This window comes from Neltuma alba, unplaced genomic scaffold (genome assembly GCF_004799145.2).
Source record: "Neltuma alba isolate B1F8T4 unplaced genomic scaffold, ASM479914v2 tig00011781_pilon, whole genome shotgun sequence".
Classification (NCBI taxonomy): domain Eukaryota; kingdom Viridiplantae; phylum Streptophyta; class Magnoliopsida; order Fabales; family Fabaceae; genus Neltuma; species Neltuma alba.
In genome coordinates this window covers 1-55,269 of record NW_021636404.1, presented here as the reverse complement: position 1 = coordinate 55,269, position 55,269 = coordinate 1, and the positions used below count along the sequence as shown (strand labels likewise).

Sequence of the window (55,269 nt, the reverse complement as noted above, 5' to 3'; positions counted from 1 at the left end):
ATTATTCAAACACATTTTTTTCATTCTCAAAATTTTTTTAAAAAATAATTTTATATAATTGTTTTAGGAACAAGAAAATAAAAGAACGAAACAAAGAGCCCTAAGATTTTGGAGACGAGCTAGGCTGTTCCAATAAAGCCAAATATGTTGTCTTAAATCTTTTCGATTTGATTTGAGCCACACCTGATATTTATGATTAGATAAAGTGAGAAACTCAATTAGATATATAAATTGAGGTTTTAATTGTGGAACTAGATTGAGTTCAAACTTTAAGCGTTTATTTTCTAATAGATATATGAAGTGCTCTATCTCTTAACAAAAAAATATTGTAACAGTGAGTTGTAAATTCTAAATATGAGAGCTCGTTAGATATTAGATTTTATCCTAAATATAAAATTCCAATCCAATTTATTTATCAAATTTATAATGTTTTCTCCAAAATATAGGGTTCTACATCAAGGAATAGTTCATATATATATATGATTGTATAAGGTAATTAAAGGAAGTCAACACACATTCATTATCAATAAATAATTTAGCTAATTTCCTTACCCTATGTTTGTTACACTTGAGTTAATGCAATTATTCCCTCATTTCTTGTTGAATTTAATATCTCCTCTGCTAACCATTAGGTCCAAGTAGGTGGGAACTACATGATTTAATGATTTCATTTATATATTAATCTCCCTCACACAACACACACACAAAAGCATCTAATTTAATTTCTAATCTTGAACCACTGCCATTCCCTTTGCATTTTTAGCGCAGCACCAGGGACGTGGTTAAGTTGGGAAGGAGGAGCCAACTTAGCTGCCGTGTGCAGCAAGTTATCATGATTCTTAGTGAACATTGCTGCTACCACATTCCTAAAGTGAAACCCACGGAGAAGGTTGAAAACCTCAGCTTGATGATATTCAACAACATTGAAGAAAGCATGCGCCTTTTGTTGAGAGAAAGTGACCATTGAGATTAATTATGGGTTTTCTATTGATACCTTGAACAAAAACTCAACATTCACTAATTTAGCCTCCGTCAACAGTGCTTTTGCAATCATAGGCCTTTTATCTTCACTTAGAAATGTTAGATTCTTACAAACCAGGTTTAGTATTTCAGTTGCTCGTGAATGTTGCAACTTCCGCTTATGTATTTCCTTCATTCCTGGACAATTGGCAACTCAAATATAACTTAATATTAGTCAAGCTTAATCATGAGGACAAAAATCTTAAGAGCAACTCATTTAATTTTTTGGGAATTTTTGAGCTACATACCGGACAAATTATAAAGGAGGGAGGTGACTGTAGTAGATTTAGTCCTATTGAGATGGAATTTTATCAACCCTTCATTCAAAAGGATTACAGACATATTATATGCATGTGAAGGTCTATCTTTTTCTTGCGTTGCACAACAGTTAGGTTCAACTTAAATGTGAGCAGTTAGCATCTTATGCATAAGATATGATTTTTATTTTCAAATTTCATATTTTGACATACCTGATTTTCATGTATGATTAACAAAATAAATTTTTTTACATTTTGATATAAATGTTCTGTTAGATTTGCAATATCATTTGATTTTGCCTTCCAATCAACTGACAAAGAGTATTATATTGTTGTATCTTCGGCTCTATTACTCATCTTGTCTTCTTGTTGCATGTCTACATAGAAATGATTAGTGGCCGAGGTTGATGGTATTTTGATATCTTCCACCCATGAAGTGATCAAAGAAATGGAGAAACATTAGCTTCTTCAAATAGTGAAAGTGATAAAATTAATAACTAGAAGGACAAGTAACTTGTGTGAGGCTATTCGAATTTTGGAAAGCTATCATGCACAAACAAATAAGTTTTAAATAGATAGATTTCATGATAAAATTAATATGGTTATTTTGAAACTAGCATGCTCAAGCAAATATTGATGTAATGAGACTTCGTCTAGATACTGTAGGCAAACATAATCTACTGATTTTTTTTGTTTTTGGATTTGCCAGACATTCGGTCTGTCATGGCGCTTTCTTCTGCAGTAGTTGAAAAGATATGTTCGTAGGCATGGCTGCTCTGTTTTTCAGGATTTCATGACAGATCAAGGAATCTCTGTTTCTCCACATGCTTATGTTCAAGAGCTTTTAAAATATTTTAAAATGCAAAGCTGCAGGCCTAAGGATACTCCTTTGGTAGTCAATAAAACATTATGTGAATGTGATGAAGAAGATATCAAGGCTGACGCAACGAGGTGTAAGTATAACAGTGCTGTTGGGAGCTTACATTGCCTGACCTCAACAAGGCCTGATGTGATGTTTGCAGCATATTTATCATCAATATTTTTGCAAAAACCAAGTGAGGTGCATTATGTAGCTGGCAAACGGGTGCTGAGGTATTTAAAAGGCACATCAGAGTTAGACTGTTACAGATTCCAAGTTAATTGGATATGTCGATAGTGATTGGGCTGGAAGCGTAGATGATGGAAAGAGTACATCAGGTTATACGTTTTCTCCTGGTTCTAGTTTGTTTTGCTGGAACTCCAAAAGGCAAGAGGTTGTGGCTCAATCATCTGCAGAAGTATGCAAACCAAGCTATTCGGTTAGAAAGATGTTGACAGATTTGGGTCTGGAGCGAGCTGAAGCTACTCAAATATTTTGTGATATTGCAAGAAACCCTGTGCAGCATGGGAATGCCAAACACATAAAGGTCAAATTTTATTTTCTCAGAAATGCTGAAAGGGAACAGGAAATATGTCTTGTGCATTGCAGTTCCGAAAAGCAAGTTGCACTGTTGCAGGCATAATCACCAAAGCTTTGCCTAAAGACAGATTTCAGGAGCTTAGAAGGAAGCTTAGAGTCCCTCGACAAAGTCTCAAGGAGGAGTGTTGATGCAATAAGACTACCTTAGGCAAAGGTATTCTGCTGTTTTTTGTTTTGGCTTTGCAAAACCTTTGGTTTCTTTTGTAGTAGTTGAACAGATTCTACAAGATTGTTTATTCCTATTGTCATGTCATATCAGTCTAACACATGTTTTTAGACCTGGATAGTATTTTGAAAAAGCTGATATATTAGCCAGCTATTACTAATGAATCTCTCACTTTTTTTAGTTCAGTTCCAAGCTCTTTTCTTTACAGAATATAGCATGATGAAAACGAGATTATAGTTAAAATAACTTGAGCTTCAATACCATTACTCTCATCACCATAATTCAGTACTTTGGCTTGTATATAACTGAAAAGGACATCTAGAAAATTGCAGGGATAAAAGGAAAAAAACAGACATTTAAAAGAGTGACATGCACTAACAGTAATAAACCCATTGCTTCCGGAAATGAAGTTGACTTTTGTTGAGAGAATTAGAAATATAGAATGCAATGTTCTTAATGGTTGAGTATCCAAAATCGGCAGCAAAAATCAGCTCTTCACATCGTCGAAGCAAATCCAAGGCAATGTCTATCCATATATCATAATCACTTAGTATATGAGATGAAATATCAAAAGAACATGAACCCGCATAGAGAAAAGAATGAAAACAAGACATATATATAGTGAATTGTTGACATATTGCTAGTTGTATTACCAAGATCTCCAGTGACGAAACAGCCTCTGAGAAACGAAAGACCCAGAGGGCCATTTTCTGCTTGAAGACCTGCAAAGGAGTGACAGAATAGAGATAACGTCCCATTTCACAGAGGCCAACACGAAAAGCCAATGTAGCAGGAATCAATTTAAGCTGTCCATTTGGAATAGAAAGTGCATTGCTATTTTTATCAACCAAGCATGTCGCTATTGGAATGATTCCCCTATGTGATGCTGCAATTCCAAGTGGAGTATAGCCATGAGCATCAAGTTTTTGAAGGTATTCTGGAGGAACTAATCTCAGCAATTCCTCTATAATGCTCAAATGGCCAAACTTTACAGCCACATGGAGAGGTGTTTCGCCTGTCGAAGCAACAAGTTCTTGGTTCAAGGCCATGGGATGGTGATCAATGAACTCTTTCGCAGCAGGCCAGTTGTTCTTAGATATAGCCTTGTACAAATTAGCCATATCAAAACCTTTGACCTCTGTCATCACTGTAATACACAAAAACACACACAGACTGTATGCAAAACTAAGACGAAGAATATATATATACCCATATAGAGAGAGAGAGAGAGAGAGATTTGCTAAGTTAGCCACTTTCTATTAGCTAATTACTCTATTAACACATTCAAAACAATCTTTGCAGTTGGATTCCGTTTTTGTCGTTCTGAACCTATCTCGCTAAAATTGGGGTGCTCTGCCTTGAGTAACGCAACCTAAAGGTCTTGTATGTAGAAGATGGTGATACTCCTCTACGTAGGGCCTGTGGGTTTGAAATTTGAAGCTAGCAATTTTGTTGAAAGGAATAGAGATTAGACACACTTACCAATAGAATTCCCTTCCTATGACTGAACTGAAACTCTGAAACCGTGTGTAAAAGGCTTATTCATTTGGGTTGACTTTGTTTATTCCGTGTTGGCGGCCGTAGGTTGAGTTATTTCGTTCTCTCCACTTGCCGCTGGTTTCTCTCTCCGGGTCCCGATCTCCCCCCAAAAAAAAAAGTGATAAATATTCCTCCAATTTTAAATATTAGAACTGGTTGAGGTTAATTTTAGTGTTTTCTTCTTCTTGTTTTTTTTTTTTCCGGGCAAATCCTCCGAGTGTGAGATAGTCCTTAGTTATCTATTTTTGTTCAGAATCGAAGTGTTTTTTCTTTTCAGGCTTTTTTTTTTGTCCAATCATGGATTATTTGTGGTATTAAGTTGCCTGTTAAAATGATTGATCCCACTGAACAGCGGATTTGACTTGCCCATCTGAAATTAAAAGCTTCAAAATTTAAATTTCTAAAGAATTTAAGGATGACAAAAAAAAAACGTTAAATATTTGCGGAACTTTAAAAAAAAAAAAGAATTCTTCCGGATTGCATAAGGGTGCAAAATTATATTAACCGCTCACTTCTGGAAAATAAAAATAATACATTTTTTTCTCTGATGCAATATATATATATATGCGCATATCATAAAGTAATTATCCTAAAAATCCCAACTCAAATATAATCCTTTAGCCATTTTTTCCCTTAAATTTTTGGAAAATGGGTCCCTGTTTGCTCCAAAAATTAGCTTCAAAATTATTTAAGCCATTTTGGTGAAAATTTTTGGAAAATGGTTCCCTGTTTGCTCCAAAAATTAGCTTCAAAATTATTTAAGCCATTTTGGTGAAATTACCTCTTTCATAATATTCTAAACTCTGAAAACTAATATTTCATAATTTTCCCCCAATTTTCTTAGGCATTAAATAATTTTTAATAATTATTTCTTCATAATTCTTCCTGATTCCTTTAACACCTTGAAATTCAGGATATTACATTTATCATACATGAAAATGAGGTATGTCAAAATATAAAATTTGAGAATAAAAATCAATTTGGGCATAGTGACATGCTGATATTTTTTTTTTTTTGGACTGAGATGCTGATCTTGATTTACGCATAAGATGCCAAATGTTGACATATAAGTTGAACCTAACTTTGATGCAATGCAAGAAAAGGATAGACCCGTATGCACGTATGTATGTGTGTGTGATCTTTTTGAATGGTTGCACTGACAAAATTCCATCTCAATATGTAGGACTAAATCTACTACAGTGGCTCATCTCCGTCTTTTATAATTTGCTTGGCATGTATGCTCAAAATTTTGCCAGAACTTAAATTAGTTACTTTTAAGATTTTTTGTTCTCATGATTAAACTCGACCAATATTAAGTTATATCTGAGTTACCAATTGTCGAGGGATGAAGGAAATACATAAGCTGAAGTTGCAACACACACAGGCAACCGAAATTCTAGAGCTGGCTTCTAACAATCTGACATTTCTGAATGAAGATAAAAAGGCGTATGATTGGAAAAGCACTGTTGGCGTGCTGAGTTTTTTAAGAAGATATCAACAGCAAACCCAAAATTAATCTCAATGGTCACTTTTTCTCAATAAAATTAAAGGAGAACGCTTTCTTCAGTGCTGTTAAATATCGTCAAGCTGAGAATTTTAACTCTGTGGGTTTCGCTTTAGGAATATGGTAGCAGCAATGTTCCTTGAGAATTCTAATAACTTGCTACACACAGCAGCGAAGTTGGCTTCCTCCTTCCCAACTTTAGCGTATCCCTAGTGCCGCTTAGGGAATGGCAGTGGTTTAAGGTTAGAAGTTAAATCTGCAAGAATTGGTGATTACAGTGATGAGGGGAGAGAGATACAAGATTTAGATATGGGTATTGTGTTTGATACCACCTCCAATCTTTAATATAAGAGCTTGTTTGACTTTGTTTTAGTCCTAAATATAATGCGGCATGAGAGATGCGGTCAAGTGTATTGACTAGAATTATCATTATTACATGGACTATCTAAACAAAAAAGGATAAATATGAGAAACAAAATGAATTTGGTCTTATATTTAAAATCAAAATAAAAATCAAACGAGCTTTTATATTAAAAACCAGATGTAGTATTAAAATTTCATGACCCTCCTTCTTTGAAAAGTTTAAATGCATTTGAAATTCAATTCACGTGTAGATAAATCTCTTGGATGATTAGGTACCGCGACAAGGACTTGATCATCATCTGCAATCAAGCTTAGCTTTTTGTTCATAATAAAAAAAATCATAATTGACTAGTCATTTTTATGTTAATGAGGTATTTAATTTGTTACATCATAAGGCGATCATGGAAGAGGAGTTTCCGATGTTGTGCCACGACTTCAATTGCGATATAGTCAAAATTCATGTTCATGATGAATTATCTTTCAGCAATAAAGAAACTTAGCAGTGCTATTTACTTTCTCTATATACAAAACTAATGAAAATAGTCTAAAATCTATTTAAAAAAATCTGTTGGTATCATCAATAATATTCCTCCACTCCTAAAAATCTCAACCATAACTTTTTTGCTTAAACTTTTTATTAACCTATTTTTTTGGTAAGAAATTTGTATTAATTTAAATTTAAATTGTTCAACTTTATCTCGATTCAAACTATAACAGGCCCGCTATAGTCGCAACATTATCAATGTTTATGCTCTAGATATGCAAAGCGTGATGATATGCAAACGCATTAATTAGGCTAAAAATAAAACCAGGTGTTTTATTTGCATGATAAGATTCAAGGGGATCTGAAATTTCTTATTCAATAGAAAATACGTAACGTAATAAGATGTGGAGTACGTACTTGCATAAATATTAGTGAATCAGAACCCAGATATTAAAAACAAGCTAGGGCCTAGAACAGTCAACAAGACCGTGGGTTGACTAGTTAAATTTTTGAAAGGACTTCTATCATTCTTTAAGATTATTCTTAATCCTAATTATTATAAAGTACCATGGGCCAATCACATGTATTAGGCCCATGTGATGACTTTGGTTTGGGCCACCCGTAATTGAATCACCAAGCATACAACCCATTTTATATTTGTTCCCATTAAAAATAAATAATTCATCTGCAAAGTGAAAGGGGCTAATTTCTTATAACATGATGAACCAAAGCTCAAATCTCAACTAAAAAAGCTACTCATAATTAGTACCTGATAGTATTTCAAACAGAATTACATTTAATAGGAGAATACCTGTGCCTACCAAAAAAAAATTCATCCACAATCAGCTAATTAATCTAATTAATTTGGCATAACCACATCAATATATATTTATGTTCTAAACATGCAAAGGTTGATACACACCTCCAACATAGGTTAAATATATAAGCAATTGGGTTATTACACGATTAAGATTCAAGAGGAGGAAAATCTTTATTCAATAGGAAATCATACATATATGGTAAGATTTGAATTAATTACATGCACAGTTCATGACCACTCTTCCACCTTCTTCTTGAAGATGCTTGGACCATAAGTAGAAGAAAACACTTTAACAAGAAGAGGGAATTGTAATAATACAAAGAGGGTTACTGGAACACCAGCCAGCATAGTAATAGGAAGAGTAACCCATAAACGTAGTGAATTATATTGCAACATGATCATTATTGTTGCTGAAAAGGAAATCATCATAGTTGCAATAGACAAAAACAATGTAGAAAGACCTATTATCAATTTTGTAGGTAGCGAGCAAAGGAAGTCTTCTTCTGCATAGCGTGAGGTGAGGATTCCTAAAAATACGAGCACAGAAGTAGTGGATGAAAACAAAGAAAGTGCATCTGAAATCAAGAAAACTTTAAATAACTTCTCCTTGATAAACATTGGGTACCCTGAATCCTGATTGTTCCCCCCGGGAACTGTTAAAGCTGCGGTAAACATGATCGTAACAATTAGAGTCCCAACAACTGAACAAGAAGATGCTGTGTCCTTCATCCATTTTTCTCCTTCAGCCCTTAGCCCTTTGTGGTTTTTTTTGAAATATTCTATAGGAATCAGCCCCTCCTTGTTTTGATGTAGCCTGTATCCGGCATCCACTACACTCTCGACAGCCTATGTATATAGAAAATAAATAAATAAATGAGCAATAAATAAAAGACTCAAAGTAACAAAATAGCTAGAATTGATTAATTGTATATTAAAACAATTATTTTGTTCTATATAAGCTAACCCATTATTATTCTTAAATTATACAAGGAATTATCTAATGATATAAAATCACTTCACTTTTCTAGCTAGTTCACAATCAGCAAGTCTCATCAGATGTGTCTATGAATTAAAAAAAAATTAATCCTTAAAGAGAACATCTCCTTCTTTGGTCAATTTCATTCATTAAATTGCACCATATAATAATGAATCTTAATTATTGGCAAGGAAAAAAACCGGACATGTGTGCATGTGTTAATATGATTCATTTTCTTCTGCCTCTGGCATGCACAGAAAAGGATTAAATTTCAGTTCTAACCTTGAACCATTGCAGTTCTCTTTGCATCTGCAGTGCGGCACCGGAGATGCTGTTAAGGTAGGAATCAGGAGCTAACGAGGCTGCCAAATGTAGCAAGTTATTTCCTGTCTCTCTTGCTGCTCTCATTTTTGCCGGTGTTGCTGCTGCCATAATCTCGAAGTGACGACAAAGGAAGAGGCTGAAAACCGCAGCTTTACGATATTCAACAGCGGTAATGACGAAAACGGGATAGTTTAGACAAACAGAAGTAACAAGTGCGATTAACTCCGGGTTTGCCTTCGTTACTCGCAAAACAAACTCAGCATTGTCCTGCTGAGCTGCACAATTCAGTGCTATTCTAATCATATTCCTCTTTTCTACATTCAGAAGCATCAGAATATTCGGACAAAGTAGGTTTAGAATTTCAGTTGCTTGTGCATGCTGGAGCTTCATCTTATACATTTCCTTCATTCCTGCACCATTGTCAGTCGATCGAAATAGAACTAGAATGTTAAAGGCATTCGATTTAAGTTCTGGGCAACTTTTTGGCGCGCGCACAAATATATACATACCTGACAAATTATATACGCTGGAGAGTAGCCAATGGCGTAGACCTGTCCCTGTTGACGTGCATTTTTCTAGTCAAAGCTAAGTGCAACTTAATTAAATGCTAACATTGAGTAACCGGTGCATAAATTAAGGCTGAGACATATATTCAAAAATCGAGCTTATAATAAAAATTAATTTTTAATTTCAAATTTCATATTTTGGCATACCTGATTTTATGGGTGCTAAATTAAATGGAAAACATTACAAATTGTAATCTACTATGTTGTGTAATAATAGTTATATAATATTATTTGATTTCATCTCCTGAAGTGATAATAGAGGATATTGTACCTTGACCAGCTCTGCTGCCCTCGCCTTCTTGCTGAATATCTACGCAGAAATGCCCAGTGGTTGTGGTTGGTGGTATTTTAATATCTTCCATCCAAAAGTGATCAAAGAAATGGGAAAACATAAGCTTCTTCAAATAATAATGCAGAAAAAAACCAGAAGCACAAGTAAATTACATAAATAGTATTAATTAATTACCGCCGCCTCTTGTTTTCTATGAAACTTGAAGTCAAAGATGATATCTTCCAATTAATTGAGGGTTAATTACATAAATAGTATTTTTGGAATTTTTTTTCCAACCTTATTTAATCTAAACGGAAGGAAACTTGAAAAAAATTATTAATTTAAGAGAAATTTAATACTTTAACTGTCATTAATTAGTATGTAAGAATTAGTTGAAAATGTCTTATAATAAGAATCAAAGGGAGTACTACCTCACCAGAACAAGAAAAATGGTTCACTTGTCAAATTTAAAAATGAAATGTTTTTGCAACTCTGCACATATTTAAGAGCACAGAGAAACACTATACGATACTTCAACTCCTCTTCTAATAAATTGTAATAGGGAGGGGTAATACCTATTTGGAAAAAAATTCATTAATCATCCATCAAGTGACTTATATTGTGGGTTGAGAATGTCTTTTAAAAGGCTATATTTATTTAATTAGGAAGGTAGGAGTAAGAGGGGAAGGGTGATCGAAACGGATTGGGAATAAGTGTGTGTAAACTAAATTATACCAGAGGTTGTTTCATCTTCACCATCTTTACCGTCATCATCATAATTCGCCATTATGGCTAGCCAGTACTTTAAAAGAGCAAACGACATGTATAGAAAATTGCAGGGAGAACGGAGAGTGGAAAGTAATAATATGTACTAACAGTGATAGGCCCATCGCTTCAAGAACGGAAGTTGACTTTTGTGAAGAGAATGAGGAAGAGAGAGTGCAATATTCGCAATTGTTGAGTTCTCATCTGCGTCTTGAGCAAAAAGCAGCTCCGTGCATTGTTGGAGCAATTGCAAGGCAATACCTATTCATGTAACAAAATCATTTAGTATAAAGAGATGAGAGGGAAAAAATGAAAATGAAACATAAATTGCGCTTTATTGCGAATGAAATTATATATCTAAAAATGACGTTACCATATTCTCCATTTCTCAAACAGGTTCGGAAAAACTCGGGGCCCACAAAAGAGCCGTTTTCTGGTTTGAAGACTTCCAAAGGAGTGACAGAATAGAGATAACGTCCCAATTTGTTGTGGCCAGACAGAAAAGCCAAGGTAACAGGAATCAGCCAAGGCCATGGAGCTGGAATTGCAAGTGCATTGCTATTTTTCTTTATCATGCATTTTGCAATTGGGATGGATTCCGTATGTGTGGCAGTTGTTGCAAGTGGAGTATAGCCATAATAATCCCATATTTCAAGATATTCTGGTTCAACTAATTTCATCAACTCTTCTACTATGGCCACATGCCCGAACTTTGCAGCTGTATGAAGAGGCGTTTCGCCTCTTGAAGCTCCAAAATCTACGTCCAATAACTTAGGATGGCGATCAATGAATGCTTTTGCTTCGAACCAGTTGTCCTCATATATGGCCTTGTTCAAATTAGCCATCTCTAATTCGTCTGCCTCCATCACTGGAATCAACAACCAGCACATACGCATTAAAAATTTAAAATATGTATTCGAATGCATAATTAAGAGGAAGGACATAGGTAAATCAAATGAGAAGGAGTGAATGCAATGAGTTAGCACCCAGTGTTGCTATCGAAGTTCAGATAGGAATTGGCTCAGGTGTTGCCTAATAATAATACTTTAATTTTCTTCTGTACATAAAGAAGAAACGACGGAGGTTTTTAGTAATATAGCGGCGTACTTCATATCTAAATCTTGTACTTCTCTCCCCTCGTTACTGTATGTAATCATCAGTTCTTTCAGGTGAAATTAAAATACACATTTCAACGAAATAAACAAAGATTAATTGCGCTTACTTCTTTCTTCCTCCACGTGAATTTGCGATGGCAGTGGCTTGTTACTTCTTTTTCAGCTCGCTCTCACACTTCACTGACTCTTCACACATTCTATATATTTATAGCCTTTTCGTTTATTCCTTCCGTTTTCGTATGGTTTAAGGTGTTCAATAAATGATAGGGGATCAAGAAAAAAGATCGTGATATGTTACCAACAAGAAAAAAAAAAGAAAAAGAAAAAGAAAACAAACTTGACTTTTTCTTTAAAAAAGCACGTACACATTAAAAACGATAGTGCTGTAGGGGAACAACTTAATTGCCTTAAGTACCATGTAGTATCTTCTTTTGCAGATGCCTCACAGTTCACTTGCTCCTGATGCATTGTATATCTGTAGCCATTGTCGTATTATTTCTCATGGTTTAAACGCGGACCTGGCACAATCTGGAACGTTGGTGAAGCAAACGACTTGGATTTGAATTGAAGATTATCAATTCACTAAAAAGCGGCAGATCTTCTAGAGAAAACTCACACAAGGAACATAAAAATTACTAAATCTCAAATCAAAATTGTTTCCTATAAATTAATAGTTTTTGGGTTAAAATGCATTCGGTACCTTGAAGTATTTTCTCAGGTGTATCCAACACCTGGAGTATTTGTAGTGCATCCAGCTTCCTGAAGTAATTTTTATGTGTATCTAGCACCTTGGAGTAATTTTTTTTCCTTAGTGCTAGATGTACCAAAAAATATTTTTGGGTGTTGGACACATCTAAAAAAAACTTTGAGATGTTGGATGCATACAAAAAACTTCACAGTGCTGAACGCATCTAAAAAAATACTTCATGGTGTCTTTTAGGGTATTGGATGCATCCGAAAAAATACTTTGGAATGCTGGATGCATCTTAACCCATAGGTTTTTCACTACTAAATAATAACACATTTTTTAAAAGAATTTTTTATTTGAGATTCGGTAATTTGGAAGTTGCTTTTGTAGAAATTTCCCCATCTTGTTACGCAAATCTTGTTTTTAGTAATTTTTGCACCAAAGTCCTAAACTTATGCATCACGTTTGACTGTTTGTGCCTGTTTGGATTTGTGCAAATTAAACTGAATATATGTCCTTGTTCAGCACAATTATTTTTAATTAGGCATAACTTAAAATAGCATAAACCTTTTATTATTTCAACGATTAATTAATAGGTTTTAACGTAATTTTTTTAGCCGAAAGGGTATCAATGTATGTAATTACGTTAAAAAAAAATCTTGTTATTCCTCAAACTATATTAAACATTCTGCATAATCACTTTTGTTTTTGAATAATACTACAAAAAATTAAAAATTGAGGATAGTAATAATCTCTATATTTTAAGAAATTTTTGTTATGTGTTTTCCATATAATCAAAAAAATTATTGGTAATTTCACTTTATTTTCAGTTTTTATTCAATAAAAAGTTAATGTATCAGATATTCATATTATACTGATATTATATTTGATACAAATTAATTTTTTTAATTTTATTTCATTTTATCTGTGTTCATTCAATCATGCTTCTGATATTTAAAAACAACTACACATAATTGTTGTTTCACCTCATATATAAAACAAATCTTTCACTGTTTTAAGAAAGTTCAAAATTTATTTTTCCCCCTCTAATAACCTGAAATAGTTAGGTAAAATTAAAGCCAAACAGTTTTTGCCGGTTTTAATTTTGTCATTGCTACAAAGTTTTTTCATAAATAATGCTTCTTCATTAACATAAGTACGTCAATGAAAGATTGTGCTGCCTTTTCACCTTATTTGAATTTTTATTTAATTTGTTTATTTTTTCAAATGGTGATAGAAAATTGTGTAAAAGGTAATAGGAAACACAGTGGATATTTTTCTAATTATTTCAATTTCTTATTTTTAATAATCTTTTTGTTTTATTTTAAATAATCAAAATATATGCACATAAATATGTTAAGGCTAGACTCGAGCCTTATACCTCGTTCAAGTGTAGGGGCTGGCAGCCCACCAGATGACAAGTTACGGCGGGTTAGGGGTGGGAATCAAATTGAAGTCTAATCTGTTGAGGACTCAGCACATGAACCTCATTATTTTTATTGGAATTTGCTGAAATAATTCGTTATTAAATAATTAAGAAAACATACTATGCGTAAAAACACATGAAGCTTGAAAAGGGCCTACTGGAGATTCAATAATGAGCTCCTAACGTTGTTCACCTCATCTCTAGACTAGGAGTAAGTTTGTGTAAGATAAGTCTCCTGTTGACTCTGTAATCACCACTTACGAACAAAGGACCATATTGTGAGTAAATTTGTTACTGCCTCTGTTTCTTATTATAAAAGCGTGTTTGATTTTTAATTTGGTTCCAAATATAAGACCCCAAACTATTTTGTTTTTCTTGTTTACTCATTTTTTTCAAAGTAGTCCTTATAGTAGTTGCACATGTTAAATGTTTCATCAAATGGTAATTCTAGCTAATATATATAATTAGCAAGGGCATTTTAGAAAAGAGAACATCTATCTATTTATAACAAATAACTAACTTAACTAATTCCCTTAATCTCCTAAAATTAGTCAACTAGGTCTTATATTAAGGATCGAAGGTTGTAACATTATACTCTTCCGATCCCCAATATAAGACCCCTTTCTTAGTGTAAATTACACTGTAAAAAGGAACTTATATTTAGGACCGGAGGAATATATTTATAGCCATTGTCGTGTTATTTCTTACATGCTTGTTCATATCGTTTAATTTAAAATATTTAATACTATTTCATTAAGTTTTTAATGTAAAAGCTACTTAACTACTACTTGAAGGAACGAAGGCGCCATATGCTTTTTAAGATGCTCTAAATTGAATGGAATAGATCTGACGCAGACAAGAAGCAAGGAATGGAAATAAAAGACAAACGTGTTTATGAAATGGGGAATGCTTGACGCGACACAATCTTATGTTTTAGTAATTTTTGCACCAAAGTTCAAAAGACCATATTTTGAGTAAACCTGTGCAGGTAAGTCTCTTGTTAAATAGTCTCCTTTTTCGTTAATGAAGCATGTGACACGAAGTATAAAGTTAGTTCTAGGAATAATTAGAGAATGTTTCCACATACACCCCTGATGAATTATTAAAATTTCATGACCCTCTTTCTTTGAAAAATTTAAAGGAACAGATCAGAGATCCATCATATACACAACTTACCAAGTGAATTTGGTTCTATATATGCACCTTCCCTCCTTCGACGGAAACTTCGCAGCTATATGTCAATGGCTCAGCTTTCTTTTGCAATTCATTCTTTCCTTTCTGTCTTCTGGGTTTGTGAGCCTTCTAATAGACACGAAACAACAACAACAACAAATAAAAATGACTTCTGTCGAATGCTCCGAATAAATATAAGCTGGTTCCCATGATATGATGACGGTGTAATAATCCACAATGTAAAGTAAGCATTAATCATGCCTCTGTTTCAGATATGAGGTAACATAATCATAATTAAAATAATTCAAAAATAAACTGTGTGCATTTCAATAAACTGGTTACCCCTATGTCTAAACAAATAATACACTAAGTATCTCTCTGCCATGATATAGACTTGTACAGAATACCCATCTCTAAATCTTCTACCTCTCTCCTTCTCGTCATTGTAATCACCAATTCTTGCAATGTCAACTAATCGCTTTTTGAGAAATTAAAACATATTAATTTCATCCAAAGATTAAACGTGGCTACTAGTTGTTGCTTGCTTCCATGATTCACACATCGGCCAGAATCTCAGGTGGCAATGGCTTGTTACTTCTCTTCTGCAACTCTCTCGCACTTCACAAACTCTTCACACGTCTATATTAAACAAGTTAGCCCCAAAATTCTGACACACGACTCGGCTTGGCTTAGCCTTCTTTTGCAACTCTGTTTTACACACACACACACACATATTATTGTTCATGACGAATTATCTTTCAGCAATGAAGAAACTCAACCACTTGATGTACTATACTTCGCGTTCACAATGACCATTGTGTATACCCACGATCCTACTGTTTCAGGATTAACGTCATTTTGGAGATTTGGTGGACTTTTCTTTTTTTTGTTAAAAAATAAAACTGAAACTTGGTTCACAAAGGAAGATTAAAAAAAAAAAAATACAAGGATCAAACAAGGGGGAGAAAACCTAACCATCTTTCATTATTTGTCCCTTTTAAATAAGAAGCAAAAGATGATCAAAGATTAAAAAAAGTATAAATAATTTCAAGACCTTATCTAGTACATTCTCTATGTACAAAACTAATGAAAACAGTCCAAAGTCTATTTAAAATTTTGTTGGTATCGTCTACGGTATCTTGAAAGGAATGATCATCGGCTTGATTTTTGAGCTTTAATTTGACGGGATACTCTCTCTCTCTCTCTCTCTCTCTCTCTCTCTCTGAGCCAAGAAATGGGAGTGATTTTTGTGATATTGGTTAATTGAACATTTTAATAAAGAATATAAAATTTTATATCTCATTATATTAATGATTTTAATCTGTTAAATTTGAATTCAAAAAATCTCTACCATAACTTTTTGCTTAACGGAAATTTCTTATTATGCTCATGAATACAATTGAACTTTTTATTAATTGAAATTTAAATTGTTCAACTTCATTTGCATTCAAACGATAATAGGCCCAGATATGTTTCTTGCTATAGTCACAATAGGCTTCAGATGATTTTTGGTCGTTTAATGTTGCACTTGTTTTTTTTTTTGTCCCTTAAGTTTCAAATAATAGGTTTTGATTTCTCATGGAGCAAAATGGTCTAAATCTTTATTGAATTATATGGATCAATGTTCTAAATGAAAAGAAACTTCATGGATCAAAACTTATGGTTTGAAACTTGAGGGACCAAAACCAAAATAAGAAAATGTAACACCCCAAATTTTGACTCAGGAAGAGAAGGAAAAGAAATTCATTAAAATTATTTAATGCCTAAATAAAATTGGAAAAATTATGGAATATTGATTTTGAGGGCTTAGAAATATTTTGGAAAAGTTTATTCCCCAAAAAACAGCTTAAATAATTTTAAAGCTATTTTCATAATGAAATGGGTTATTTTCTTAGAAAATTCTAAGAAAAATACTTAGAGGTTTCTAATTAACTAGAAAATTTTAGGAAAAATTATTTTATGAGGTAAAAAAGTTATTTGAGGTATAAAATCCATAAAATGGGTTAAGGATTAATTTCTGAAATTAAGAGCTATTTTCTTAAAAAAATTTAAGAAAAATAGTTAGGAGTTGACTTTGACCCGAAATTTTTAAAGAAGTTATTTTATGGGTCAAAGAAGCTAATAGATAATATAACTCCATATTATAAATTCTGGATATATTTTACGTTTAGAAAATCGGAGAAGCATAAAATTGGAAGTATAAATGTGATAGAGGGGCAAAAGGGTGATCTCTCTCGAAGTCTCTCAACTCTCTCTCTGTTTTCCCTTCGAATAGCAGAGCAAAATGAGAAGGGAGGAGGTGTTAGGGAATATTAGATGGATGAGGGATGTGAAATGACCATTTTGCCCTTTGGTCTTCATTTTCCCTTCAATTTGATCCTTCTCTACATTTTTTTTTGGATAATCAAATAATTCCAGAAATCACACCTGGATATCTATATGAAGTTTCTTCTTCCATTAGCTTCTTTAGTCTATAAAATAATTATCCTAAAAATCTCAGCTCAAAAATTATCCTCTAACTATTTTTTCTCAAAATTTCCAAGAAAATAGGTCCTAAATTCCTGAAATTAACTTTATAATTATTCAGACCATATTTTAAGGGTCTTAATCTCAACAATTTCTCTAAAAATTTTCTCCTTCATCATGCTTTACTCAAATCCATAAAATTTGGGATATTACACTTAGCACAATAACACAGTGATGAGAAAAAAATTGTTCTCATAGAGATTTACATAAAAATGAAGAGCAAAAAACAGGCCAAAAGTAAATTCAATTAAGTTGAACTGAGAAAATTTTTTGATGAATAGTAGGAATTTTGAAAACTATTTTTAAAACTAGAAATTAATAAAAACAATTTATTCTTTAACTTCAAGGATTAAAAGCGACTTAGGATTGTTTGTCCATTTTGTATATCATGATCTTTCATTTGTCTCCTCTTATAGATGTTCTTAATAAAAATAAGTGCTACTCTAGGATTTAAAAAATACTTGTAAAAGCTCTCTCAAATTAAGAACAAATGTTTGCTTCTATTAATTATTGCTCACTTGCTTGTTACAATTAATAAAATTAAATTTTCAGTTCCAATTCTAACATGACCATGCAGATTAAAACTGGCCAATATATCTCTGTCTTAGCAATAAAATCATCCATTCAATATGCAAATTTTAATTCTCCCAACAAAAAATTCAGAGGTAGACCGTAGATGGTTTCCAGTAAGTATTGTCTCTGTAATGCCAGAAGTCAGCTGCTCTTATTAACTCCCCAACCACGAGTAATAAAGCAATTCAACGAACTGATGTGCTACAATTCGTAATGACTATACCCTACTAGCCTACTCTTCCAAAACTAACGTCATTTTGGGGAGTTGGTTGATTTTTTCCCCCCTTCTTATGAATAATAAAACGGAAACTTCTTTCACAAACGAGGGCAAACAATACAGAGATCAAAGGAAAAAAAATCAGTAATTTCATTACTCTGTTTAATTAGTTAGATTTTACATTCTCTATATACAGAATCTATGAAAACAATCTAAAATTTTGATGGTATCATCAATGGTATCTTGAAAGGAGTGATTATTGGCTTGATTCAAGAGAAAAAGGTTGATGCTCCTGCACAATCGCAATATGCTTCTACTTTCCTAATTCCCAGATTCCAAGAGGGTTCTAGACCATTTGCGACTCGGCAGGAGGACATATACTCACTCGGGTTTTGAGTTCTGTTTCAAGATGATTGTTGCTTTAGGCTCTCAAGAAAATATGAAGTTCTTTTGACAATATATTCAAATTCATCCTCCAATAAATGGGGAGTGTTTATTTTAATCATCATAATAATACTCCCTCTTTTTCAAATTATGATAAGTCTTTTTGAGAAACATTTTCGTTTCATTTTATACGTCTTTCTAGAAGCTTAAAGAAGTATTTACTAGGTGGCAAAAAAGAAGTGTTTACCAATACTATTTTAATATATCCTTATTTGCTTCAATAACTTTAATTTATTCATCACGTTAACTAAGGATAAATTTGGTAATTTAGTCAATAATTTCTATAGTTTTTGTCAAATTTTTTCTGATAAGTTGTACTATGAGTTTTCTTTTGGTCTTTCATTACGTTTCTTGGTTTTGCCTATTAGCGCATGTAATATGATGTTTTTTTGGTGATTAAAAAAAGACAGAATTACAATCAAGTCTCAAGGAAGGGAAATAATTACTAAAAGGTCCTAATAACAACCTAAGTAGCTTGTAATGACTAGTTCTAAAATAGAAAATGACAACCTCAAGGATTTGTTTTGTAGTTTTTTTCTTCCTTGAGATCTCATCATAATTCTCCCTTAAAAAGATTTGTAAGCATAACTTCAATTTCAAATGATTTATATTTTAAAATGGAGGAAGTATAAGGATTTTAATAAAATATTATTAATTTTATTTATTACTCCTTCTTGTCCATATTATAAGAAGTATTTTAGAAGAAAATTTTGATTCAAAATATAAGAGGTTGACAGAGTAATTAATGATAGTTTTTCACTTTTACCCTTTGTTATAAGGAGAAGAGAGGGTTTTAAATACACAAGAGATATGAAAGAATGTCCCAATCACATTCTTTAATAAGAGTAGAACAGGTAATTTTTATCAATTTAAAACACATTCAATGATTTAACCAACATTCCTTCATTTGTCAGGAAACTTAACTGATGTGTTACATTATGAACCGGAAGAAGTATAACATTACATGTGTAGATGTCCATTACTCTTTACTCTTAGAATTATTTATCTTTAATGTTCTAAACACGCAACCTCTCCAATAAATGATTTGGGAAAGTTTCTTATGATTAATGTTATTTATCCTTCTTTATTTTTTGTGATCATAGCACTAGACTTCAATATTTAAAGGCATATGCTGGCGGAAAAAAAAGGTTGAAGTCATGTGCATTGGCAACAAAAACAGAGAGATAATGAGAAAACTCAATTCTTTTCTCTCCCAATTTCGTCTTACTATTCCTTCTACTCTCTTGTAGCTCTCTCATTATGGTAACATTATTAGAATTTACATTGAAATGAAGAGGAGACGTTATATCTCGTGTGAACGAGAGGATGAGAATATGTTGTTCTCATAGAAAAGGTCCTGGTGGCTCCCCGTGGAATAATTTCACCACACTTGGGCGTACACCTCTCTCGGCCCTCATGTATGTGCAATGGCCATAAAGTTGGCCTTGGTTGTGGCTGATTTTGGTTTGGGCTTGCATGGATGTACTTCTGTTTGGTTTCTTGGGGACTTTGGGTTGGTTGAGCTTCAGTCTCGGCTACTCTTTTTTTTTCTTTTATTATCTTTTACTTTATGTTAGCCCGACTTTTGTCTCCTGATTATTTGGGTTTTGCTTAAATAATTTTTTTGTCATAGACCAGCCTTTTTATCTATATCTTTTTATCTTTTAATAAGACAAAACTGCTCCTAATAAAATAAATCCTGTTGTTTATGATGCTAATGGTAACACCCCAATTTTTTTGATTTAGGAAAAACAAAAAAGAGAAAATTTATCTAAAATTATTTAAAGCCTAATTAAATTGGAAAAAATTATGAAATATTAGTTTTAAGGATTATAAATTTTATGAAAAATTTTATTTCCTTAAAAATGGCTCAAATAATTTTAAAGTTAATTTTTGGAGTAGTGTGGCCTATTTTCTTAGAAAATTTAAGGAAAAATAGTTAGAGGTTTATATTTGAGTTGAAAATTTTAGGATATTTATTTTATGAGGTAAAGAAGGTACTTGAGGCATAAACTCCTTAAAATGATTTAAGGATTAATTTCTAAAATTAAAGGTTATTTCTCAATCGAAAAAAAAGAATTAAAGGTTATTTTCTTGGAAAATTCAAGAAAAATAGCTAGGAGTTAATTTTTTATCCGAAATTTTTAGAGAAATTATTTTATGGGTCAAAGTAGTTAATGGATAATATAAATACACATAAAACATTATGAATTATTTTCGGGGTTTATCTTATAATTTCAGAATTATAGAGGAAGGATGAAATTGGAAGGAAGCATTGAGTGTAAGGGCAAAACGGATATTTCCTGTTTACTCCCACATCGCACGCGTGCTACCTCACCATTTAACACCAGAAAACAGCCCCCAAAAAAAAATTTCACTCTGCCAATCGAAAGAAAGGGAGAGAGTAGAGAGAGACCAGAGGAAACGAGGGCGACGGAGGAGAAGCCAGGGGTAGCAATCGGGGGTGATCCTTCCATGCAACTGTGATTTCCAACCAAGTTGAGCCTCATGAGTCCCTTTCTGTCTTCGTTTTCTGGATTGATGCTTGGTTCCGGAGTGTTCAAGGAGAGAGAGTTGGGGTATTGAGAGAAGTGAAGGAAAGGAGAAGAGGATCGGTGAACTCAAGTTCTATAGCAAGATTAAAGTGGGTAGTGGTAGTTTGTGAGCTTGCATGTCCCTTTCTTTGCCCCTGCATTCCTATCCGGTTTTTGTGTGTGTGTGTGTGTGCGCGCGCGAATCTGGTTTGTGATTTTTCAAGGTCAAATGCTTGACTGGTCCTCCGTGCTGTCAAGTTATGAAGCTAGTGAGAGGTAGTAGGTGTATGTAGGTGTATATATATATAAGTGTATATATACCCGAATGGTTGCTCTGTTTCTGGCGACCGAAACAGGGGTTAAATGAGTCTCTGGTTGGTGTTGAGTCTTAGTGGTTGAGGAGAGGAATAATACGGTGTTGATGCATACGTATTTTCTTGTTGCATGTGACGTTGCTGCTCTGTTCTGGGTTGTCTGAAACAGGACCTATATTTTCCTTGATGAAAGGAGTCGGCTAAGGTTTAAAATACACACACATATATATAATGATTATGGGTGCGTGGATCGAAAGTTTGTGGAACTTAAATTTATTGCGTGTTAGAGAAGTTGCTGAAGTTAAAGGGAGAAGAAGGACGTTTCTTATATATATAGATATATGCATGTGCCGGGGGGTGCTTGGCAAATGAATCTGAAGTGTTAATTTAATTAGACGTTAAGAGTTGATTACAGGTGGTTCTACATATATGTGAGACATTGGGTTTAGGATAATTTAATTGGAAGTATGTTAATCTGGAAAAATTCCAGATTTGTTAAGTTGTATGAAATGCTTATGGGAAGGAGTAGAGGGGAAATCAAAATAGGATGATAGGCTTGAATTGTTTGGTGTAATAATGGTTCTAGGTGTTTAAGTTGTAAAGAGATTAAGAAAGAATTTGGAATGAGAATAAAAGGGATTAAGAATATGGTTTATAATTAGTTATGATTTTAGTCATTTAAATAGGAACTTCATATTGTTGATTTGAGGTTGCTACAGAGAATGGGAAAAAGAAATTAAAAGAAATTGTTAATTGAAGGGTGTACAGAGGAGGTTAATCACGAGGTTTGATTGATAGAACTTAAGTGATTTTATAGAGCATTAAGCAAAAAGAATTTGAGGTGAATATATGTGTGTGTATGTGTGTGTCGGCCAAAGTTTGTAGAAACTAACATGAATTTCATTGTTTGAGGTTTGCTTGAGGTTTCAAATGGTGGATGGGAATTTTAAATTGATAGATTAATGGTTATTGTTTGAGGTTTGCTTGAGGTTTCAAATGGTGGGTGGGAATTTTAAATTGATAGCTTATGGCTATAGTGTTTGGAAATTATTTCAAAGGTATGCATTAGGGAAATTCTTAATTGCACAATCAATGATTAAGGTTTGGGATAAAATTTGTAATCAAGAGAATTTATGAGAAAGGTTGTTTGAGGAATGTTAAATTTAAGTTTAAGAAGATTAATAGATGTTAGAAGTTGTATTTGATTAGCTTGGAATTTATTTTGTTGGACGTTCTTAAAGATTGAATAATAGAGGTAAATAACTAAATTAGGATTGAATATGTTTGGATGGTGATCTAGGTACAAAGGACACCTTGTTTGTCCTTAAATGTAATAGACAAAAAGATAATATTTTGACCAGGATAACCATTACTAACTAAGATAACTGTTTGGAATTACAAATGAAAGGAAACCTTTTGAAAGTTATATTGTGAATAAGAAAAATTGTCCAGGATAACTAAGTACTAAGTAAGGGTAGAGATTAAAGAAAATTTAGGATTTAAAGAAAGATATTTAATTTATGAATTATAATTGGACCAAGCATTGATCTACCTTTACAAACATGATAGGTTTCGATATTTGTAAAAGCCTGCCAAAACTGTAGAAAGGAAGGAAGACTATAAGGTTTGACTTGGAAGTGGAAGGTCTAGATAGTAGTTCTTTCCTACCTTACACTTGTGTATGATTGTTACATGTCTATTTGTGCCATAATATTGTTTTAAGGCATGAGGACATGTAATCTTTAATTTCTTGCATGGATTATATAGCCGTTATCATGTGTAACTAATAGACATGGACAGTATCTACCAATTATTTGCGCATTATTTATTCGACTTGTCTATCTGTCATTGCACATAAATGCTAAATTACATTAGCTTGCAAGGTCATGTTCCACTTTAACTTGTTTTGCATGCTTTATGTGATCCGTATTTGTGTTAGCGGGAAATTACTATTATGGGGATTCATAGAGTCTCACCCTCCCTTCCTATAATATACAGCCAGGGCAAGCAACTCCAAAGGGAAAGAAGTGGAATTGTAAGTAGGTGGGTTAGTTGAAGAGTTGGGATGCCTGCTTCATTTTGTACTTGATGAATAGAATATATACTGATAACATTATTGTTTATATCTATATATCTATGTTATATGGCAAGAAACTATTACTTGCTTGTTGTAAGTGTTAGTTTGTATCCTCTATAAGGAGGCAAGTATTGCTAGGCACAGGTAAATGCTGTCGATCAGGATGGCTGTAATATTTTAGTACTCCCTCCGTTCCTTATTATAAGAGACATTTGATGCTTATGGCATGTTTCCATATATAAGAGACACTTAAAAGTTGTCTCTATTTTTTTTTATTGATTTCCTATTTTACCCCTATTTATTTTGTCACCAACTCATACTCTCTCTCCCTCCCACTTCTCTTTCTTTTAATAATTTAATTGTTCTCTCTCATACTCTCTCTCCTTATTAATGGGAGTATTGTTGGAAAAAACATTATACTTTTTACACATTAATTGTCTTTAACTAATTTTAACTGTTTTTTTTATCAACACAATTTGGTTATTTGTCTCTTATAATAAGGAACGGAGGGAGTATTATTTTATAAGATTTCTCCATATGAAATCAACCTAGGTGAGAGTAAGCATGTTTAAAGCTAGGGGTTTGGTGAATCACTCGTCAGAATTTTTATAAAGTTTAAATTATCCCAAACAGCAAGTTCCAATGTTAATCACAGGTTCAATCTTGCATTAGAATTCTACTTGCAAATGGTTTATTTTGAAATGAACAAAAAAATTTATCCCAGTTTTCCCAAGATAGAAACCTGACGTTTAATGATTCACAGACATTATATTGACTTTTTTTTTTTGGAATGAAAAGAGACATTATATTGACTTTATTAGTATATAAAAAGTTAGGTGTTGTACTAATTAAATAGAATCAGAATGAAAAAATTATAATAAAAAATATTTTGAATATCATTAAATAAATATAATGAAAATTGATTATTGCTTTATAATAATAATAATATGATACCAAATAAACTTAATCCCTGCGTTCATATATCAATTTGATGAATGAACTATTAAAATAGTAGAACGTAATTTATTATGTGGGATCCAAAAGATTGTAATCAATACCAAATACATTTAATCCAGGTCAGCATAAGGACCATAAATGCTAGTTAAGAATAAAACAGCGGAAATTTTCATTTAAGGACTGCTGAAGGCAATTAATTTTCAAAAGGTCCCAAAACATTTTGAAATGTTACTGTAAAACTATGGGGGCAAATTGAAATTAACTTCAAAATGAAAAAGCAGTGTTACCCCTCAAACTATGACTCTAAAATTTGAGGTCTTCCCTCTCTCACCCTCAAACTATGTCATGAGAAGCAAATTGATTTTATGTCATAGCTTAATTCTTTGTATACACATAGAATGAAAGAATAACAAAGAGTTATCCTATATGCATCAAATGTTTTAATATACAATTAACCAGAACTTCTATTTTGCTACTTTGTGTCTTTTATTTATTGTTTATTTATTTATTTTCTATAAACATAGGCTGTACAGAGTGTGGTCGATCCTGGACAAAGGCTACTTGTAAACGACAAGGAGCTAAGGCCTCTCGAATTTTTCAAAGAAAACCACAAGGGTGTAATGATAGAATTTCGAATGAACGTATATATATATATATATATATATGATGGAAACGCTTTGCTACTGACTGTATATATTACTTATCAGAATCTCAATACATCCAAATGGAAATATTGCAGAATGTAACAGAACGGTACAGCAAATAGCAGAAAGGAAGGGGGGCAGCAGGGAAGGTACAGAAGATAGCAGAGGGAATCTATCCAGGAAGGAAATCGTTCCAAAATCCAGCACCCCACTCACCAACGGCCTTTGTCCTATTATATTGAGCTGTCACCGTCTAATTCCCGAAGTTTCCATGATTTCTTCCTTATCCGTTGGCTTCTACGTGGCCCAACATGGTCATTGGGGCTTCCATCTGTCGCTGAAACCGAGTGCTCCTGGCCCATTTGGTTTTGGATCATAACATTACCTCCCTCTTTAAATCGGACCTTGTCCTCAAGGTCAAAAGACGGATATAATTTGCGTAACGTATAAGCATCTTCCCAAGTGCGGTCATTCGAAGCATCCCACTCAACCAGATATTGTCGAACCCATTGGTTACCGACTTGAACCGTACGAGTGTCTAACAGATCCACTGGCTGCGAAATGGGCCCCTCAGGCATCGTCAATAATGGCAGAGGAAAATAAGAGTTGCCAGGCTCGTCCCCAACAAATTTCTTGAGGAGGGAGACGTGAAAAACTGGATGTATCTTTGCCTGTTCTGGTAGTTGGAGTCGATAAGCGACCTGACCAATTCGTTCAATCACCTGAAAAGGTCCGAAGTAGCGCATTGATAGTTTCTGATATTTCCGCAGTTGGACCGAATGCTGACGGTAAGGTTGAAGTTTGATGAGCACCCAGTCATGAATTTGAAATTCAAGTTCAGTCCGCTTTTTATCTGCAAAGTGCTTCATCCTCGTCTGAGCTCGTTGAATATTGCCTTTCAAAATTTCTAACAGCTCGTCTCGTTGCACTAAATGTTGATGGACATCCAGTGGGGTATCTTCAGATGAAGAATGGCGAAGCAGAGGAGGTGGGTCTCTGCCATAAACTATCTTGAAGGGTACCATACCGATAGATGTGTGAAATGAAGTATTGTACCAGAATTCAGCCCATGGGAGGAACGAAAGCCATTTACGTGGGTATTCATGAACCATGCATCTCAGATACATTTCGACACATTTATTAACAGCTTCAGATTGTCCATCGGTTTGAGGGTGGTACGCAGAGCTAAAACAGAGTGACGTTCCCTGTAATTTCATCAAATGTCTCCAAAAGCTACTGGTAAAAGTACGGTCCCTGTCTGAAACAATGGTCTTGGGCACACCATGTAACTTAACCACATTGTTTAAAAAAACCTCAGCTACTTGTGAAGCATTATAATTCGCAGATAATGCCATGAAGTGGCCATATTTCGACAATCTGTCTACTACTACAAAGATCGTAGCATATCCTCTGACTGGTGGGAGTCCTGTTATGAAATCCATAGCTATGTCTTCCCAAATTCTCTCTGGAATAGGCAGAGGATTGAGGAGCCCCGCAGGATGTAGTTGACTGGTTTTGGCTTGTTGGCAAATCATGCAATTACGTACAAAAATGCGAATATCATCACGCATTCGAGGCCAATAAAAAATCCTTGCTATCCTTTGAAACGTGCGTAGAAACCCAGAATGCCCACCGATTACCGAAGAGTGAAACTCTTCCAACACTCGACGAATAAGATGAGGATCATCGTGTGGTAATACCAATCTGTTCTTCCAGTATAATTCCCCTCTTTTTAGCTGAAATTTTTTTGTATCTGTTGAGCCTGAAGAAAACTCTTGTTTCAACTGCTGAATTAAATCTGAAGCATGCACCCGGCTATAAATGAATTCCATAAATGAATCCCCCATTGAAGAAATAGCCATACAGGTCGCCCGTGACAGAGCATCAGCGACTTGATTATTCGCCCCTAGTTTATATTCAATTCGAAACTGGTACCCGAGCAGCTTGGGAAGACATGATTCTTGCTCCGGTGTCTGGATCACCTGATCTTGCAAGTGTTTGAGGCTTGCATGGTCAGTCCTTATAACAAATGGATGACCGATGAGATAATGGCGGAACTTGGCAACGGCCTCGGTGATAGCATATAATTCTCGTACGTACGCAGATTGAGACTGCATTCTCGGTGATAACTTCTTAGAGAAATAAGCAACGGGATGGTTATCCTGGCTAAGCACGGCTCCTATACCCACTCCAGAGGCGTCAGTTTCAAGTACAAAGGATTTTGAGAAATCCGGTAGAGTCAGAACTGGAGCCTCAGTCAATACATCTTTGAGCCTCTCAAAGGCAGATTGAGCTTGATCATCCCATTTGAAGGCATCTTTGACTAACAAACGAGTTAATGGGCCGGCTATATTGGCATACCCTTTTATGAATCTTCTATAATATCCACTCAATCCCAGGAAGCCCTTTAGCTGCGTCACATTTTTTGGACTGGGCCATTGACGTATGGCCTGAATCTTCCTTCCATCCATCTCTACTCCTTTTTCGGATACTATGTGGCCCAGATATTCAATCTTCCTCTGTCCAAAAGAACACTTGGACATTTTTGCAAAAAGTTGATGGTTGTGCAATTGAGTCAGAACCATATCTACATGCTGTAAATGTGCCTCCCATGTGCTACTGTAAATCAGAATATCGTCAAAAAATATGAGGACGAAGTGACGCAGGAAAGGTCGAAAAATGGAGTTCATGAGTGACTGAAAGGTTGCTGGGGCATTCGACAATCCGAACGGCATCACCAACCATTCATATAACCCCAGATGCGTACGAAAAGCGGTCTTCTCTCTGTCAGCTTCCCGCATCAGGATTTGATGATATCCTGATCGAAGATCCAATTTGGAATAGAACACCGAGCCATGAAGTTCATCGATTAACTCATCCACAGTTGGCATCGGGAACGCATCTTTTACGGTTACTGCGTTTAAGGCTCTATAGTCAACGCAAAACCTCCAGGTCCCATCTTTTTTCCGCACCAAAATAACCGGAGCTGAAAATGGACTTGAACTGGGCTGTATCAATCCTTCAGTCAGGAGCTCAGAAACGATCTTCTCTATTTCATCTTTCTGGCTAACCGGATATCGATAAGGGCGCACCTTAACTGAACTGCTTCCTGGCAATAATTCGATGCGGTGTTCATGGCTTCTAAATGGTGGTAAACCATGTGGTTTATCAAATACCGATCGATATTTTATAAGAAGCTGAAGCATATCGTCGGGCGTGTCCTCGGGAAACTCCAAACCATCCCCACTGTCTTCTATTCGCTCAACTGTATATAATTCTGCCATAGCCTCTGTTTGGTGGATCCTTACTAAATGGTTAAACTGAGCCTGCAAAATAGGTGGTCCTCTAAATCCCTTTAGTGTTACGAATTTCCCGTCCTCCAAAATTTGATAGTCGACGTACTGTAATCGGCCACATGCGGACCTAGAGTCTCAAGCCAGTCAGCACCAATGACTATATCAGATCCTGCTACCGGTAGTAAGTATAAGGTCATTATCAGAGTATGCCCCTGAACCTGCACCGGAAGATCCACCACTGTTTCATTGCTCCTCAGAATCTTTCCAAAGCCGCCTAATACCCTGAGTTCCTTTGCTAACACAATAGGCAGTTGGAGGTGATGTACTACACGAGGGTGAATAAAAGTATCCGAACTGCCTCCATCCAGTAATATCTGTACATTAAGACCGTGAACAGAGCCATTAAATCTAATAGTCGCTGGACCTTGAGTCCCACGAAGAGCGTGTACTGATAAATGATGCAATGTAGCATCTGCCTCGCGTATTTCCGTTTCTTCTAGCGCCATTTCTTCTTCGACCTCATCTTCTGCTTGAAGCATCATGAGTTGCTTGTTTGGACATCTGTGGGTTGGTGTGAACTTGGCGTCACATGTATAGCACAGACCCTTCTCTCTCCTAACTTGCATTTCAGCTGGAGTCATCTTTTTTATCGGAGGCATGTTGGGCGTCGGAAGTAGCGGAGGTAGGTTAGCTTTCCCTCCCGTCGTCAAGCTAGATGTTCCCGCACCCCCAGTATTCGCTTTCAGACCACTACCACTTCCCCATGATGAAGACACGTATGAAGATCTACTCTTCGGCATATTGACGCCATAGGTCGTGGTGTTTGAAAATAGTCGGGCTAATGCCATCGCTTTTATGACGGTAGTCGGTTGCTGCACCATCACATCTCGACGTAGATCAGGTTTCAAGCCCCCTAGATAGCAGTCCAGCAAGGCAGATTCCGGGACGTCCTCGGTGCGATTGGCTAGTGACAAGAATGTCGTGTTGTACTCATCTAACTGCCCCTGTTGGGTCAGCTTGAACAGTCGCGCGCGCGCACAATCAAACTGTGTAGGACCATATTGTTCCTCTACAGCACGGGCAAGAGCTTGCCACGATGGTATTCTCTGCGCTTTCTCAAGCATCTGAAACCAAGGTAGTACATCGCCATCGAAATGCACTGATGCAATAACCATCCTCTGCGGATCCTCAACTCCATAATATTTGAAATACTGTTCAGCTTTGAAAATCCAGTCTAACGCATCTGTCCCATCGAAACGGGGAAAATCCAGCTTGATCTGTTTCCCCATATATGGAATGGAGTTGGATGATAGCGTCTCCGGTTCACCATGAGAATGTGATGTCGTCTTCGGATTGTCTCGCGATGGCTCCGCCTTGCTATTAATATTATCCACAGCCTTGGTCAAGGCCTCCAGTAAACTTTCCATACGTGAGAAACGTCCCTTGGCTTCCTCCATAAAGTCATTGGCCTTTTTCATATCAGTTTGGAGCTCCTTGAGTCTTGTGTTTTCTGCCATAGCGTCTCTCAACGAAAGCACCAATTGTAATGATAGAATTTCGAATGAACGTATATATATATATATGATGGAAACGCTTTGCTACTGACTGTATATATTACTTATCAGAATCTCAATACATCCAAATGGAAATATTGCAGAATGTAACAGAACGGTACAGCAAATAGCAGAAAGGAAGGGGGCAGCAGGGAAGGTACAGAAGATAGCAGAGGGAATCTATCCAGGAAGGAAATCGTTCCAAAATCCAGCACCCCACTCACCAACGGCCTTTGTCCTATTATATTGAGCTGTCACCGTCTAATTCCCGAAGTTTCCATGATTTCTTCCTTATCCGTTGGCTTCTACGTGGCCCAACATGGTCATTGGGGCTTCCATCTGTCGCTGAAACCGAGTGCTCCTGGCCCATTTGGTTTTGGATCATAACAAAGGGCTTGAGGGCTGAAGGAGAAAAATGGATGAAGGAAACAACGTCTTGTTATTCAGTTGCTGGGGCTCTAATTGTTACCATGGTGTTTGCCGCAGCTATAACGGTTCCCAGAGGGAACAATCAGGATTCAAGGTACCTAATGTGTATGAATGAAAAGTTATTTAGAGTTTTCTTAATTTCAAATGCACTTTTCTTGTTTTCTTCCTCTACTTCCGTGCTCACATTTTTAGGGATCCTCACATCACGCTATGTGGAAGAACACTTCCTTTACTCACTACCCAGAAAATTGATAATAGGTCTGTCTACACTTTTTTTTTTTTTTGTCTATTGCAACTATGATGATTGCCTTTTCAGTAGCCATAATGATCATGTTGCAATGTAACTCACACGTTTATGGGTTATTCTTCCTGTTCCTATACTTGCTAGTGTTCCAGTAACCCTTTTTGTATTATTACAATTTCCTGTCCTTGTTGAAGTATTTTCTTCTACTTATGGTCCAGGCCTATTCAAGAAGAAGGTGGAAAAGTGGCCATGAACTGTGCGTGTAATTCACATGTCTTACTATGTATGTATTATTTTCTATTGAAACAAAGTTTCCCTCGTTTATCTTAATGTGTAATAAATTACCAGCTACTTTTATTTGGATTTACATTGGGTGCTCATCAAAACTGATAAGTACCAAGTGTTCATCAGATCTGGACAGTCCATATTTAATTTTAATTTTAATTTCATTTTTTTAAAATAATTATCTTAATAGGTATATGATAAAAAAAACAAAGATAATCTCTTAATTATCATTCTTTAAAAAAATAATTTTTTTATTTTAAAATAATTATTTAAAAATATTAAATCTGGACCGTCCAGATTAGATCTGAATGGTCCAAATTGCTCATCAAGTGATGAGCACCAAATATAGACCCGCTTTTATTTTTAGCCCAAATAACTTAACGATGTGTGCGTCAGCCTTTGAATATTTAGAACATTATTTCTAGGGATTATTGGTGCTATAATTGGAAAGAAAAATTTATTAGTTGACATAATCAAGGCCATTGATGAGCGTCAACATGTAATTACTACATGCATTTTGAAGGATTATTTGAAAGAAAAATATATTACGTGTAATTCACATGTCTTACTATATATGCAATATGCACATTTTGAAGATTTAGATTCGAGAAATAGCCTCTCCACTCCCCCCCCCTCAAAAAAAAAAAAAAACAATGGTATTGTGTTTAAGTCCATATATATATATATATATATCATGGTAGAATGATATATTTTTTGTTTAGTTGTGGGGCACTTAATGATTACTCAATTCTCTACGTTCAGATAAAAAAAATGGTGGCCTAAAAGAAGATATATAAAAAATTATTAATTCAAAATAATTTATCAATATAATTCCACCCTGAAAACTGCTTACTTCACATCCTGGATTATCCCAAATAGACGGATGAATTATATTTTCGAGTATTATATCCGATCCGAAATAGAGATATGATTAATATTACTTTTTCTTTTTTGGTAAAAAATTAGCGCTTACTTTACAAAAACTCAGAAGACAGAGAAAGGAAAAGATGATGCCGATGGCTTTCTACATATTCTCTCCGTTGCAACCATGATGATGGCTTTCTCAGCAACCAAAATGATGATTCCTATTATTATGCTTTCTAGTGTTTCAGTCACATGTTTTCATATTATTACAATAATAATGTGAAAACCAACTAGTCCTATTCCGGAGATGTGTGAATTGTCCTCAGTTTGCATATTCAGGGCATACATACATACATATGTACGTACGTACGTATACATATTGATCTGATTATGTCAAATCAATTGACTTTTTGGTATTGAAGGTTTCTTTGGGTAATGTCTCAAAAGAAAAAGATCTTTTGGTACTCCTCCGACCCATTTTGTCAAATGAAGCTAATTAGGGTATATGGATACTCTTATATTGATAAGTGAAAAGAAAAGCTAGATTTATATGGTAAACCAGATCGGAAGACAGCAGCAAATTAACACTCAACCACGGATTTCATAGCTTACAATCACATATTACAGCTGATCTCAATACATAATTAAGAGCAAGCAACAGGAGCATTACAAACAACTTCTGATGGAAGCTGTTTTTATTACACACAATGGAGTATATATAACATCCACAAAGACAGACACACTGGAGCTGAGGATTTGAATCTCTCAATTTCTTAAGAAATTAACAGTGTTGATTTCAATAAAAGAAAACGATACAATATGCGAGGTTCACTATCTCGCACACATTGTACTTTTCTTCTATGAAATTTAACACCTTAATTGAGATGCTCTAGGAAATCAACGAGACTCAAACCGCATGACTCAAACATCTGAAAATACAAATAAGATCAATATATAGTATGGCGAAAGATAAGCTTGAAAGATGGCTACTGCTGGGTAACAAGATGAGCATCAATGTCCCTGACAAGCTCAGCACCGAAGTCTACTAGAGTGTGGGGGTCAGAAATGTGACCTTTCAACTTCTCATATTCGATAATGACGTGAACCAAACTCCCTTTATCCTTTGGAATTGCGTGCAAGGTAGCACTCAGGGCCTTGAAATCCTTGAGGATATCTCCCTCCACAACTCTCAAAGTGATCAGATTCTTGTCTGCATCTATGGCTTCAATCACCTCCTTAGCTACACTGTTCTTCCCTTCTGCACAATTCATAAATACACCACAAATTTGTTCTTGAATCAGCATCATGTTCAACATATATAAAACAGATTCAATTAACTGAATTAACTGTGCGTGTGTGACAGAGAAAGAGAGAGAGGTAGTTGAGAAGTTACGTACCATGGACGTAATGCCAGGTAATGACGGAACCGACCTTGCCCCAACTTCCTTCAAGAATAGCATCTCTAATTCTAGCAGGAGAAACATTGGGAATATGGCGTGGCTTGCTGCTGAACATTTCATGAAACTTGTCGGCAGAAGCATTAATGTGCACATCAACTCCCACCTTCCCCAATAACTGTTCTTCCTGTGCCTGTCCCTGGGTGAGGCTTGCATCAATTTCTCTGCTCAGTTCTGTCGCCAACTGCATCACAGTGTGTGGATCTGGGATTCTCCCATGCAACTTCTCATACTCAAGAGTCACGTGAGCCACACTTCCTTTTGCCTTTGGGCTCACTTGAATTATGAACTTAAAGCTCTTGTAATGCTTCAGAAGATCTCCCTCTATCACCCTGAAAATTATCAGGTTCTCTGCTGAATCCACAGCTTCGATCACATCCTTCGCCACCCTGTCCTTCCCATCTGTTATATCATAGGATTACAGTGGCGAGTAAGTGATAAGAATAAGTAACAGAAATTCTTCAGTCATTTATTTTTATCAGCTTCACACATACACCCACAAAGAAGTGCGTAAATATATATAGTATCTCTCTAAGTAACAGTTTGAGCTTACCAAGAACGTAATTCCAGACAACGATGGAGCCGGCTTTTGCGAAATCACCTTGAAGCTTAGTCACAGACTTGATTTTAGCAGGACTAATGTTGGCGATGTGATGAGGATTGCTGGTGAACATTTCATGAAACTTCTGGGCAGAGGCATTCAGGTGGACGTCTATTTCGGTCTTCCCAAGATGAGACATCTTAATTCTCTTTTGATAGAAACCAGAAAGATATATAATACGAAGCCTATTGCATGCTCAACGAAGAAGGCTTTAGCCCTAACCCTTTATATAGGAATTTTGCGGTGCTTTGAAGCACCACGACCTGCTTCGCAATGTATTCCAAATCATTTTTTTTTATTACTTCAATAGGCATTCATTTGTATCAATTTTAATTAGGCGCTCGATTAATATGAAATATTTGAATGCTTTTTTATATAAAATAAGAGGTTACTTGCAATGAATTGGGGCTGTTAAAAATGTCAAATTTTCAATAAAAATTAAAATTATTTTTTCCCTGATAAGCTGCTGATTGAGATGTGATAAGTGGGTTCACCCAGTAAGGAAGAATACAAGTTCGAATCCTAAAAAACCTACTTGTTGAGAGGACTTTAACCTTAACACTCTCAATCTGACAGAAATTAATCTCAAGCTTAAAGTGAATTGAGTATACTCTGACTTTATAAAAATAAAAAATAAAAAAAGGATCGGAGACCCGTATGCCTGCCAGATTATTACAGCTATAATTTTGTATAGTTTTCTTTTTCTTTTGTTTAAGAGGGCCATAATTTTGTATGGTTGTTATCAACATATGAATTATTGTACTACATCAAGAAGTTGAGGCCTCTATTGGGGAAAGATTATGGCTATTATTTTCTTTAAATTTTAAAATTAAATAGTTTTACATATTTTAAAATAAAAAAATTAATTATAAAAACAAATCGAAGTTGAAATTTGTATATTAAAACTTTTGTGAATCGTTGTCTAAACTTTTATTTACTTATTTTTTCTTTTGTCAACGTATGCTTATCTTTATGCACCTTTCTAAACATGTACTCCTCTAATTCTATTTATACATGTTTTATATAGATAAAAAAAAAACCGTAAACTACATTAACTTTTCATTAAAATATAATAACTTTTCAACTTTATCACTATTTAATATATACATTTTTTTAAAAAAAAAGCTCTACACTATAATAAATAAATAATAAAATAGTATATTTATGTTTAAAATTTAATGAAATAACTTATAAATAAAATTAAGAAAAGACTTGTCTGCGTCTTATAAACAGGACAAGAGAACAGGACAAGAGGAGTAATATAATTTGTCGACTATTGATCTCCCCTTTTGTCGTTTGATTATTTTGATTATTTATCATCACATTTATTGTCCTATCCTCACCAACGATTTCTGGATGTTACATGTCTGCTTTTCCCTGTCTCTCTTTTTTATTTAATTCATTATTAAAAACAATTCTTGGTTTCATTATCGCTATAAATTTTCATGCAGGTATAATTTTGGCCTTATTATCCACATGTAATCATGCATCGATCATTTCATGTACCGTGACGAGAAAATGGCTATAATTTTGAGACTTTGAGATCAAGGAATTATTATCTGCTTGTTCCTCTCATTATTGGGGAAGTTGAAGTTAAAATGTGAATTTAAATTTTTCTCCGATTCAATAGTTCAATCGAGAATAATCTAAAGTAAATAATCCTCACAATATATTCAATTCACCTATTTTGTCTCAATTTTAATTTTCAGTCATTAATTTGACCTGAATTGTTACTTTTTTTTTTAAATTATGAGAGTGCAATATTTATATCTTTCTTATTTGAATTAAAATACATATTTATAAAAATGAATTACTAAACTGTAATATTCATCCGACGACCAAAATTTTTAAGTGAGACAAATTAAGATGATTCAAACTTGTTAAAATATTCGGTCTTGGCTTGCTAGGGTAATGAAATAATGCAGGATTTATGGCCAACGAAAAGCTTGTTAAATTATTCAGTTAATTAATACCATCGTTCAGTACGTACGGGTCTCTCTCTTGCCAGCTGCCAACAAGATATGTACGGGTCTCTCATTCGATAATTTTTATATATATATATATATATATATATTGAAATAAATGAAAGATTGTAAGGGTTAAATAATGATTTTACTCTTTTTTTTTGCCAACAATTATATTCACTTCACTTTACATATATTAGAAAATGATTTAACCGATGAAAGAATAGGAGAAGTCATGTTTCAGTTGTAGGTGTACTTAAAAATATATATATATTCATGTTAAGACAAAAAAATTTTCATGTACTTATGTAAAGTATGGCAGAAGTATTCACATTGTTTTATAGTTTTTCGTTCAAGCATGATGTTATATCCTGTAATTGCTGATTAATGTCAGTGGATTGTTATTTTTAGAAGTTTATATACATTACCCCAAAAGCTTTGGTCGTAAAATCTCCTTCACCTTTAAGAACTTTAATGTTTAATTATTTGATTATCAACCTTCTTATCGTTAAAGGCAGTGGTTTTTACCATGTCCAAATTTTTTTATATTTTTTTATTATATATCATGTCATTTAAAAAATAACACTTGTCGTGTGACATGTAATTTGAAGTAATTTAAAATTTTTTATCTAAAAAAAATCAGTTAAATAAATTTTATATATTTTAAAGTAATTAAGTATTTCTTTTTAAGTACTTAAAAAATTGAAAATTTCTTTTCTAAACTGCAACTGCTATTTTTTAAATGACATGGCATAAAATAAAAAATATAAAATGTTGACACGGCAAAAACCGTTAATTTTAACAGTAATTTTAATGGCAGAGTAATTAATAATCAAAATATGAAATATTATGGCTCTTAATTTAAACTTTTAAAGATGGGAGAAGTTTTATGGAAATGACTTAAAATTTAGGAAATTTTTATGTACTTCAGCCTATTTTAAATATTAACTGAACTTTTTTAAATTAATTTTTGTTCAAAAATGATCACTATTACTGGATTAATTAGAGCCACTCCTTAGAGGATTTTTTTTCTTTTTGGGAGGGACTTGACAAGTTCTGGAGGATGCTCTATCCAAATAGGCTAAACTATATGTTTGTTCATTTAATTTTATATAAGATTTTATTTTAGTTCTTTAATTTTAAAAAGTATATTTTTAAATCATTTAACCTTAAAATTATTAGTCTTTTCTTTTTTTGTTACTCTTAAATAATAATTTTTTAATAACAAAATAATTATTTTAAAAATTAAACTTAATATAATACTCCTCCGTTCCTTAATATAGAACCCGATTGTTGAGTTGGTTTTGATCCTAAATATAAGACCCATTTATCATATTTATCAGTTTTCTCTAAATTACCCCTATGGATACTCCCTCAACCATAATCAAGTAGAAGAGGGAGATGGAGTATTAAAAAAGATGATTATGGTGTTTTAGGAAAAACGTGTCATATTTCTTATAATTAACTAACTTACATAACTTTCTTAATCTAATCAAATTAGTTAAATGGGTCTTACATTAAGGACCGGAGGAGTAACATTTAAAAATATTTTATCAACATTTAAGATTTTAATATCATTATTTTTTTATTAACAGTTTTAGGATTAAACTAAAAATATGTATTTCAAAGCCAAAAAACTATTAAAAAAAAAGCCAAGAAACTAAATTAAAATTTTATATAAAATTAAAAAATTAATATATTTTAGAGACCTCCACATGCTCTGCATTAAATGATGATGGAGAAATTTATGCCCGGAGTTTTGTTTTTTTAAATAAAAGACCGTCACCATAGCAAGTTTCTCCTGTTATATCAGTATATCACACTGTCATCATAAATAAATGTTTTTTTTATTTTCCCTTTTAAGTATAACATTTTATTTCCGTTTTTCTCCTATATTAAGATTTTTTTTCCCTTTCTTATTGACTCCATTTATTAAGGTATCTTTAATTCTGTATATTTTATATTTTAATCATTAGATGGTGAGAGTATATTTTTTTTTAAAAAATAGTATTACAAATTCTTTTCTTACAAGTAAAATACTTACCTTTTTTTTTTTTGGGGGAATCTACCATTGCTTAAGTAAACTCTTTTTCCATAAAAGGAGTCAAATAACAATTACAAAGAAGAAATCCAAGGGAAGTCATTTTAACAAACAAACCATGAATGAACAAGATAACTTAACAAAGAGAAAGGACAGACTAACAGCGGAATATCCTCCAAGATTGCTTGGTGCCCTGTGGGAACAACTTTGAATGGCTTGATCTGGATTTGCTTAATAAGGCAGTGGTTTTTACCATAAATTTTTTTTTATATTTTTTATTACATATCATGTCATTTAAAAAATAACACTTGCCATGTGGCATGTAATTTGAAGTAATTTAAAATTTTTTATCCAAAAAACTTAGTTAAATAAATATTTCAAATATTTTTATATTTTTATATTTTAAAGTAATTAAGTTTTTCTTTTTAAGTACTCAAAAAATATATAAAAAATTTTCTAAACTGCAAGTGCTATTTTTTAAATGACATGGCATATAATAAAAAATATAAAAGGTTGACATGGCGAAAACCATTAATTTTAATATAAAATATTATGGTCCTTAATTTAAATTTTTAAAGATAAAGAAGGTTACATGCAACTTATTTAAAATTTAGGAAATTTCTATGTATTTTAAGCTATTTTAAATATTAAGTGAAATTTTTTAAAAAAACGATCAATATTAGGAGATCAATTAGATCCACTCCTTAGAGGACTTTTTTTTTTTTGGGAGGGACCTTGGCAAATTCTGGAGAATATTCTATAGATTAAAATGTATATTTGTTCTTTTAACTTTATATAAGGTTTTATTTTAGTTTTTTAATTTTAAAAAGTACTTTTTTAGTCTTTTATCTTTAAAATTATTAGTCTTTTTTTTTGCATGACTAAATTCGTTAGTCTTAAATAATAATTTTTTATAACAAAATAGTTATTTTAAAAATTAAACATAATAAGATAAGATTTAATAATATTTTATCAACATTTAAAATCCTTTTAGAACCCTCACATGTCCTGCATTAGATGATGATGGAGAAATTTATACTCAGATTTTTTTTTAATGACAATTGTCACTATAGCAAATTTTTCCCGTCATATCAACATATCACACTGTCATCATAAATAAATGTTTTTTTTTAAGTATAACATTTTATTTCTTTTTGTCTCTTATATTAAGATATTTTTTCCTTTTTTATTACCTCCATTTATTAAGGTATCTTCAATTATGTATTTTATATATTTTAATCATTAGATGGTAAGAGTATATTCTTTTTTAAAAATAGTATTACAAATTCTTTTCTTACAAGTAAAATACTTACCCTTTATTTTTTAATTTTTTTTTTGAAATCTACCATTACTTAAGTAAGCCTTATATTTAAGATAGTAAGTGTAGACTGAAAAAATACTTGTTCAGGTTAAAAAGAAAAGATTGAAAGAATAAAATTTTTTTTTCTCATAAAAGGAATCAAATAACAATTACAAAGAATTCCAACGGAAGTCATTTTAACAAACAAATCATAAATTTGAATGAAGAGAAAGGACAGACCAAATGTGGAATATCCTCCAAGATTTGCTTGGTGTCCTGCTGGAACAAATTTGAATGGCTTGATCTGTAACTATTTAATAACTACATATAAACACTTTTATGTCAGTCAAAACAAAATTTTTGTATATATTTATCTATATTTTATAAATTATGATTAAAAAGTTACTTTTAAAAGCTCTAATTACCATTTCAAACAAATCCTTAATTACCGGTCATAACCAATGATTATTTCCAGAATCCATACCCATATCTTTAATCATTAATAAGAGTTAAAAATCTCAAAACTAAATGAGAAATTCATCTAATATGTATATGTGTATGTATTGATCTTGAGAGAAAGTCATGTAATTTTTTAAAAATAGGAGAAAAAAGTCTCCATAATTTAAATTAAATAGAGAGAAGATCAGTATGGTATAATATTTAAATGCAGATATGTATGAACTATTTTTAGTCAAATTTTCTCAATTTTATATTTTATAGAGAGAATTACAATAAAACTTCAAGAAAAGAAAATAATTATCAACAATATTTTATATTTGAGATTTGATTGCAATTCTCTATTTCTTTTATTCTAACCAATCATCTATATATATATATATATGGAGAGTATATTTCATATATTTCAGTGATCATGGGGTGATCAGGCCCCACTATCAAGATATCTATGCCTATGGGGTAACATCCACAATATTGTTTTACTAAAATTACAAATTTTTTTTAATCAAACCTAACTTAAAAATTATGTTTTTTTCCGTAAATTTGGAGCCTTCATTATGACTCCAGTCGTCTCATATGATCACTATCAAGCCACGCATCATAAATTCTCCCTTACCTTCATCTTCCTCCTGCAGATTGGTCCAATTTTAATTTATGTAAAATTAAATTCTAATTATTCTTTTTATTTCACTCTCGAGATAGAGATCATAAGGGTGCAAAATTATATTAGAACCACTCACTTCTAGAAAATAAAAATTATATATATTTTTTTCTCTGATGCAATATGTTGACTAGTGGATTAGTGTGGTTCCTATCAGAGCAACTAACTCAATTCTGATATTGGATTCACAATCGCTTATCACAATCCACCTACCTCTGCATATGTCCACGTGAAAGCACGTGAGTTGGTGACTACTTAACCTTCCATGCAGAGTTGGATCTGTCACATAGTCATCAACTCCGCTAATGGCTTTGTTTGTTTCCCTGTTAATGCTACAGAAAGCATGTGTCCTGGAGTCTTTGGGGAAATGGAGATTTGGGGATGAAGCAAACTGAAAAGCACACACTACTTTAGAACTACTTTATCTGGAGTATTCGTTCATCAACATGTTTATGTTCTGAATGTGCAAATTAAAGCCTCAAGTAAACACACATTTCATGGCCACTTCTTCACCTTCTGGACCATAAGTAGAAGAAATTATTTCTACAAGAAGAGGGAATTGTAATAAAACAAAGAGACTCAATGGCACGCTGGCAAGCATAATAACAGGGAGAAAAGCCCATGAAGGTGATCAGTTATGTTGCACCATGATGATTATTGTTGCGGAAAGGGCTACCAGCATAGTTGCAATTGAGAGAAAAAGCGTAGAAAGGCCTATGATCAATTTTGTGGGTAAGGAATAAAGGAAGTGTTCTTCTGCATAGCGTGACGTGAGGATTCCTAAAAATGTAAGCACGGAAGTAGTAGAAACAAACAAGGACACTGCATCTGAAATTAAGAAAACTTTGAGCAACCTGTCCTTCAAAAATATTGGATACCCAGATGCTTGATCGTTTCCACCTAGAACAATAAAAGCTGTGGCAAACACAATGGTAACGATTAAAGCACCAACAACTGAGCAAGAAGATGCAGTATCTTTCATCCATTTCTCTCCTTCATTCCTGAGTTCTTTGTGATTCTTTTTGAAATAGTCCAGAGGAGTCAACCCTTCTTTGTTTAGACGAAGCTCAATTCTAGGATTCACCACACTCTCTACTGCCTATAATTCAAAAAAAAAAATAGAAAGAAGAAAATTTCTGATAAATTGTATAGTAAAATATTTGTTACACCTGAGTTAATGCAATTATTCCCTCATTTCTTGTTGAATTTAATCTCTCATGTGCTAACCGTTAGGTCCAAGTAGGTGGGAACTACATGATTTAATGATTTTTTTCATATATCAATCTCCCTCACACAACACACACACAAAAGCATCTAATTTAACTTCTAACCTTGAACCACTGTCATTCCCTTTGTATTTTCAAAGAAGCACCAGGGATGTGGTTAAGTTGGGAAGCAGGAGCCAACTTGGCTGCTGTGTGCAGCAAGTTATCATGATTCTCATTGAACATTGCTGCTAGCACATTCCTAAAGTGAAACCCACGGAGAAGGCTAAAAATCTCAGCTTGATGATATTCAACAGCATTGAAGAAAGCATGCCCCTTTCGTTGAGAAAAAGTGACCATTGAGATTAATTCTGGATTTGCTGTTGATACCTTAAACAAAAACTCAACATTTCCTAATTTAGCCACTGTCAATAGTGCTTTTGCAATCATAGGCCTTTTATCTTCACTCAGAAATGTTAGATTCTTACAAACTAGGTTTAGTATTTCAGTTGCTCGTGAATGTTGCAACTTCCGCTTGTGTATTTCCTTCTTTCCTGGACAATTGGGAACTCAAATATAACTTAATATTAGTTAAGCTTAATCATGAGAACAAAAATCCTAAAAGCAACTCGTTTAAGTTTTTGGGAATTTCTAAGCTACATACCAAAAGGAGAGAGGTGATCAACTGTAGTAGATTTAGTCCTATTGAGATGGAATTTTATCAGCCAAATCATTCAAAAGGATTACAGACACATGTATATGCATGTGAAAGTCTATCTTTTTTTTGCATTGCACAACAGTTAGGTTCAACTTAAATGTGAGCAATTAGCATCTTATGCACAAGATATGATTTTTATTTTCAAATTTCATATTTTGACATGCCTGATTTTCATGTATGATTAATAAAATAAAATTTTCTTTACATCTTTTGATATATATGTTCTGTTAGATTTGCAATATTATTTGATTTCGTCTTCCAATCAACTGATAGAGAGTATTACGTTATTGTGCCTTCAGCTCTGTTACTCATCTTGTCTTCTTGTTGCATGTCTACACAGAAATGATTAGTTGCCGTGGTTGATGGTATTTTGATATCTTCCACCCATGAAGTGATCAAAGAAATGGAGAAACATTAGATTCTTCAAATAATGAAAGTGATAAAATTAATAAATAGAAGGACAAGTAAATTGTGTGAAGCCATTCGAATTTTGTGAAGCTATCATCCACAAACAAATAAGTCTCAAATATATAGATTTCATGAGACATATATCAAGGCCTGTCAGCGTCTGGCTTACCTAGAATAAGATACAGCCAACGATATAAAAATAAAAAATAGATGAGAGAAATCTCAGCTAATAATACTGAAGGGAATGGCTTATTAATGCTGGCGTTTGGCTACTGGAGAGAAAAGGTGAGATGGATATGGTTATCTTGAAACAAGTATGCTCAAGCAAATATTGATGTAATGAGACTTTGTCTAGATACTTTAGGTAGAGATAATCTACTGATTTTTTGTTTTTGGATTTGCCAGACATTCGGTCTGTCATGGCAGCTTTCTTTTGTAGTAGTTAAAAAGATATGTTTGTAGGTATGGCTGCCCTGTTTTTCAGGATTTCATGACAGATCAAGGAATCTCCGTTTCTCCACAAGCTTATGTTCAAGAGCTTTTGAGATATTTTAAAATGCAAAGCTGCAGGCCGAAGGATACTCCTTTAGTAGTTAATAAAACATTATCTGAATGTGATGAAGAAGATATGAAGGCTGATGCACCGAAGGCATAAGTGTTGTTCAGAGCTTGCTTTGCTTGACTCCAACAAGGCCTGATGTGATGTTTGCAGCATATTTATCATCAATATTCATGCAACAACCAAGTGAGGTGCATTATGTAGCTAGTAAAAGGGTGCTGAGGTATTTCAAAGGCACATCAGAGTTAGACCTATTACAGATTCCAAGTTAATTTGACATGTGGATAGTGATTGGGCTGGAAGCTTAGATGATGGAAGGAGTACATCAGGTTATACATTTTCTCTTGGTTCTAGTATGTTTTGCTGGGATTCCAAAAAGCAAGAGATCGTGGCTTAATCATCTGCAGAAGTTGAATATGCAAACCAAGCTATTCAGTTAGAAAGATGTTGACAGATTTGGGTCTGGAGCGAGCTGAAACTACTAAAGTATTTTGTGATAGCAGATCAGCTATTGCAAGAAATCCTGTGCAGCATGGGAATGCCAAACACATGAAGGTCAAATTTTATTTTCTCAGAAATGCTGAAAGGGAACAGGAAATATGTCTAGGAATTTGTGTGAAATCTGAATAATTTGTTTGGACTCATGCATTGATCGCCGCCCATACTTGTTTTATTTAATGATACATTTGAAATTTCCCTTACAATCAGGAATTCCATGCGTACCCGAGATGCAGTGATTTGTATAAAGATTTCTATAGAAGTGGAAAAGGGTGCTATAATCCTTCCTCTCATGATTGAGTTAATTGACAAGTTAATTCTAAAATAAATTCCTAAAAGTCAATGATTACACACATTTGTCTTTAAGAGAATAACTAAACTAATTCGTATATCCATTTCCATAGTTCAGTTCATAGTTGCAAGTACCGGTTTCAGGTACTACAAGTTGAAGTTCTTCGCTAGTGACTGTTGACCATTTTATTGGTGAGTAGTAGTAATTCTTGGAAACAAAATTTTAATGTGTAAATCAGGACACGGCTTCTCTTCAAAATGTAATAATCTTTGAGCATTCAAACACTTGAGCTTTGCAGAGGGATCCATTCTCCAAAAGACATTGTCATGTGAAAAGAAAAAGACAGGGCAGGCTTTGGAACAATTGTTCCTTTGTACTTTTATTTTGATTTGAAGATTTTGTGAGAGTAACACCATGGTAAGGCGTAAGTCATCGGTTCAAATCCGATAAGAGGATTTTTTCTTTTTCCATAAAACTCCAGCGGTAAATAACCTCTTTTCTCAGATAGCTTTGGATTTGTATTTGTGTCCACATTCCAAGGTGGTGGTCAAAAGCACATTTTCTGTTCTGAGTTCATTCCCTTTTGGTGCATATTTATTCTATGAAGCGTTCATATTTTAGTTTGCTGCACTTCCTTTAGAGTGAGAGTCTAGTTTTGAGCTTCCTTATTCTTCTTTAGAATGAAGCAGGGCACTATTATAATGTAACTATAGATTATAGATAAAAGATGCTTATCACGTTGCTTTTTGTCACAACTTAGGTTCTTTGAGACTAAATCTTTGCCTAAAGACAGATTTCAGGAGCTTAGAAAGCTTAGAGTCCCTAGACAAAGTCTCAAGGAGGAGTCTTGATGCAATGAGACTACCTTAGGCAAAGGTATTCTGCTGATTTTTTGTTTTGGCTTTGCAAGACCTTTGGTTTCTTTTGTAGTAGTTGAAAAGATTTTGCAAGATTGTTTATTCCTATTGTCATGTCATATCAGTCTAAGATATGTTTTTAGAGCTGGATAGTATTTTGAAAAAGCTGATATATTAGCCAGCTATTGCTAATGAAATATTCGTTCTCTCACTTTTTTTTAGTTCAGTTCCAAGCTCTTTTCTTTACATATACCATGATGAAACGAGATTATAGTTAAAATAACTTGAGCTTCAATACCATTACTCACATCATCAGAATTCAGTATTTGGCTTGTATATAACTGAAAAGAGCATGTAGAAAATTGCAGAGGAAAAACAACATTTAAAAGAGTTACATGCACTAACAGTAATAAACCCATTGCTTCCAGAAGTGACGTTGACTTTTGTTGAGAGAATCAGAAAGATAGAATGCAATGTTCTCAATTGTTGAGTATCCAAAATCGGCAGCAAATATCAGCTCTTCACATCGTTGAAGCAAATCCAAGGCAATATCTATTCATATATCATAATCACTTAGCATATAAGATGGAATATCAAAATAACAACATGAACCCGCGTAGAGAAAAGAATGAAAATGAAACATACCTATGGTGATTTGTTGGCATATTGTAAGTTATTGTATTACCAAGATCTCCAGTGATGAAACAACCTCTGAGAAACGAAGGACCCAAATGGCCATTTTCTGGTTTGAAGACTTGCAAAGGAGTAACAGAATAGAGATAACGTCCCATTTCATAGAGGCCAACACGAAAAGCCAATGTAACAGGAATCAATCTAAGCTGTCCATTTGGAATAGAAAGTGCATTGTTATTTTTATCAACCAAGCATTTTGCTATTGGAATGATTCCCCTATGTGACGCAGCAATTCCGAGTGGAGTATAGCCATGAGCATCAAGTTTTTGAAGGTATTCTGGTGGAACTAATCTCACCAATTCCTCTACAATGCTCAAATGCCTAGACTTTACAGCCACGTGGAGAGGTGTTTCGCCTGTTGAAGCCGCAAGTTCTTGGTTCAAGGCCCTAGGATGGTGATCAATGAACTCTTTCGCAGCAGGCCAATTGTTCTCAGATATAGCCTTCTACAAATTAGCCATATCAAAACCTATTGCCTCTGTCATCACTGTAATACACAAGCACACATCCACTTTGGAGTCCTCGATCATTTTTGACTGTACTCAAAACTCAAAAGTGTGTTCAATTCCATTTGACTTCTTTCATTTAAAATTTTTTTTGTAAAGAGTAAAAACTAAAAAGAAAACATGTAAAGTTGTGAAGATAAAAACATCTTATAAGAAATATTTTTTTAATTTTTTCCTCGCAACTAAAAGTTTCTATCTTGCAAATATTTTATTATACATGTATCTAATTTTTTAATATTTTTTACGTAAAAAAAAAAAAAGCCGACCAGACTGTTCCAGAAACAATATTATGACCACATATCTCACACTAAGTGTAGTGAAGTTAGTCTTGAATAGATAATTACAGCAACAACGTCAATTGATATTTGTCAGACAAAACCAAGCTTATTGAAATGTCATACATATATATATATACCATATATTATTTTCATCAAATGATAATCAATTGATTAATACGGTATGACTCTCAAAACCTTGAGATGTGCGCTTTCCAAATTAGTTCGATTGATGAAACAAATTTGTAAACAATACTACCTCTGTAAGATCTTGTGTAACTTTTATTTTGATCCTAAATATAAGATTACAATCCACTTTGTCTCTTATATTTATCTTTTTTTTAAAGATAGTTCTTGTAATAATGATAGTTCTAACCAATAAACTTGATTAGCAAGGATATTTTAGGAAAAACAACACCTATTTATTATAAGTAACTAACCTAATTTATTTTCTTAATCTATTCAAATTAGTCAACTAGCTCTTATATTTAGGATCGGAGTTAATAATTTGTTTAACTTTTATTTTGATCCTAAATATAAGACCCCAATCCATTTTGTCTGTTATGGTTATCCATTTTCTCTTAAAGTAGTCTTTGAAATAATGGTAGTTACGTTATAGTTAATACACTTAATTAGTAAGGATATTTTAGAAGAAAGACAACATATATTTATTATAAATAACTATATAACTAGTTTTTTTAATCCACTCAAATTAGTCAACTAACTCTTATATTAAAAACCGGAGATAGTATATTATTGTTTTAATAGCGATTTTTTTAACAGATAGAGACAGCGTAGTTAGGTGTTGGTGTATATTATTATTATCATTATTAAAACCTAAAAGGATTGTATAGTTAAGATGAAGAGTGTGTGTGTGGAGAGAGAGAGAGATTAGCTAAGTTAACCACTTTCTATTGGCTAATTACTCTATTAACCCATTCAAACCAATCTCTGTTCCGTTTGGTCATTCGGAACCTATCTTGTTAAAATTAGGGAGCTCTGCCTTACATAACTCGACCTATACCCTATGTATAGTGCCTGTGGGTTTGAAATTTGTAGCTAGCAATTTATTGATGGACAGTATTTTGTTGAAAGGAGCAGAGATTAGACATACTTACCAATAGAATTCCTCAATTCCCTTTTTACGGGCTGACTGAATTGAAACTCTAAAACCGGAAAGGGCCTAGCCTTCTTTAGCAACTCATGATTATATATTACTTGTTCATACATATTTTTGTTCCTTCTCATTCATTTGGGTTGACCTTGTTTATTCCGTGTTGGCGGGCATAGATTGAGATATTTCGTCTTCTCTACTTGCTGCTAGTTTGTCTCAATGATTAAAGAACCGGACCGGACCGGACGGTCGGACAATTGAACCGTCACCCAGACTCGTTAACGGCTCGGTTTGGACCAAAAAACCTTTTACATAGTTGAGCCGGATTAGACCGGAGTTGAGCCGTTATTAAGCCGGAACCGGAGTTGGACTGGGAACCGGAACGGTTTTTAGAAAACCGGACGGTTTTTTAAAACCGGACGGTTTTTAGCCTGACTGAAAAAATACTAAAAAATTTAAAAAAAATAGAAGGAAAAAAATTGATCCCCTTAAATATCCTAATATATTTTTAGACTATTTATAACCATATAGTATTATTTCATTGAAAATTTCATATATTGTGGTGTTAAAATCGTGAGTTGCTAGTCTTTTTGTTTTGATATTTGGTCTATCTTTTTAAAAAATATTTTGATTTGAATGAATTGATAATTTGTAATATCATTAAATATTTTAAAGATACATAAATTTAAATATATAAGGTTTTAGTCCATTTTCAATGATTTCATTATAATTTTAGATTATTTAAATGCATTTCTAAATTATTTAATAATTTGATATTTTTCATATATACTAATTATATGTATATAATATTGTTTTAAATTAATTATTGCGTCACCAGTCCGACCGAATGATTCGATCGATTGAACCATAACCCGTTGATCTTTCCGATTCGACTTCCAATCCGGCTTTTAAAACATTGGTCTGTCTGTATCTTACTTTCTCTCTCACCGGTCCCACTCTACCCAAAACAAGAAGTAATAACCATTCCTCTAATTTTAAACATTAGAATTAGTTGAGGTTATTTTCTACTACTATCTCCGGCTCTAAATATAAGAGCTAGTTGACTAATTTGAGTAAATTAAAAAAACAAGTTAAGTTAGTTATTTGTAATAAATAGATGCTGTCTTTCCTCAAATATCTTTGCTAATCAACTTTGTTGGTTAAAACTATCATTATTAGAAGGACTATTTTGGGAAAAAAAAATGAATAAATATAATAGACAAAATGGATTAGGTCTTGTATTTAGGATCAAAATAAAAGTCAAACGAGATCTTATATTAAGGAACAAAGATAGTATTAAAGGTAAAATTTCTATTCTTTCATATCTTTAGATTTTCAAATGTGTGGGAATTTGAGTTAAGTCCGTTTGATTCAATTCTATTGCAAGCATGTAATAGCAATTAACATGACATTACTAAGAAGAGAATGTTTGGTTGCTCTTTAATTTGGTAATAGGATTTACCATGATAATGATAATTACCAAAAAATTGGTAATCCTCATTCACACCTCCCCCCATGTGAATACTCATTAACATCCATTGCATATTTGAAAAAGTCACATTTCCCCTCTATTTGTTTCAATAGTCTCCTTCGTTCTTTATCACCCACCCTCCATTGCAGCCGACCGCCATGAATGTTGTTGCACCCAGCACCCACCACGACGCTGACCATTGTGAACACCTCCGCCACGTAGCACACCCGCTGCCGCGGATGACCTGACCACCATGAACGCCGCCGTACCCGACACCTAACACCACCACTGTCTCTGCTCCATTTCTGCCCCTATGCTTTGCATTCGTCATGACCCCCAATTTATTCTCCTCTTGCTATATCATCAGCCTCCAGCATCCTTCCTTCAAAAATCTCATATATCTGCCTTCCCATGCCATCCAATATGATCTTGTCTCTACATTTTTCGATCTGCGTGTTGTTTGGGTTTTCAGATCTAATTCTTTTTCTATTTCATATCCTTTCTTTCCATATCTGTTTTTTTTTATTTCCCTTATCTTCTTTGATTCAGATCTCTCTTGCTTTATAAACAATATCTTTCATTTGGGTTGATGAAGATGTAAAAATTTTGATGATGATAATAGTGGCCTTATTTTCACAGATGATTTTATCATTGGCTTTTATGGTTTCAGTCCGTTATGATAATGAATTAAATATCTAGTAAAATGAAGGATTGCTGTGTGTATTTTATCAGCAGTCTTGTCGAGTAAGAAGAAACGTTCGGGAAGGGAATGATTGTTTTTTGGTCAAGGGATAAAAGGGTCATTTCATAAATTTTATTTGTTTTATTGAAAATAATAAACATCATCTACCATGTTTTCTTTATAATATACCAAACAGATCATCAGTAATCAAAATTGCATTACAACCTACTGCATTGGACTGCAGTGTATTGTAAGAGCAAATTGCACTTGAACCAAATGGGCCTTGAGATTTACGGTGGTTCCACTTTGTTAACACCTTTTTTTTTTTCCACAAAACAAACAAAAAAAGAAAAGGACAAAAGAATGTGTGGTTATCATCCAAGGAAAAAAAATTCTCCCTAGTTTTGATTACCTTACGCGGTTTCTGGGATTCCAAAACCACATGAAAAAAGTGAGTCCACCTAAATTAAGATAAAATATAATATGTCAACAGGGCCATTAATTTGCTGGTAAAAAAAAAAACAGGGCCATTAATGCTTTTTTTTCCCAGTTTACCCTTAGTTACACATTATTATTACTAACTAGGGGTGTTTATGAGTAGGATCGGGCAGGGCATGACCCATGCCTATTGCCCAACCTAAAAAATGAGCAGGCTGCACCGGCTCTACCCAATAGAAATTGTAATTACTTTGGGCAGGGTAAAGGTGGGCTGGACGAGGTGGGTTTCCCTACCCAAGTAATGACACCTTACTCATATTATATGTAAAAAAATCTAATTATATCTTATAAATACTCTTGTGAATTTCAAATGCATTTATAATTTCATATCTTAAAATATTCAAAATAAGCTGACGTTTTTTATCTTAAAATATAAAACATAATGTAAGTTAAAATCGGTACAGTTAAATGTTTTATCTCCTATATATTGAGGTTATCCGTGTGTTTATAATGAATATATTTGTATTGGCCAAATAAACTATGATATACAGATCACATTGCATTTAAAAATATATACTTAAAAATTACCTTATATATGTATATGAATATAAAATATGAAAATTAATTAGTAAAATTGTGGATTACAGCTACCTCTGCTATTAACTCCTAAGGCTTTGGCAAGAAAATAACAAACATTCATTTTATTATTATCTTTACCTACAGTTTGAAACTTGTAGCCCCATGGCCTATGGCCTAGCCTCAAAGTTCAATCAATTTGGTTAAATTAATAAGTAATGGTCAAATAATACACTCTAATAGGCAAATAAATGAATAAAAATTTGATACTATGGAAGAGTGCAAGCAACAAAAAAAACAATTTTTTTGGGCCAAAATTAAAAGGGATAGTGGTTGAAAAATAATATTATAATATATATAAGACTAAAGTATACATTTGGTCCTTTAACTTTGTATAAGGTTTCAATTGGGTCCCTTAACTTTAAAAAGCATACATTTGGCCCTTTAACCCTAAAATCATTAGGTTTCAATGATTATTTTTTTTGTAAAAATCATGGATGTTTTGAAAATTAAACTTAACATGTTAGTACTTGAGAATATTTTATCAATGTTTAAGATCTTAATCTCATCATTTTTTTAAAAAAATTTTAGAGTTAAAGAGCTAAAAGTATGCTTTTTAAAGTTGACGAACCAATTGAAATCTTGTACAAAGTTAAAAGATCAAATGTATACTTTAGCCTATATATAATTATATATTTTTTCTGGTAGGGCCAAATATGCAGGCCTGTGATAAGCCGAGCTCAAAAATACCCATTTTTGTTCGGTTCTCTTTTTATTAGACCAAGGTGGGCATTTTTTTTTTTTGTAGGCATAACAGGCATTTGCACCTCATGAACACTTCTATTATTCATGTAAATAACTTTTCACTAGCTTCTCGATATTTGTTATAAGGGTAAGTTTGGAAAATTTTATATTTTTTGAACACATTTAATGATATAATTACTATTTCTTGATTCGTGTGAATTAGCTTGTTAACCCTTTGTGATATGGACAAGAGGGAGTACTGTTTGAGCCATTTTTTTAGATAAAACTGATCTACTGTTAAACCAAACCCATTGACCCTTTCCTACTGACTCTAGCTGTATAATTTCTTTCGTTTTATATATAATTGATTGTTATATATATATAATATATATATATAAGAATACATCTTATTATAATAAACAGACTCGTTATTAGAAAGCAAGCTCCCTTGTGAGTGAAAATTCACAAATTCAATCCTGTTTATAAGTTCAAGCCGTCAGTATTTGCCAAAAAAAAATTATTAAAAAGTAAGCAGAAATTGACAAAGTTGATAATCATAAAGTGCACTTTATACATACATACATACATACATATATATATATATAACAACCAATCAAAACATACTCATTCAACCATGAATAATCTCAAGTCTTCCATCACACACATACACAAGAATAGCAGCTACCATAATTGCAGTACATAAGAACAAGCTCCTCGTCATTAAGCATTACAACTTATGACTGAACCTGTTTTTATTCATATTACTTATGACAATAAGCACTTTATTAGGACTTGAATTAAGATTCGAATCCCACGATATACCCACCATATGTTATCTCGATGGACAGGCTTAGAATAGGGTGGGCACTAGAGGGCAATGAGAACCCATGTCTCTGGTAACATCAGCAACCAACTTTGTAAGAGTGTGAGGATCAGGAATGTGACCTTTCAGCTTCTCATATTCCATGGTGACGTGCACCAAACTCCCTTTATCCTTTGGAGTTGCCTGCAGCGTTATGGCCATGCTCTTGAAATCCTTCAGGATATCTCCCTCCACAACTCTGAAAGTGATCAAGTTCTTGCTCGCATCTACGGCATGGATCTTCTCTCTTGGCCACACAGTTTTTCCCTTCTGTTAATTCATCACAATACTAGTTCAGTATCATGTTCAAAGGGATGCTCATTAATTCTTTGAACTTGTAGGGTAAAAATGAAAGGAAAATGGCGACTTGGCACCTTATAAGAAGAATAAAGCAGAAATAATTATGATGTCCCAAAGAAGGAATAATTACCAAAAGGTCCAAATGACAAATAAGCAGCATAGATCTTCTTGTCATATTTTCGGTACTGAAACTTATCATTCACTTATTATTGGTAATTATGTTCCTTCCCAATAAATCAATGAAGGACATCATTATTGACTCGGATCGGAAATAACTGCAGCTCGGTTATAAATCATGAGGACTCAATCAGAAGCAGCACTTCACTCTTCGAAGTGTCGTTTTCCCCCAGAAGAAAACCAGGAGAAGTACTGAAGAGAAAGTGTACATACCTACCTTACTCTCCTCTCCCTCTCTACACACACACGCGCGCGCGCGCATAAATGAGTAGTTGAGTACTTACCATGGACATAGTGCCAGGTAATGACAGAACCGAGTTTGCCCCAGTTTGCATCTGTAGCAACATGTTGAACGTTGGCAGGAGAAATATTAGGAATGTGGTGTGGCTTGGAGGTCATCAATTCATGAAACTTGTCTGCAGAAGCATCAATGTGAACATCAACTTCCACCTTCCCAAATAACTGTTCCTCATGATCGCCTTGTCCTTGTGTGAGGTGTGAATCAATGTCTCTGCTAACCTCGGATGCGAGCTGCATCAGAGAATGATCGCTAGCTGCATCGAGAGCGAATGAGCCGACTCAAGCTTTCGTACTCAAAAGTCCATTGAACCGCACATCCCTTTTCCTTTGGAATGGCTTGAATCGTGGCTTTGAAGCTCTTGAGATGTTCAAGTACATCGCCTTCTGTTATCTTCAAAGTGATTGAGTTCTTTGCTGGGTCTATTGCTTCAATCACAGTCTTGGCCACGCAGGTCTTCCCATCTACGTGCAGTCACAACTAATATCAGTCATTTGATCTGATAATATACATATCATATAGTGAAGCTTATTCAATCTCGAAAATGAACGAAAATCATCAATTAAAAAAAAAAAAACTGTCGACATGATACTGATAAATTAAAATTCAGCTTACCAAGAACATAATTCCAGACAAGACAGAGCCAACCTCTCCGAAACGACCTTGATGCTTAGTCACAGCCTTGACTTTCCCAGGAGCAAGGTTGGCAATGTGATGAGGATTGTTGCTGAACATTTCATGAAACTTCTCAGCAGAAGCATTAAGGTGAACATCTGCTTCAAGCTTCCCGAATAAGTGAGCCATCTTTGTTTCTTTTCTGTTTGTGGTGATCGATATATAATGCAAACCCTAATTCAAATGCACAACGAAGGCTTAGGCCTTAGCCCTTTATATAGGAAATTTGAGCTAGTTCGAAGGGTCCTTATGTAATAAATATCAACAGTACGTAGTCCCCATGACCTGGTTCGCAATGAATATTTTTCCCTTCTTTTCTTTACAAATGTAGTCTATTTTAGATTAATTTTAATCTTTTACACATATAGCATTGCCAGATCTTACGCGTCATCAATATCAACATGAATTATTGCACCCAAGGTGGTTGACCTCATCAGGTGTTCTACTGTACAAAGATATCATGATAGGGGTGTTTTTGTGATGATTGGGGATTATTTTAATTTAAAAGGCCATAATAAATATTTGACGATTAAAAAAAAGTTCAATAATCTGCCTTACACTGACGGCACGGAAGATGATTAAAATTTTGAATAAAATTTTATCCTTTAATTTATTTGAATGGTTCAGGTTTATGTAAAACTCATTATTCATAGAAAAATTGTTATGAGTACCTTAAATTCATCAGATCTGGACCATTCAAATCTTATTTGAACAGTTTATGTTTTAAATTTTAATGAATTATTTTTAAATAGAAAAATATTTTTTAAAAAAGTAGTTAAGAGATTATCTTTACTCTATAGCATATACCTATTAAAATAATTATTCTAAATAAATAAAAATAAAAAATAAATCTAAACCATCCACTAAATAATTCAAATTTGATGAGCTTAGAATGAGTATGGGAGTAGTTTAGAATGAGTATATACTAACCTCAGTCCTAATTATAAGACCTCATTTATAGTCTACAAATGAGGTCTTATAATTAGAACCAAAACTGATATAATTTATTTTCAAATTCTATGCAGCATAGCTAGTAGATCATTTACATCATTTAATTTTTCCCCCGACAATTTTGTTGAGCTATCATCAAAAGCACTCAATAATATAAAGAAAATTTAGACATAAAAAGGGGGCTGACAATAGATGTACGTTGCTTTATATTATCTTCAGTCCTTAATATAAGAGTTAGTTAACTAATTTAAGAAAATTAAGAAAATTTGTTAAGTTAATTATTTATACTAAATTGGTCCTGTCCTCCCTAAAATACCCTTATTAATAATTTGTATTAGTGAGAACTACTATTTGATAAAATATTTAACATGTACAATTACTATAAGAATTACTTTGAAAAAAATAGATAAATATAAAGGACATAATAGATAGGGGTCTTATATTTAGGATCAAATTAAAAATTAAACTAATTTTTATATTAAAAATTGGAGGTAATATATGAGCTCCCTCTCAAGAGATAAGTTAGCAATAAAGAATGAACCCACTTGTCTTTTGATGTGGTTCCACAATGCCTTCAACTCATATCGACATTCACAAAACGGGAAAAAAATTAAGGC

General features: G+C 33.5%; 6 protein-coding genes across 6 annotated transcripts; all 6 read right to left on the bottom strand.

Moving 5' to 3' along the window:
• Positions 1 to 3,389: 3,389 nt before the first annotated feature.
• On the bottom strand, positions 3,390 to 4,047 carry LOC114717889 (uncharacterized). Its single transcript, XM_028903113.1, has 2 exons — positions 3,556 to 4,047; positions 3,390 to 3,428 (listed from the first exon to the last, which is right to left on the bottom strand). The coding sequence occupies exons 1-2, from the start codon at positions 4,045 to 4,047 to the stop codon at positions 3,390 to 3,392; spliced, it is 531 nt and encodes a 176-aa protein (XP_028758946.1).
• A 3,793-nt stretch (positions 4,048 to 7,840) lies between these two features.
• Positions 7,841 to 10,536, bottom strand: LOC114717888 (ankyrin repeat-containing protein ITN1-like). The gene is made up of 4 exons (XM_028903112.1): positions 10,485 to 10,536; positions 9,750 to 9,833; positions 8,871 to 9,322; positions 7,841 to 8,458 (listed from the first exon to the last, which is right to left on the bottom strand). The coding sequence occupies exons 1-4, from the start codon at positions 10,534 to 10,536 to the stop codon at positions 7,841 to 7,843; spliced, it is 1,206 nt and encodes a 401-aa protein (XP_028758945.1).
• Positions 10,537 to 10,620: 84 nt separating this feature from the next.
• Positions 10,621 to 11,380, bottom strand: LOC114717887 (uncharacterized). Its single transcript, XM_028903110.1, has 2 exons — positions 10,888 to 11,380; positions 10,621 to 10,775 (listed from the first exon to the last, which is right to left on the bottom strand). The coding sequence occupies exons 1-2, from the start codon at positions 11,378 to 11,380 to the stop codon at positions 10,621 to 10,623; spliced, it is 648 nt and encodes a 215-aa protein (XP_028758943.1).
• Positions 11,381 to 32,454: 21,074 nt separating this feature from the next.
• On the bottom strand, positions 32,455 to 34,117 carry LOC114717880 (MLP-like protein 28). The gene is made up of 3 exons (XM_028903107.1): positions 33,884 to 34,117; positions 33,271 to 33,732; positions 32,455 to 33,131 (listed from the first exon to the last, which is right to left on the bottom strand). The coding sequence occupies exons 1-3, from the start codon at positions 34,068 to 34,070 to the stop codon at positions 32,860 to 32,862; spliced, it is 921 nt and encodes a 306-aa protein (XP_028758940.1). The 5' UTR covers positions 34,071 to 34,117; the 3' UTR covers positions 32,455 to 32,859.
• Positions 34,118 to 40,988: 6,871 nt separating this feature from the next.
• Positions 40,989 to 42,008, bottom strand: LOC114717886 (uncharacterized). Its single transcript, XM_028903109.1, has 4 exons — positions 41,726 to 42,008; positions 41,581 to 41,603; positions 41,208 to 41,452; positions 40,989 to 41,133 (listed from the first exon to the last, which is right to left on the bottom strand). Exons 1-4 carry the CDS (start codon positions 42,006 to 42,008, stop codon positions 40,989 to 40,991), a joined length of 696 nt encoding a protein of 231 aa, XP_028758942.1.
• A 10,267-nt stretch (positions 42,009 to 52,275) lies between these two features.
• Positions 52,276 to 53,269, bottom strand: LOC114717881 (MLP-like protein 28). Its single transcript, XM_028903108.1, has 2 exons — positions 53,013 to 53,269; positions 52,276 to 52,521 (listed from the first exon to the last, which is right to left on the bottom strand). Exons 1-2 carry the CDS (start codon positions 53,263 to 53,265, stop codon positions 52,379 to 52,381), a joined length of 396 nt encoding a protein of 131 aa, XP_028758941.1. The 5' UTR covers positions 53,266 to 53,269; the 3' UTR covers positions 52,276 to 52,378.
• Positions 53,270 to 55,269: the final 2,000 nt, after the last annotated feature.

Excerpts from the sequence above, each read along its gene's own strand:
- LOC114717889 (XM_028903113.1), bottom strand. The coding sequence starts at position 4,047 with ATGACAGAGGTCAAAGGTTTTGATATGGCTAATTTGTACAAGGCTATA. Across the intron at positions 3,429-3,555 it reads TTTCGTCACTGGAGATCTTG|ACATTGCCTTGGATTTGCTT; the intron begins GTAATACAACTA and ends ATATATGGATAG.
- LOC114717888 (XM_028903112.1), bottom strand. The coding sequence starts at position 10,536 with ATGGCGAATTATGATGATGACGGTAAAGATGGTGAAGATGAAACAACC. Across the intron at positions 9,834-10,484 it reads TGAAGATGAAACAACCTCTG|ATATTAAAATACCACCAACC; the intron begins GTATAATTTAGT and ends TTTGGATGGAAG. Across the intron at positions 9,323-9,749 it reads GGGCAGCAGAGCTGGTCAAG|GAATGAAGGAAATGTATAAG; the intron begins GTACAATATCCT and ends ACAATGGTGCAG.
- LOC114717887 (XM_028903110.1), bottom strand. The coding sequence starts at position 11,380 with ATGGAGGCAGACGAATTAGAGATGGCTAATTTGAACAAGGCCATATAT. Across the intron at positions 10,776-10,887 it reads TTTGAGAAATGGAGAATATG|GTATTGCCTTGCAATTGCTC; the intron begins GTAACGTCATTT and ends TTACATGAATAG.
- LOC114717880 (XM_028903107.1), bottom strand. The coding sequence starts at position 34,070 with ATGTCTCATCTTGGGAAGACCGAAATAGACGTCCACCTGAATGCCTCT. Across the intron at positions 33,733-33,883 it reads TGTCTGGAATTACGTTCTTG|ATGGGAAGGACAGGGTGGCG; the intron begins GTAAGCTCAAAC and ends ATGATATAACAG. Across the intron at positions 33,132-33,270 it reads TACCTGGCATTACGTCCATG|AAGGGAAGAACAGTGTAGCT; the intron begins GTACGTAACTTC and ends TGAATTGTGCAG.
- LOC114717886 (XM_028903109.1), bottom strand. The coding sequence starts at position 42,008 with ATGATTGCAAAAGCACTATTGACAGTGGCTAAATTAGGAAATGTTGAG. Across the intron at positions 41,453-41,580 it reads CCACCTACTTGGACCTAACG|GCAGTAGAGAGTGTGGTGAA; the intron begins GTTAGCACATGA and ends TTTGAATTATAG. Across the intron at positions 41,134-41,207 it reads CCAATATTTTTGAAGGACAG|GAATCCTCACGTCACGCTAT; the intron begins GTTGCTCAAAGT and ends TTACATTTTTAG.
- LOC114717881 (XM_028903108.1), bottom strand. The coding sequence starts at position 53,265 with ATGCAGCTCGCATCCGAGGTTAGCAGAGACATTGATTCACACCTCACA. Across the intron at positions 52,522-53,012 it reads TACCTGGCACTATGTCCATG|AAGGGAAAAACTGTGTGGCC; the intron begins GTAAGTACTCAA and ends ATGAATTAACAG.